This window comes from Panthera pardus, unplaced genomic scaffold (genome assembly GCF_024362965.1).
Source record: "Panthera pardus isolate Hobbes unplaced genomic scaffold, ASM2436296v1 HiC_scaffold_13, whole genome shotgun sequence".
Classification (NCBI taxonomy): Eukaryota; Metazoa; Chordata; class Mammalia; order Carnivora; family Felidae; genus Panthera; species Panthera pardus.
In genome coordinates, this window is record NW_026526688.1 from 16,353,942 (window position 1) to 16,414,788 (window position 60,847).

The 60,847-nt window shown below is 40.3% G+C and overlaps 2 protein-coding genes across 3 annotated transcripts; one reads left to right on the forward strand and one right to left on the reverse strand.

The window, feature by feature from the left end:
* Positions 1 to 6,541: 6,541 nt before the first annotated feature.
* SLC25A4 (solute carrier family 25 member 4) lies at positions 6,542 to 10,531 on the forward strand. Its single transcript, XM_019422280.2, has 4 exons — positions 6,542 to 6,774; positions 8,096 to 8,582; positions 9,106 to 9,246; positions 10,084 to 10,531. Exons 1-4 carry the CDS (start codon positions 6,664 to 6,666, stop codon positions 10,239 to 10,241), a joined length of 897 nt encoding a protein of 298 aa, XP_019277825.1. The 5' UTR covers positions 6,542 to 6,663; the 3' UTR covers positions 10,242 to 10,531.
* Positions 10,532 to 15,813: 5,282 nt separating this feature from the next.
* CFAP97 (cilia and flagella associated protein 97) lies at positions 15,814 to 57,591 on the reverse strand. 2 transcript variants are annotated; one of them, XM_019422279.2, is made up of 5 exons: positions 57,464 to 57,591; positions 48,304 to 49,340; positions 32,785 to 33,053; positions 22,747 to 22,897; positions 15,814 to 21,394 (listed from the first exon to the last, which is right to left on the reverse strand). In XM_019422279.2, the coding sequence occupies exons 2-5, from the start codon at positions 49,322 to 49,324 to the stop codon at positions 21,267 to 21,269; spliced, it is 1,569 nt and encodes a 522-aa protein (XP_019277824.2). In that variant the 5' UTR covers positions 49,325 to 49,340; positions 57,464 to 57,591; the 3' UTR covers positions 15,814 to 21,266. The 2 variants fall into 2 exon arrangements, with proteins under 2 accessions (XP_019277824.2, XP_053756820.1); XM_053900845.1 differs by lacking the exon at positions 57,464 to 57,591 and adding an exon at positions 57,333 to 57,454.
* Between the last annotated feature and the right edge of the window lie 3,256 nt (positions 57,592 to 60,847).

Sequence of the window (60,847 nt, forward strand, 5' to 3'; positions counted from 1 at the left end):
TCTCTGAGCTGCGGGGGAGAGTACAGAGCCCCTGTTTCTCAAGGACCCCCACTAACATCTTGCTCCTTGCTTCCTCTCTAACATAACCTCCTTTCTCCCCAGGCTTGGGAAAATTTGATATACTCTTTAGAAGGATGGGGTGGGCAGGAAAACTCACTTTCCTTTAGGTATTCTCCCAAATCTACTGTTTATACTTGAAATCTTTCTCTTCTTTTGGAAATTCTAATGCCAAGAATTGTTTTTATTTTCTCTCTGCTTTCTGAGTGTTTTCTTTTTTCTGAGGCAACAACACAGAATATCTATCTATCTGCATGAGAAAAGGGTCATGGGCTAAAAGAAGCATATAGGGGGGAAAAAAACCCTTATGCGTTAAAATAGCAAAATATTGTTATTCAACAGTACAGAGCAAAAATGGCCTCTCTGATAACATTGATTTTATTTATTTATTTTTTTTTTTCAACGTTTTTTATTTTTGGGACAGAGAGAGACAGAGCATGAATGGGGGAGGGGCAGTGAGAGAGGGAGACAAAGAATCGGAAACAGGCTCCAGGCTCCGAGCCATCAGCCCAGAGCCCGACGCGGGGCTCGAACTCGACGCGGGGCTCGAACTCACGGACCGCGAGATCGTGACCTGGCTGAAGTCGGACGCTCAACCGACTGCGCCACCCAGGCGCCCCTCTGATAACATTGATTTTAATAGTAACAGGGATTGTCCTGTTGATGAAGTGAAAGCAGATGAGCCCCTAAATCATAAAAAAGATGGCATGCCATTTTAGTATACAGGTCAGAGACAGACTTACAGAATTCACTGAAATGTTTTTAAAAATGATTTGTCGGGGGTGCCTGGGTGGCTCAGTCGGTTAAGAGTCCGACTTCAGCTCAGGTCACGATCTCGCGGTTCATGAGTTCGAGCCCCGCGTCCGGCTCTGGGCTGATGGCTCGGAGCCTGGAGCCTGCTTCCGATTCTGTGTCTCCCTCTCTCTCTGCCCCTCCCCTGTTCATGCTCTGTCTCTCTCTGTCCCAAAAATAAATAAACGTTAAAAAAAAAAATTAAAAAAAAATGATTTGTAAGGGGGGGTGGGGGGAGGTGCCTGGCTGACTCTGTAGGAATAGTGAGCGACTCTTGATCTTGGAGTCACGAATTCAAGCCCCACGTTGGGTGTGGAGGTTACTCAAACAAAAACTTTTAAAAAACACAGTTGGTAGGTTGTATGAAACACTAACTACTAGGGAAGCCAGTTCAAGACGTACTTAAAAATCAATCAAGGCAACTCCCAGTGAATAATGGCTTTATTCACAGAGAATGCAAGTCCGAAACGAGAAGTGTCCACATGGAAGGTAGATAGATACTTATAGTCGGAGGCGTTATTACTATCCATACAATTAAGCTTACTTGCGCCATAAAATACCGAATATGCTTGTTGGAGTCTTGGAGAAAGTAAGGAGGGGTGCTAAGATTATGAATGGGAGAGAAGTTATGGAATTTTCTTTAGGAAGGAGGGGATCTGCCTGTGTTAGTTGGGGAGTGGGGTGCCAGGCTCCCCTGCCTCCGGCAGCCCAGTGAGCGAACTCTCCAGGGATAAGGGCTTTCCAGGAAAACAAGTCCCTCTGACCATTTATTTATTTTATGATTCAGGGGCTCCTCTGCCCCCAGAAATCATAGCCTTTAAATAATGGTGCCTAAAATCTTTCTAGCAAAGCTTTTTGTTTCAGAAGCATTCATACGCCGTTAAAAACACAAACTCTGAGGTGCCACATTGAAAGTTATTCACCTGGGAAGACAACCGGAGCCCTCGTTGGACCCTGTCACCCCCTGCACTGGAATGGCCTTGTAGACACCACACTCTTACCTTTCTGATTTTCATATCACCAGTACCCTACAAAGTTTTGGGTGTCTGAAGTGAGGATCCGATAACGTTTGTTGAGAGATGAAAAAGAAAAAAAGTAAATGAATGAGTGAATCAATTGGGTGCTAATGGTTCCGATCATTTCTATTTTGGTGTGGGAGAGTAGGAGGAAAACGCATACCCTAAGGAGTGGACCACTAAAGGGTAAAAAGCTTCTAGAATGAACAGTGGGTTAAAAAAAAAAAAAAGACACATTTTGTAGTTTCATAATTTTCCCTGGCATTAGCTATAATAGGGACTAGTAGTTGAAGCATTTTGTAGGAATACCCACTACTTACAAAGGTATGTGGTGTGTGTGTGTGTGTGTGTGTGTGTGTGTGCTTTGATAAGGACTTTACTCTAATGGCACCTGGTTATAAAGGATTTGTTAATTAAGGCATTGTTCTCACTTGATAAGCTAATGAGCAAGAATGGCAGAGAAATATTGCATTTCTTTTCTTTTGCCTTTTTGGAAGCAATGCATCAGTGTGAATACTTTTGAGTGAAATTCAGAAATTTATATGTGGTCTTATGCCATCAAAACAATAAGTTCTCAGAATTAATTCCTCTTTGCTTAATGGGGAAATTTACCATTAACAAATAGTAATGGTATGTACTAATTATTAACAGTTTTAGATATATACCTACACACGGGCATTGCATTATCACCACGATCAGCAAACCCTTAAGTGTTTTTCTTTATTTCCTGTACCTTTTCCTCTAGCAGCTCCCGTTCTCTATTCCGAGTCTGGTAAAATATCAAAGATTCCTTAAAGTTTCCACTAAAAAAAAGCCAAAAAGATGGGGCGCCTGGGTGGCTCAGTTGGTTAAGCTTCCAACTCCTGATTTTGGCACAGGTTATGATCTCACAGTTCGTGAGATCGAGCTCCACGGGGGGCTCTGTGCTTATGGTGCAGAGCCTGCTTGGGATTCTCTCTATCCCTCTCTCTCTCTCTCTCTTTCTCTCTCCGCCCCTCCCCTGCTCATGCTCACTCTCTCTCTATCTCTCAAAATAAAATAAATAAACATGAATTTAAAAATTCAAATTCAAATTCAAAAGAGACTGGCTCAATACCTTGCTCTCATTTCTCTATAGCCCTGTCCCCCCACCCGCCAGCCTCCAGGACTCTATGGCACATTTGAAGGCAGAGTTGTCTCTCTTATCTCCTAGATACCCTGGCCATTCTCATGCTGGCAGAAAGCCACAGAGTGTTGGGACTGGCAGGTGGACACATGTTCTGCTGGGTGCCATTCTCTGCCCTGCCCGTGTAAGTGATACATTGATCTTGTGATCGCGGGCAGCTCATGCTCCTGAGGACATCTGAGGCCTCTCTTTTCTGAGAAAGCCCGTGGAGGGAGAGGACAGTGTAGGAATTTCCGTGGAAAACCTCTTGTCAAGGATTCCAGCTATAGGTCACCTGACACGACGGGATAATTGGACAGAAGCCAAGGAGAAATGCGATACCTTCCATTTAGAAAACATAAAAAACTGTGACTAGTAAAATCAAGTGTAAAAAGATGATAATACTTCCTGAGTGAATATGTTAATATTTCATTTTAATATCTATTAAAAATTATCTAGTGATATTTAAATAATTGAATACCTTGAGAGGAAAGACAAATCCAGACATATAGGCAGACAAAACTTTCTGTTTTTTAAGTGGTTGTAGAATCACATATAAGTTGTCTTATTTTTTTGAAGATCGGTGATCAAATAAATAAGTCACGATGTGGTGATTTCATTCATTAAAACTACTTAAGAACTTCATATATGACAAACTAGCATTAGTAATCTAAGACAAATAATGGAGAAAAGGAGATATCTACTTAAGATTTAGTGTTGGGATACCCGAGAATGGTACAGTATGAGATGAGATCAAAAGAAGTAGAAGGAAATAGGCTAGTAGGACAGATAGACTATTCTGCGAAAGAGATACATTTATATCAGAACATGAAGTATATCATTGTAACAGGGATCTGCTTGTATTTAAATATATAGCACTGTTAGATCAATGTAATAAAAAGTATCAAAAGAAAAAAAAAGTAAATCAAAGCGCCTGGGTGGCTCAGTTGGTTAAGCATCCGACGTTGGATGTCACGATCTCACAGTTCATGGGTTCAAGCTCCATGTAGGGCTCTGTGCTGACAGCTCAGAGCCTGCAGCCTGCTTGGGATTCTGTGTCTCCCTCTCTCTCAGCCCCTCCCCTGCTCACCCTCTGTCTCTCTCTCTCAAAAATAAACATTAAAACAATTTTTTTTAAGTATCAAAAGAAAACAAAATGAACACTGCTCAACACATATTTATTGCTCCAAATATATAAAGAATTATAAATACAGATACATACTCTGCTTTCACGCCATAGGCAGTCACCGAAGATTAAAAATTTACAAAAAAAGGGAAGCAAAAATAATATAAAAACAGGGAGCGGGACCAAAGCATAAGAGACTCATAAATATGGAGAACAAACAGAGGGTTCCTGGAGGGGGTGTGGGAGGGGGGATGGGCTAAATGGGTAAGGGGCATTATGGAATCTACTGCTGAAATCATTATTGCACTGTATGTTAACTAACTTGGATGTAAATTAAAAAATAAATAAATAAATAAATAAATAAAGTAAAAAAAAAGGTTAAAAAGTTTTTAATTAAAAAAAATTTATACAAAAGGAAAACCCTGACAAACTAAATGGAATCACATGGAGTATGTGCAGTTCCATAGCAAAGATGTGCAAATTAGGACTAATTAAATGGCACAAATAACTAAAAGATGCCTTTTTTTTTTTTAAGACAGTGTTGGAGGAGGATCCATAACCCATTGACCCTGCCGGCGGGCTGCATTATTTCTGAAGAGCAACTTCTCAATATGTAGCAAGAGCTAAAAATCTTTTAAGGCATTTAATCTGTTCCACTTTAGGAAAGAGAAAAGAGAAGGAAAAATCAAAGGGGAAAATGAACTTTGTGCAAGTATGTAACAGCATTATTTTTCATAGTGAAAATAAGAAACATCTCTAACGCATAAGGAAAATGGTTTAGGCAACTGCTCAATGTTAGCAGAATGGAACCCAGTACACTATCATGTGCATTTTGTTGATCCATGAAAATCTGTATGTGAAGCTGTACCAAATAAAGCTCAACAAGGGATAAATATGTCCACTGCTAAACTGTTAGTTTCTTGGGAGACTGAACCATCTCATAGCGAATGCACAGGGCCAAACTTTGTTCCTGGTACACGATAAATGCTCGTGACTGTTGAATGAATGCATAAATGGCTTTTCCGTTTATGCTGAATTCTTAACCTTCTGCCTGCTCTGACCTTGGTAAGCGTGCATTGGCTAGCCTTCATACTGCTCACCTAGATTTCTGGACTCTTGCCTGCCCGACCTCAGATAAATGCATACCCTTTGTGGTCCCGGCACCCAACCAGTGACCTCTCTCTGCCGAAGTTTCCATACCCAGGGCGTCACACAGCTGAGTTCAATTACCTAACATGAGGTCTGCATTCATCAGCAAGCTTGTGAAAAAATGCATAAACTTTGTCAAATGTACAAACATGGGAAGAAACTTGAGTGGAGCGTTTACAGTTAAAAGCCAATCGCAATCATTCTAGGGGAAGGAACAGCTGTATTTGAAAACCTGCACGATTATATGAATGGCCTACAAAAAAAAAAGTAGGAAAATCAAAGTTCATAGTAATACATTAAAAAAAAACCCAACAACCCGACACGAAATTGCAATCAGTTTCCTAAGACTAGAGAGCATATGTCCCAGGTGCCTATTAAAAAGGGGGCAAATACAGTCAAGGATTCGACCTTCTCTTACTCCATACCACACTCACCCAGCAACTCCAATAGAAAGGCTAACAGCAGTGACCCTCAAGAAGCCGACAGCTGCCTGAGAACATTCTGCCCAGAAAATGTCCTGAGATTCCGTTGACAGCAAAACAGCACATTAAGCCCTTAAGGGATTTTCAAAAGAAGTGTCCTGTAAGGCCCCCGTTCTTGGAGTCCCCCCTGCACTCGACCTTTCCTGGTGGCATTGAATGCCAGGACTAAGTATTTCATGGTAGGATCAATGACTGAATGACTGAATGGAGGGAAGAGGGGATTCGGCAGGTTGCCAGATTATGAGGTAATCACAGCATCAAGCGACGTTAGCATTTATTTTGGAGGATCTTGATTTATTTTCGAGAGCACGCAACTCCGAAGGGGCCCAAATCCAAGCAGTGAGCCTGGTGAGGGAAACCGTTAGGAGGGGGGGGGGGGGGGGGAACCCAGCCTGAAATCCCTTGGCCAGGAGGGGGTCCCGTGCAGGCCCGAGGTTAAAGCAAGCCCTGCTGGAGGCGTCGGTCCCCAGGTCGGCCCCAGCCTAAGCCTCCTTGTGCTATAAATACAGCGGCCCACATGCTGCGGAGACACGGTGTTCCCTCCGCTCGCCGGGACAGATAACATGAATTTGCCCTTTAAACGTCCCAAGCCGAAGGCACAGCCCCCGGCCCACCCCTGCCTCCCGGAAGCGCCTTCGCCCCGGTTGCCCTCTGCCGAGGAGGGGGACGGCGAGGGGGTGTCCAGGCACCTGCCCAGCCAATGCGCACGGCGCGCACGGCCCCGGGGTCCCTCCTCCTCTCGCGAGAGACTGGGCGGGGGATATAAGGAGGGCTGCGGGGCGACGCGAGCGGCCCCTTCGCGTCGCCAAGGGACGGAGAGCGGGCGGCCGTGCCTGGCCGGGCGGAGGCGAGAGCGAGAGCGCGGCTCCCGGAGGCTGTGTGCGCCCGGCTGTCACCATGACTGATCACGCCTTGAGCTTCCTGAAGGATTTCCTGGCCGGCGGCGTCGCCGCTGCCGTGTCCAAGACCGCGGTCGCCCCAATCGAGAGGGTCAAACTGCTGCTGCAGGTAAGGACGGCGCGGGCGCGGCGCGGCCAGCCTGGTGCGGGCCCGGCGGGGCGCGCGGGGCGCGGGCGAGCTGCAGCGGCGCGGGGGCGCGCGGGCGCGGGGACCGGGCCGGCCGCCGCAAATCTGTGCTAGGCCACAGGCCCCGCCGCCCGGCCTACTGGAAGGGGAAGGTGCCCTCTGCGTAGAGACAGGTCCAGCGTCAGTAGCAGATTCCTGGTGTCGGGTGGCGCCCTGCGTTCGGGTGTCTATATATGGAAAGCCACCCCGAGTGGGTTACCGCCAGCCAGATCCTGCTCCTGGGACGGCACTGACGCTCCGCTTAGGCCTCATAGGTCGGCCTCACCTTTTGATTTTCAGTGTTCGTTGCACCTTTCCCCCCGTGCATCCACCGTCTACAATAAAAAACCTCAAAATAATTGTTACTCAAAAGCCAGCTTACTGTGACCCACGCACTAACGCTGTAGGCTGACATATATATTATTTATCTTTGCATAACCTCTGTAAGGAATTTTCTCCCCGGTTTCGCAGCGGAAGAAACAGGTTTTGACAGATTAAGTAGCAGTTTTTAGAGTAAATTCAGATTGTCTTACCCTGTCCCCAAATCTTTTCCTCTGCAGCCTGATCTCTGGTTTATCATCATCTCCATCGTGTTTTTCTCTACTTGCCCCGAAGGCAAGGGCCCCTCAATGAGAAACTGGGCCTCCTCAGTTTGGGAGTCAAAATTATCATAAAGAAAAACCCCAACAAATTGCTCACTTGCAAACAGCAACAGACCCCTCAATAATTAGTTACTTGCATAATCTGCTTGAAATTTTTCACGCTCTAATATCTGGTGGATTTATTCTCCTTCTTCTGTTAGAGCATCTAGTACTCAGAGATCCTGGTCTCCAGGGAGACTCCGTGAAATTGAAGAATCATTAGCTCCTGCCCATCCTGTCTGTTAAATTAGAGCAGGGGCCCTTTAGGGCAGGGCCCTTTACCTCCCTTTGAGCCCCCAATACAGTTCTGGAACCTAGGGAAAATGTAGTGCATACATGACTCTGTTTACAATGAAATATTTTCAGTTTATTTGGGGAAGAACCATTTCTCTCAAATGCCCTGATAAGTGGGGCAATATTGGATTTTTTTGGCTTGTTATCCAACTAGCCGACATATTTATTTGGACTTGATATCTGATTTCCCCATTTATTTAAGAAAGAAAATCAGGGAGTGGTAAGCATTCATTTTCCTCCTATCCTCTTTCCATCCCCCCCCCACCTTGCCCCCTACTCTGGCCGTCCTCACCCAATTCCTTCCACCCTCCCCTCTCCTCCCCCCACAGGTCCAGCATGCCAGCAAACAGATCAGTGCTGAGAAGCAGTACAAAGGGATCATTGATTGTGTGGTGAGAATCCCCAAGGAGCAGGGCTTTCTCTCCTTCTGGAGGGGTAACCTGGCCAACGTGATCCGTTACTTTCCCACCCAAGCCCTCAACTTCGCCTTCAAGGACAAGTACAAGCAGATCTTCCTGGGGGGCGTGGACCGGCATAAGCAATTCTGGCGCTACTTTGCCGGTAACCTGGCTTCCGGTGGGGCAGCTGGGGCCACCTCCCTCTGCTTTGTCTACCCACTGGACTTTGCTAGGACCAGGTTGGCTGCCGACGTGGGCAAGGGTGCTGCCCAGCGTGAGTTCAGTGGTCTGGGCGACTGTCTCACCAAGATCTTCAAGTCTGATGGCCTGAAGGGTCTCTACCAGGGTTTCAGCGTCTCTGTCCAGGGCATCATTATCTACAGAGCTGCCTACTTTGGAGTTTATGATACTGCCAAGGGTGAGAGAGGGGCCTCGGGGTGCGGAGTGGGGAGGAGGAAGGTCCCTAGGGGTCTGTCACTCACAGAGGACCTTCTATTTATTAATCTTGGGTTTTTTCTCCCCTAGCCCCTGGGCTAAACTGAAGCTTCTGAATGAGGTGGTACGGTGTGGATAAATGGCTAAAGGGCTCTCCTTGTCCTCTACTGAAATAAACTCTGGCCTGGAGTTACTCAGAGAGGGAGAAGGGGAGCCTGCTTCCCCCTTGCCACAGCTCTGTCACTCACGACTTGGAACTCGGGGACCTCCTTCACATGCCCTGTTCCTTGGGCAGAACTCGGGGTTCCCTGGATCCCGAGGGCAGCCCCCAGCTTTGGCTGGCTGCCTGGTTATTTGTGAGGCGCCCCACAAAGGTCAGGTCCTTCCAGAAGGGTAGGGCATGGAGTTGGAGGCATGGTAGCCTCTTCTCCATCCCTTCCTGCTTTTTGCTGAGCTGCTGAGAGAAATCACTTCATAGCCATTTGGCTTCTTGCCTCTGCACACAGGGATGTTGCCTGACCCCAAGAATGTGCACATTATTGTGAGCTGGATGATTGCCCAGAGCGTGACAGCGGTCGCGGGGCTGGTGTCCTACCCCTTTGACACTGTCCGCCGTAGGATGATGATGCAGTCTGGCCGGAAAGGGGGTAAGCTTGACACCTGTGGGTCTCTTATTTCTCTGCCCAAGGAGAACACCAGTCAGTGCTCCTTCCAGTCTTCACTATTCTCCTTGTTAAAATGATGTGATAAGGACTTAGGAAAGAAAGCTTACGATCAGTCCCCCCTCGCACGGTCAGCTGGTCCTTTAGAGAAGAGAATTTGCTTCTATCAAAGGGATAAGAACATCAAAAATGAGATGTCGAGATGTGACTCGACTAGTATTATAGAGGCCTTAGGCCCTTTTCCCTTAGGGCCTGTGTACAGAAACACAGAAAATGAATTAATTCGTTTATTTCAAAATAATTCTTGCTTCTGTCATCTTGCTACTATAGGTGTTAGTGGGAGAGGATGTTTTTGTTGGGTGAGATGGCCTGGAGCGGTTTTGGCTGCCATAGATCGAAACATAGGAAATTGCCATTTTTGAGGTCAAAAAGTCAAACCTTAGTGCCATATGGTTCGGCTTAATAGCTGTGTCTCTTTTAACGGTGTCCTCTTGGGCAGCAGAATCTGAGACTCCACCTGTTTTCTCACCCATAAAAAAGGGGACCGTCTAGCTTAATACTTCCCGCTCCACCCGATGCCCTGATTGTACAGCTTGACCACGTGTGGGTGAGCTGGTTAACCGCCCCAGTTCTTCACTTGATCTTGGGTTGAAGGAGTGGGCTTGACAAAAGATGCTGCCTGCTAGTTATGCAAGGAAGGGGGTGCTTAGCAGGATGCCTAGAGCTGAAGTGACTGACTTTTCTAACTGTGCAGATGTCTTTCAGAGGAAAAGCCTCTTTCCTCCAGAATTCTGGAGCCCTTACCGACATTTGTTTCCACAGCGGACATTATGTACACTGGGACGGTGGACTGCTGGAGGAAGATTGCAAAAGATGAAGGAGCCAAGGCTTTCTTCAAAGGTGCCTGGTCCAATGTGTTGAGAGGCATGGGCGGAGCTTTCGTATTGGTATTGTATGATGAGATCAAAAAATACGTCTAATGTAATCAAAACTCAAGTTCATTGGTTCCAGATCCATTGTGTGGTTTAATAGACTTTTCCTATGGGAAGTAAAAAAGATAGATCTGGGATAAAACCAGACTGAAAGGAATACCTCAGAAAAAAATGCTTCATTGAGTGTTCATTAAACCACAGATGTATTTTGTATTTATTTTACATTTAAATTCCCACGTCAGATATGAAATAACTTATCATACTTGTACAATTAACTGAAGAACTGATAATGAAGAAGATAACCTAATGTGACACCCCAATAAAGACCACTTAACACACCTTGTTTTACTGAGTTCTTACTAACTGCTGTGTGGATTTAAAAATAAGACCAGCAATGCAGATCTTCTAGCAGGACTCATTTGTAACTCTGTGGCCCAGCTTCTGAATGTCAGATATCATACTGTGTATCTTGTGAGTACCTACAATGCTTCAAGTTGGGCTTTCACACTTTACATTTATGCACTTTCTGTCTTACCTCATACCATGGTGCTTGAGGCTCCAACATGGTGGCATGGATCATAGCTTTCGTAATCCCACCTTATTTTATGTGCTTTCGTGCAATTTGCGGGGACTCTGAGGGTACACTGAGCAGTTTCAAGAATTTTGTGAGATGAGGGAATGTTCTGTCTTAGTGCCTTTAGAGAACGGTGATGCTTCAGTCTCACAAGCGGACACCATTGAGAGTCAGTTAACAGGTTAGTATTTAATACCTGTTAGGCTCTGTGGAAGACGGGAATTCATTCTGAAAGAAGCTTAAATGCGGGTAGGGAGAGGAGTGAAATGGCCATTACTAAATAATGTAATGCCTACTGTAATCTTGGTTGAGTAGGACTAGAAGGGGGCAGATGAAATGTGGGGAGTGGCAGGAGATGTGGGCCTGAAAGAAAACAGCTAGAGTTAGATACACGGGTATAGAAAGGACCCGCCAGCAGTCTTCTCTGTGACAACTTAGCAAGACCTGGAGGCAAAGACAGTTTTGCATTTGACTCTCATAAATTGGTGAGCAAGAGAAAAGTCAGGACAATTTCCAGTTGGAAAGTACTTTTGGTTCTGAAGTCCAAATAGTTGATGCAGCTCTAGCTTGTTAGCCATTCGTTGGAAACCAGTCCCTGCGTCCTAGGCCAAGCTTGGAAGGCAGGCACACGTCTCGTGTATCTTTCCTGGGGGGTGGTTTGAGGGGGGTGCGCCTCTGCACCTTCTGTTCTTTACCCTCCTTCCCAAGCTCTTGTGCCTACTCACTCTTCCCTCCCAAGGAGAAAAACTCACTGCTTGTTTTGCCACAGTAGCCAAGGTTACATCTGTCCTAATGTAGTGGATATCTATGCCGATGGAAACGGGCTAAGGAACTACAAAGAAAGTCTCTCGATCCCATTTCAAGGCCAGGTCACAAACATGTAGCGTTAGGGGCCTTCTGGATACGTTATCCTCATGTTGTTTTCACCCTTAGGATATGAATGGTCCAAATTCTGGTGCTGATCAGGCCAGGCTAGTAGGGCAGATACTTTTGTGGAGTGTTATCTTCAAGTAAGGCCAGCAGCCCTTGCAGTATTTTGAAACCTAAGAATAGGTGACGGAGGAGCCATGAAACACAGCTGGGAACTGAAAGCAAGGAATGATCGGTGAGTCTTCATAGACCAACCAAGGACTGAAATTGTTTTCCAGTCTTTAACTGGGTCCTCCCTGGCATGGGACGGGAAATGGAGAAGAGGAATCCCATTTATTAAATAGTAACACGTTATCTGCCTTCTGCACGTAACCCAGATGTCAGCTCTGCCCCCCTCCCCCCTCTTTTTTTGCCAAAGTTCTCTCTACTGCCCTGGGGGAAAGGAGATCTGCTTAAAGAGAAGAGCCAGAGCACGCTGACTCAGTTCCTCCTTCCAGCTACTCCATTCACCAGGAACTCCCAGAACTAAGCCTCTGTCAGAATTGCTGTCATCTGGTTGGGGACATCCTGTCTTTACAAATCCTCTCACTGCACTGTCACTGGGCAAAGCTGTCACACTTGAAAGTCTGAGAAGATGAAAAGGGTTTACATTAAACTAACAACTCAGAATTGAGTGTCCTGCCCCCAGGAATTTACTAGCCCCCTCTCCTGCAAAACTTCCTCCCTAAATGCAGCCCTCCTTTTACCTACCACCCACGCCCCAGTGCCAAAAAAAAAGCACTTTTCCTTTTTAATGTATTTTCTCCTTTACAGGCTCACCTATAGGCATCTTCTTTTTAGCCACCTTATTTTATATTTGAGTCTAGGAGAAAAACCATGGAAGATGACAGAGGTTAGCCCATGATGGTAACATTTACAAACTTGCCTCAACTGTTCTGTGTTTAAATCTCAACTGTTTCCTTTCCATTTTACTTTGTATAAAATAACGCAGCATGGCTTGTGCGGAGGCAAAATTTACAAACACCTACAACGTGCAGGGCTAGGAGGGAATGGAAGCTCTCCAAGGGCAGTGATCTTTATTTTTTTCGCTGCCACGTGCCTGGAGCCCCGAAGGGTGCCTGGGAACAGACACTGTTTAGTGTTTGTTGAATGCAAGAATGAGGAAAACATGCACCTAAAACCCACAGACAAAGAACCAACAGAGTATCTGGGGAAGGGCAAGTCCTCCAGTTTGGGGGAATCCTGAACATGCATAGCAAGGGGACAAGCATGTGGGGGCATATAGTGGATGGAAATTTCTGGCTGCCTTACGTTCAATTTTCAAGTCTTTAAAAATACATTTTTACAAAGTTCATGCCGTGAATTCCTTTTAAAAGTTTTGTTTCTCTTGAGTGTCAGTTTTTAATCAATCCATTATAAAGTACAGTTGACCCTCATCGAAGATCATGTATTTGCAAACTGGCCTCCTCTTAAAATTCTATTTCTAACCTCTCTGTGTTCATTCTTGGGTATGCACCGAGTGGCGAAAAATGGGTCAAACAAGGTCAGATAGGATCTGCCCTCTAGTTTCAGCTGTCATACTCTTAAGAAAGAGGCCTTTACATTTCTGTGTTTTGTCAATGATTTCACTGTTTAAAATGGCCCCCCAGCACAGTACTGAAGTGATGTCTTGGGTTCTTAAGTACAAGAAGGCAGTGATGTTCCTTATGGAGAAAATATGTGTGTTGGCTAAGCTTCCTTCAGGCATGATATATACACAACAATCTATAAAGAGCCACTGAAGGGGGACACCTGGGTGGCTCAGGTGGTAGAGCACGTGACTCAATCTCAGGATCTCGAGTTCAAGCCCCTTGTTGGATGTGGAGCCTACTTGAAAAAAAAAAAAAGAGCCGCTGAGCTTTTTGTGCAGGGAAGTGACATGATCAAATTTCCATTGCAGCACTTTGGCAGCAGTGTAGACAATGACTTGGGGGACAAGGAGATAGTAGCGGAAACAAAAGAGTAACATAACAGCAGGGCTAAGAAGGGGCTTGGAGTGCTGGTTAAAAGAAGCCAGAGGGAAGAGGCTAGGCTCACCCTCAGGCTTCTGTCATGGGTATGAAAAGACAATAGGATCATGTTAATCACCATCCCCAACCCTGGAAAGGACACAGTGGGGGAAAAGAAAATTGGGCTGCTTCATCAGACAGCGGGCCAAACACCTTCAGGTTCAAGAACGGCACAACTCATTTGTCAGTTTCACCGTAAGATCTAAGAATTTTCTTCAAAAACAAGTGAGTTTGTGGTTTATAAAGGTTTCCATATTGGCAGACTAGGTAAGTGCAAACCAATGCTCCCTCTGAAAACTACTAGAAAAGGGATTCAAACTAATATTTAAAATAAAAATCTGCTCGAAGTCACTGGAGAACTAATAAGGCATGTGATATTATGGGGCCAACGCCAAGATCTGAACCCACAGAAGTGAGCCTAGTATTTGGGGGTCAGTTTACCCCATGGAGTATCTTCAAATTGTGGAAAACACAGCTGCAGTGCTGAGGAACTAGAAACAATTTGATAGACCTCTTGAGGGAAAAGGGACAAAAACCAGAACCCAGGGCCTTCCAAGAAAGGGGAGCCCTAGATAAACACCCATTTGGACTGGGACCCCCGAAGGGTGACACTGTGACAATAAGGGAACTGGAAGCCTGCAGTCACTGATGCCGATTCAATCTCTGTTTTAATGCGATTTGCGACTTCGAGCACCCTGCTGCCTGCCAGAAGCAAAAGTAAATCCTGTCTGGAAGAAAACACCATTCAGAGCAGGGGTCAACAAACTCTTTCTCTGAAAGACAAGGCAGTAAATATTTTAGGCTTTGTTGGCCAGATGGTCTTTGACACATTGGCTTTGCTGTATTGCAAAAGCAGCCTTGGACGAGAAAATGAATAACCATGGCTGTGTTCCATAAAAGTTATGTACACACGCTGAAATGTGAATTGCATAATATTCACGTTACAAATATTCTTCTGATTAATAAAAAAACATTTAAAAAGGTAAAAGCCTTTTAAACCTGGCTGGCTCAGAGGCTTTAAACTTGCAGACCCCTGATGTAGAGTTTTAAGATCTTTCTACAATTTTTCATATAAACCAAAAACACAAACGTAACTTTAAAACATCCTATTAAAAATATATTCCAGGAGCACCTGGGTGGCTCAGTCAGTTAAGACACTGACCCTTGATTTTGGCTCAGGTCATGAGCTCACAGTTTGTGCGATGGAACCCCGCCACATGTTGGTCTCTGAGCTGGGCACGGAGCCTTCTTAAGATTCTCAGTCTCTCAGTCTCTCTGTCTCTGTCTCTCTCTCCCCCCTCGTCCTCTGCCCCTCCTCCACTTGTGCGCCTGTGCACTCTATCTTAAATAGATAAATAAATAAATAAAAATATATTCTAAAGAGCCCATGGGTTAAAGAGTAGAAATCACAATGGAAACTCAAAAATATTTTGAACTTAATGAAAATAAAAAAGGCTGTGGGCACCTGGCTGACTCAGAAGAGCATGTGACTCTTGATCTGGGGGTTGTGAGTTCAAGCCCCACATTGGGCACAGAGTTTACTTAAAAAAGAAAAAAAAAAAAAAAAAGCCTGAATATCAGTGAACTACACATCCATTTCAAGGAATTAGAAAAATAATGGCAAATTAAACCTAAAGAATAAACCTGGAAGCCAATAATTAAGGTAACAGAATTCTTTCTTGAAAAAGAGACAACAATGCCAAATGAACTGCATGACTAAAAGTGAAAGGTAAGGAGCACCTGGGTGGCTCAGTCAGTTGAGTGTCTGACTGGGGCTCAGGTGATGATCCCGCAGTCCATGAGTCTGGGCCCCGCGTCAGGCTCTGTGCCGACAGCATGGAGCCTGCCTTGGATTCTATGTCTCTTTCTCTCTCTCTGCCTCTCTCTCTCTCTCTCTCAAAAATAAACATTGAAAAATTTTTTATTTTAAATGTGAAAGGTCAAACTTTTGGAAAATAATAGAGCAGAATATCTTCATGTGTTTGGTTAAATGAAAATTTCATAAAATCCAACATTTTAAAAGAGCACTAACTATAAAAGACTGATAAAGTGGACTGAAGTAAAATTAAGCACTTCTGTTCACAGACATCATTTATAGTGAAAAAGCAAGCCAGACTGGGAGAAAATATTTGCAGTATACCTCACACTGGGACTGTATTGTATCCAGAACACATAACTCTTACAAATCAACAAGAAAATGACATTCAACCTATAGGAAAACAGGCAAAAAACTGTGAAAAGGGACTTCACAAAAGATAGCCCAATGGCCAATAAACATGAAAGTGTTCAATCTTATTAGTCATCAAAGTAGTGCGAGTAAATCATGGCATAACAATATATACACACCTAACTGGTTATATTAGTGAGGCTATGGGACAACAGGAACTAATATACTTCTGGCTGGAGAGAAAACTGGTACACTCACTCTGGAAAACTCTAAATCTTACCCAGCAACTCCACTCTGAAGTATATGCCAACCAAATGCATGCATATGTAATCAAGATATGTCTACAAAAAACTTCATATTAGCATGATTTGTAATAACCAAAAACCTGGAAACCACCTCAAATGTCTATCAACCACAGAATGGATAAAAAAAATCACGGTACAGTCACACGCTAGAATATTATACAGAAATGAGAACAAATGAATTACAGCTGCATGCAACATGAAAGAATGTCAGAAACATGAATGCGTACAGCAAAAGAAGGCAGACACAAAAGAATCGAATTCCATTCATAGGACATTCAAAAATGGGCAAAACTACACAACAGTCTTGAAAGCTAAGATGGCAGTCACCTTTTGGCAGGAAAAGAGTGTCGTGACTCGTAGGGAGCCCCAAGGGATCTCACGAGTTCTGGCATATTCCAACTCTGGATCTGGTTATTGGTGACACGGGTATTTGCGTTCTTACAATACATGAGGTGTACATTTATGTTTGGTGCCCCTTTCTGTATTTCTGTAGCATTTACATAAATGGTTAACAAAATCTTTATGTCATGCTCACATCCCTCTCACATTCCCCAAAATATTATTAAAAATTAAATCTTCTTAAATTAATGGTAAAATTAGGTGCTTCTAGTTAGTATACACAACTACATGCAAAGAAGATATATTTACTTAGTACTAGGTATTTTCTTCATGAAATAAAAAATTCTCAGAATGAAATAAAGAAAACAAAGCTTACTTCAAACTTGGAGATTGGCTATAATTCCCAAACACATGAAGTAAGTGTGTGATTTTTGGTGAAGACTATCATTGTAATGAAAATACTGTAAGAATTTGGAACTATAGTTTTTAATAGTTTTTTGGTAGCTATCTACATTCTTTTACCATTTTATAATAGTGGATGTCAAATTAGGTTCGTAGGAAAAAATCCTGTCTCTCATTATAGTAAATTAATGACAGGTTAGCTCGTAAGTTTACTTTGTAAAACAAGAAAACCTTAAAAAACGTCATCTAGAACAAATACTGCAACTTACCTGAACTTACAAACCGAGGCACAGAACATTTAAGACTGTATCATGGAGCCTCCAGAAATATCTCAGTGGCTTAAAAATCTGTCACCAGAATTTTAAAATCAAATAAAACTTTCTGCTACGATGTAATCTTATTTGCTGTAAGCATCCTTGAACTTTGTAGTTGGGAGCTCACATATACTACTGCTGGAACTACTCAGTGATTTATTCCAATGGCATCATTATTATTAACCCTCATCAAAAAAATTCCTAAATTGAAGCTTTAGCAGCAAGTTTTAAAAAGAGTATTTCTTATCACTCATAATGCACGTGAAATGTTGCTGTGGACGCTTAAAACAAAACAAAACAAAACATTCTATCAGGCTATAAGGTGTTGCAGCATCTTAACAATTTTACGGAACAAATTAGATGATGTGGTTTAAAGAGGCGACCAGCAAGGCAATTTTAAGCAAACTCTTTCCCACGTAAATGTCGTACTTTCAAACATATAAATAACTAATACCCTCCTTCCAACCTCATTTTAATTCTTAGACTTGTAAGGCACATAAAAGTTATTATTCTCGGGGCACCTGGGTGGCTCAGTCGGTTGGGCGTTTGGGCGTCCGACTTCCACTCAGGTCATGATCTCACAGTTTATGAGTTCGAGCCCTGCATCGGGTTCTGGGCTGACAGCTCAGAGCCTGGGCCTGATTCAGATTCTGCGTGTGTCTCTCTCTCTACTCCTCCCCTGCTTGCACTCTGTCTCTCTCTCCCCCAAAATAGATAAACATTAAAATTTTTTTTAAAAAAGTTATTATTCTCATTTTTAAAATGGGAACAAGAAAATACATTTGCCACATATGAATTTATGGGGGAAAAAAGAAAATATATTTGAGAGATGGGCACAGGATCAACACTCAGTTATCTTTTGTTCTTTCTTTCTTCACTATGTCAAGCTAATTCTTCAGGCTTAAAACACGTAACAGATTGGGAAATTAAAAAAAGATGTTGATTTTTAAGTTTATTACTAATCTTTATTCATGGAAATAAAGTAGCCATTAGCATTAAGCACATTTCCTAGGATGGTATACAATCATTTATAGGTTAAGATTTTGGCGTTTAAGATATTAAACATCTTATAAATTTAATTATTAAAATATAATAAATTCAACTGTGTCTCCGACTTATACTGGCCATAATACTCTGCATAGTGTGCAGTGCCTGAATCTGAACAGGAGAAGCGCACAAGTATCACGATGACCTCTTTCTAAAGTTGCTCCCGTACCATTTTTGGACACTGGGTTAATGGTTTGAGAACTGCATTACACTACATTTATAAGCAAACCAGAAAACTTTTATTCGGAGTAGTAGCTAAGAAAGCAGCTTTTTAATGGAGACTGAACAAAGTAGGGAAAGTGTGAGATAAAATAGGTATCCCTTAGGAAATAATCTCAATAGTTCAAAATCTCTCATAAAATCTTGTTAAAATGGAGGCGACATTAGTTGAACATTTGACAGATATGAAAATAACTCTCAATAAGAATCTTGCCTGATAATTTTAGATTCTGGATTATAACTTCCAGTTGCAGACGTAAATTTCCAAAGTATATATATTAGGTCCAAGTGAACCTAATATGTAGTGGTGCTAGGTGATCCTTCACCTTTTAGAAGTTCTTGAAAATAAAAATAGTATACTTACGATTCCTTCATAAAAGTGTCCCTTAAACCTTCAAAGTAGCTTGGCTTATACCAGAAGATAGTATATTCTTCCACTTCTATCCTTCTATTTTTTACTTATCGTATATAAGTACTCATGACGACAGACCTGTGAATTCTGCTTTGAAAGGACGAACATTGCTGCTCGGAATTCCCAACTTTTACTCCAAGTTGGATCCCAGCTATCAGCAATACTTTGATGAACCCGCCGTCAAAGCAGTAAAAACTGAAGGCATGAAATTAGTATGTAAAATCCAAGTATAGCTTGATCTATAAAAATTACGTGTTGTAATCCTGACCTATGACAGCAAAGGCCATATAAAATATATTCAGGAACTAATGTCATGAACATAAAAGGTTTATATTTTTATATATCTATATATAGATATCTATATCTATCTTCTATATATATCTATATCTAGATATCTAGATATAGATATATATAGGTAGATTTTCCCTAACAACTTAAAAATCAATTTCTAAAAACTGGCTTACCATATCAGGCGGGTGTCCAAATTCAGTATTACCTTATCTCTTCTTAAAGATAAGTTGTTATACAAACATTAAAAGTGCAGTAAGCTAAACACAAAAGAAAGCAAAACACCCCTGGTTTAGCAGAGCTAAAGTTAATAAACAGAGTGCTAAATGATGTAAAAACGTGGGCACCAGAAGAGAGCTTCAAATAACAATGAATGAACATTACAGCCCAAAGAAAGAAGCAGAAAAATCTGTCAGGTTGTGTTCACGTGATTTTTTTTCAACACCACTGTTGCCACACTTCACAGGCCCTATCTTCTGACAAAATCTATCAATGCCAACTTAAGACCAAGACATTCTGAATAGATATTTAGCAACATGACGTTTGGCTTACTGCCCAAGGTGGTTAGAAAAGTAAGTTCAGTCCACATGCTACAAAAGCTTGAGTTGACTTGGAAAAACAAACAACAAATATTATCGTGGCTACAGAGCACGAATTCACATTAAAAAAAGAAAGATTTGGCATTTATTATGGAAACTTCCCAGTACATCCTAAAGGCATACTGAACAGGCCAGTAAAGAAAAAGTGATGATGCATCAGCGATGACCGAGGCAGAAGAAGCGGCCATGACCGAGATGTACTCGGCTACATGAAATGAGAGCCCACAGATCGACAGAGAAATATTCTGATTTGTCAACTATATGACACCCTATTTGCCCTTACTAATTCCATTAAGATTACCAGGATTTGCAAAGTGGGACTGGCAAAAAATGGTTCTGCCAGAATTCAACTCAAAAGCCCCAACCAAACAAGAAAATTAGCTGACATTTAAGGTAGCCTCAACAAAATGTGTGCGATTTCTCCTCTACCATTCATATTTTAATGTTCTTTCTCAGTCCTTAAAAATAGTAGCTGGAATTTCCAAAGCTTTAAGACCACACATTTCTTATTTATCTCCTCTCTGAATACAGTAAACACTGAAACGTAACACAACTTGTTAACAGTATCACTTAAAACACCGTTCTGACACAACTCAGGATCTGCTTCTTGCCTTTTCAAACTGGTGGTGCTATTGTGCTCGACAAATAGTTGCTTTTGCTTGTGGCGATCTGGTCCTTGGACAACCTATTCACAACGTAGCGGACTGTGACTCTAAAGTCTACCTCATTTCTCAGAATCGTCAGTGGTACTTTACCTGAATGTGTAAGAACGTGGAAGAGAAGGAGCTTGCTTCCAAGATGAACTTTCTAATACTCACAGTTTGAAACGGTTTGGAATGGCTGATCGCATTTTTAAGATCTAACTCCGCACACTCACTCATATGGAGGTAGTAGATGCCTTTGGTGAATCACAAGGGCTGCCCTAGTACACGCTTCTCTCAGTCCGCTCACCAAATCTAAATCAGCTCCACCAATGGAAACAAATTTCAAGTTTCGGTTCACAGTAAGTATACAATCAAGTCTTACAATCAAATTAAGAGTTATACCACCTGAATTCTGGAGCAAAGAGAAAACAAAGTTATATTTAGGAGCTACGATCATGGTTTAAAACTTAAAAAAAAATTAAAAAAAAAAAAAACATAAAACAAGAACAATGTAGTTAACATCTTGGGTCCGACGTACAGTGTGATATTATCACAACTGTTCTGTCAGTGTAAGAGCTGAATCATTTTCTATGTTGAGAAAATATACATACATACTACCATTTTTCTATCAAAGACATATACCTCTCACAGAAATACATCCTCACAGGAAACACTGATTTTACATTAAACTGGTTTTTTTTAAACAATTTTGCATTGAATTACAGTAAAATTACAACTCATTGTTGTAAATTTTAAATTACAGATGTTTACACAGAGAATTATACTAATATACAAGAGCACTTCAATAAGAACCGGATGAACAAGGTTTAAAGTAAAAAGAGTTTTTATAACCAAGCTGTACGAACATTAGGGGGCTTAGGTCTTAGCAACAGGCCACTGGATGTGTCAAAAACTGGTCGCTCACTCTTACAACTGAGACCACTGGTAGCACTGGATGTTCTAGAAGCTCCTCCTGAAAATATATGAAGAACAAGAAATAATTTTATTTAAACTAAATACATCCATTAACCCTTGACAAACTTCCTCTCCTAATTTAAAGTTCAGAATAAATTTTTCTTCCCTATCTCACATGAATTTTTAGTAGTTTAGTATGATTCTCAAACAGGAATGCACTTCAGAACTCCCTGTGGAAATTAAAAATAATAAGAAACATGCCCGGACTCTACATTGGGGGGGTTCGGATTCAACAGATTTGGGATGGGAATACATGTTTTAAAAAGCTGCTCAAATGATTCAAGCGATAAAAGAAGCCACTTTATATAACTATTTACAAATGTGTTCAAGAAATAATTAACCATGTTCAAGGCATAATGCCGAGTATGAATTACTGGATTAAGACCCTATGTCAGTCAATGACTATAGCAAGGAAGTGATGCTCGAAGAATGAGATGAATGAATGGACTCACCAGAGCACTGGGAAGTTGGGATGTCATAGGTGGTTACAGCTCTCTTCTAACATTGGCTTCTCTCTCGCTCTTTTTTTTTTTTTTTTTTTAATTTTTTTTTAACATTTATTTTTGAAGGACACCTTCACCTATTTCATTTATTTTTGAGTGTGAGCAGGGCAGGGGCAGAGAGGGAAGGAGACACAGAATCTGAAGCAGGCTCCGGGCTCTGAGCTGTCAGCACAGAGCCTGACCTGGGGCTGGAATTCACGAACAGTGAGATCATGACCTGAGCTGAAGCCGGGTGCTTAACCCAATGAGTCCCCCAGGTGCCTCGGCTTCTTTTTTTATGGTTTAGAATGCACACATGGAGCGACAGCATAAACTTCCTGTGTCACACACCCTAGCACGAGGTGGCCACTCCATGCGACATTCTGTGGGACGCACCACTAGCTGGGTGTGTGTTGATCACAGGTCAAGCATTAGGACGGATTATATGTGATGACTCTACAGACTGCTGATTCCTGTTTTAGTTAACCAGTGAGGAAGACAAAGCACATATAGGGGCTGGAGGATATTACCAATCATCCTTAGCTCGTTAGGGGGAACGTCTCAGCCACTTTTAAACAGCGTTATCTATTCATTTCTTCCTCTAACAAATGTAATAAAATGTCTACTACTGAAGACAGTATTGATATTTTCAACCGTTTTTCTTGTTTCTTTCCTGTGCTACCATTACATGCTGTGAGTGAAACCTGAAGTTGAGTGAACTGACACAAGAGCAGAGCATACTAGTGAAAAATAATACAATGCCTTCCAGAAGTCAGCCATTTTCAAACTCCATCCAAGAACGTAAGTTATATTTTTTAAAAAGGATAAAATATACACACAAGAACAAAATAACTCTGAGCATGCTTACTTAACGGGCTATACTGGCCAAGAGTTGATCTCACTCGTCTGGTGGATGGTGATGAGCTGAGATAACCCATATTGCGATGATAGTCCATCAGTTGTTCAGAGCGTTTCATACCAACTGTTGGTTTCACAGATTCAAGTCTTTTCAATAAAGCCTTCATTTAAAGACAATTCAAAAGTCAATGTTAGATAGAAGTAAGTGATAGCAATAACTCAGGAACCCAACAGCAGTAAGTTTTTAAAAAGGCACTTTAAAATATTTAATTCCAGCATGGTTAACATAAAGTGTTGTATTAGTTTCAGGTGTAGAATATAGTGATTCACCAATTCTGTTATTTGGTGCTCATTATGATAAACGTACTGTTAATCCCCTTCACCTATTTCACCTGTCCCCCCACCTCCCCTCTGGCAACCATCAGTTTGTTCTCTATAGTTAAGAGTCTGCTTTTTTGTTTGTCTCTTTTTTCCCCCCTTTGTTTGGTTTCTTAAATCCCACATGGAAGTGAAATCATATGGTATTTGTCTTTATCTGACACACTCAGCATAATACTCCCTAGCTCTATCCACGTTACAAATGGTAAGATTTCATTATTTTTAATGGTTAAGTAATATTCCATTATATATATACCACGCCTTTCTTATCCATTCATCTATTGATGGACCCTTAAGCTGCTTCCGTAGTTTGGCTATTGTAAATAATGCTGCAATAAATATAGGGGTACAGATATCTCTTCAAATTAGTGTTAAATCAGTAAATACTTAATAGAAATTTATGAAATAAAGATTTTAAAATCACTTTTGAGATGCTATGTGAAAAAATATTTCAAATAATATACTTTCAGGAAAATCTAAGGGTTTGGGGCACCTGGGTGGCTCAGTTGGTTAAGCCTCTGACGTCAGCTCAGGTCATGATCTCATAGTTCATGAGTTCGAGCCCCACATCAGGCTCTGTGCTGACAGCTCAGAGCCTGGAGCCTGCTTTGGATTCCGTGTCTCCCTCTCTCTCTAACCCCTCCCCTGCTCATGTTCTGCTCTCTCTCTCTCTCTCTCTCTCTCCAAAATAAATAAACATTAAAAAAAATTTTTTAGGAAAATCCAAGGGTTTCACCTATCCTATAAAACCAGTATGGTTTTAACAACTGATCACAGGCACATCTCTCTTTCATGTCAGGTTACAATGTTTGGAAAGGTGCTATAAATGGAAATGCATGAAATGTGATTTTCTCAGAGAATGGACAAAATGCTAAAAGCCCAGTGTGTTCGTTCAACCTAGACATCACCACAAACCTATCTAAGCTACTATCAATTCTATATATGACTTTAGAGCACTGGCTTTCTAGCTGTTTACTTTCCAGTTGTGCCCCAACTGGACACTGAGGAGAGGCCAAGGGGGTGGCCTCTCAGGTCTCCCGCTCCCAGTTTCTACTGGTCCATCTGTGCTCTCCATGTTGCCTGTTTCATATACTAAATATTCTGCATAAAATCTAGTTTGGAAGAAAAAAGTTTTTACTCTTAAGTTTGAAAATCATCTACTATAACTTTTAAATAGATATATAAACCAACTAGCCAAGGCAACATAATATCCAGTAACATTGTATTTTAATATGATTCCGTAACAGAATCTAATGTGTAAACATTCCTAATTTTATTTTCTTTCCTCATATTTTAAAAGGTAGAAAGTTTGTTTCATTTTCAAAGGTATCGTAGAGAAGGGAATATCTGAGCAGACCAAATGGATCAAGGAATTGATCTATGATTGTTTTATTATCTCTTTATCGAGTTAAACTAACTCTGTAGCAAGTTGATCTTTATTTGAAAAGAGAATGCTTGTTCAGCACTCAGATTCCCATTAAAAAACCAGCCTCTTGAATTCAGTCACAGGACAAATTTTTTTCTGCACGCCTTGTTTTTCCTTCTGCCTCAACGCTGTTTTCTTTTTATTATGGCAAAGAATACATAAAATTTACCATTCTTACCATTTTATCAATTTACCATTTTAAGCTTACAGTTCAGTGGCATTTAGTATATTCACATCACCGTGAACCATGACCACCAACCATATCCAGAACTTTTTCTCAACTTTGTGTTTGCTCTCATCAGCTTCACCCTCACCCTTCTATTCTGACTGGTGTTCTGAGTAATTCCAGAGAAGTGATAGATGGTAGTAGAACAAGTCAAAATACTCCAGAGAGCTGTTTAGAAAAGGGAGAAGGAAGGTGTTACAGAAATAAATGGAACCTGGAGACAAATGGCAGCGATCTAGAGCACATGAAGCAGGACACCGACCAAATGAGAGATCTCGGCCTGCCAGCTCTTTGTGGCATGAAGTGGCCTTTCTCAGTTTTTACCTTCTAAGGCTAGAGCACACCTAACTCCCTCGGGAAGCCAGACTCAACTAGAGCTAACGGTTTTCTCTGCTGAGCCCAGACTTACAATTTAAACATGGTTCCGTCTGTAAAGTCTTTGGTCTTGCCATCACAAGACCATATGTGGTCTTCTCACCGTACATAGTGAGGCTGTATATTTTAAGGGCAAAACCTCCTAGGATTATACCTTTTCTACCTACAGTTTGTAACTGCTCTGAGTTGTGTAAGACACTGGAAGGAACAGAAGAAAAAATATAAAATATTGCCCTGTCATTTATAGTTTGCATAAGAAGAGAATACTCTTGCATGCCCGAGTGAGACATTTATAAGTGAGTAAGAAACTTCTTACGTATCACACCATGTACTCTGCGAGGCAGGGCATCATTTGCCATGTCATCTGATTATCCTATTAACTACCCTCTGGGCTGTGGGGGGGACAGGACAGAAAATTTATTTTCAGTTAACTACTAATTTTGTTTTTTTGCTAGTAGAAGCCTCACTATTTTTTGGATAAACTAATTTCCTAAATTTGTTTATTTGGCTAGCTAGGTTTTTCTTTTTTAAATTTTAAGAAAACTGTGACGCTTATTCATCAGATATAAAACATATAAAGCAATATAATCAAAATCAATTCTGAAATAATTTGACAATAAGGCAAAGAATAAACTCATTTTGTTGTCCTGATAGGTCACTTATCAAGTTTACAGGCAGAAACTTTGGAAAACGAGAGAGAGATCAGCTATCTAAATTACATGGAACTATATCATTTGTATGTCATGAATAAGTTAAGCAGAAGTTAAAGGGATGATTTCTACTAGAAACAGCTCTTGCTTATAGAAACTATCAAAATATGAAGTACTGATTACTGTATAAAGTGTAAAATCAAAAGTAGATACATTTTAATCTAGTGAATAATTTAGTACTTCTGGGTAAAACTTAAAAAATGACAGTTCAAAATATTTTAACATTTGCATCAGAATGAACAAAAATGTAAGCTATCTAGTCAGAAAGACGTGCATTTAAATCCTGGCTCTTCCAATGATTATATGACCGTATGACTTGATGTGGGTATTAATGAAATAATCTCCAAGAGTCAGTTTTAAGCAGTTAATTGAGATAATGCATATAGAATGCTCACAGCAGTCCCTGGCATTTGGTACAGAGTTATCAAACATTAATGCTACCATTCATATTGCTTTGTATTATTTTCTAGTTTTTTGACATGCACTAACTAGTATTACCTTCCTAGCTATGTTATATATTATATGACAGGACAGTATTTTACAGACATTTTTATATTCCTTCAGTGTCTTACACAGATCACAGCAGACACTAAATAAATATGTTTCATGAATTGAGAAATGATAAGAATGGATACTTATATTTCAATTTGTGGTTTACAAAATCCTAGTATTTTCAATCTTAGAATCTGCTACTCAAATCAAATTCTAATAATGAATCCCAAATAGTTTGTCCAAATATTTGTTTTTCTATTTAGGAAGTATTCTTTTTGGAAGGAAAACTAACCCAACCTGAATCCTGTCCATCTCTGGAAACAGAAAAGTTAAAACAAATGAATGACTAATGTGTTAATGATTTCTGCAGTTGTCAGCAGAGGGGAGGTGCTTCATTGTTTCTAAAGTGATAAAGCAAAGACCCCGAAGGACATTAAAGAGTAACAAGCATCCTACAGTCAGGGAAAACCAGGATTGTTCTTTCTATTTTTCTATAACTGAAGCCACCCTTAGTTATCATTAGCTTTCTTTCTTGTATGAAAGGAGACACAGACAATAACCAGAGAAGGAAGAAAATCAGACAGAGTGAACTATAAATTATTTCAAGATCTTACGAATCACACTTGAATTCTTATACTAGGTATGAGCTTTACCATAAAAAATTTTTTTAATGTTAATTTTTGATGGAGAGAGAGACAGAGCATGAGTGGGGGAGGGGCAGAGAGAGAGAGGGAGGCACAGAATCTGAAACAGGCTCCGGGCTCCGAGCTGTCCGCACAGAGCCCGACGCAGGGCTTGAACTCACAGACCATGAGATCACAACCATGAGCCGAAGTCGGACACTCAACCAACTGAGTCACGCAGGCGCCCCTATATGAGCTTTACCATAAATCTTCATCCTTGTGACAACGTATCACTCTCCCCTTGATAGTTTTCACATTCTATCTAAGAGGTCTAAAATTCCTCCTCTGGGGCGCCTGGGTGGCTCAGTCGGTTGAGTGGCCAACTTCGGCTCAGGTCATGATCTCGCGGCCCGTGAGTTCGAGCCCCGCGTCGGGCTCTGTGCTGACCGCTCAGAGCCTGGAGCCTGTTTCCGATTCTGTGTCTCCCTCCCTCTCTGACCCTCCCCCGTTCATGCTCTGTCTCTGTCTCAAAAATAAATGTTAAAAAAAAAAAGAAAAAAAATTTTAAAAAACATAAAATAAAATAAAATAAAATAAAATAAAATAAAATAAAATAAAATAAAATAAAATTCCTCCTCTGGACTAGCAAAGAACAGAAGATGGAAGGAGGATTCTACCTTTCATTTAATGTTTTTAAGAATGACCTGCATTTTCTGAATTTGTATATGCATTACTTTTATTTTAAAAATATTTTAATAAAAAAAATATTTTAACAGAAGAATTCCTGAATGGAAAGATTATGTTCTACTTTACTGCCTACTTTCTCTGGATTTAAAACTAATTACATACATATGTATGTGTGTGTGTATTCTCAGAAAGTTAAAAAAAAGAAAAACAAGTTAATTCCATTTGAACTCTAGGCTCTAATCCTTATCTATTCCTTACGGAATCTTACTTTTTCCCTAATCTTGCTTCAAATACTCACCTCCCCTCATCCTCTTCTTTCACATACAAAGAAGGCAATTGACATACATTTAAATAATGAAATAATCTCCGGGTGCCTGGGTGGCTCAGTCCTGACTTGGGCTAGGGTCATGATCTCACGGTTCACGAGTTCGAGCCCCACATGGGGCTCTGTGCTAACATCTCAGAGCCTAGAGTCTGCTTCAGATTCTGTGTGTGTGTCTCTCTCTGCCCCTCCCCTGCTCACGGTCTGTCTCTGTCTCTTAATAATTAATAAGTGTTTAGAAAAAAAATAAAATAATCTCATTTCTTTTAGACAGCAAAGCGAAATATAAACACCCTTACTCACCTGATCACCCTCTCCTTCTGCTAAGATTATTGTGGTACTCTTTCATAAAAATAGGATTCATATTATATTCAAATGAATTAAGGAAATATGGCTTAATGAGAGTATTTCAAAATCCACGAATTTAAAAATGAGACCCATTTTTGGAAATTCACAAATTTTAATCGAGTCTATGTAGGGTAGCAAGCATGCCCTCTACTAGATAAAATTACTTTTTATTATTCCTTTTATTTGTTTCCTTTTTGAATGAGAAGGAAAGGTAATATTTGCCTCCTGAAACATAATGAAAATTGTGAACTTCACCAGAAAGATTAACAGTATGCTTTTAACTCTGAAGCACAGGACTCGATTTTATACAGGATCTTTGCCTTCCTGTTCTACCCACTCAGCACAGCACTATTTCTTTGTTTTGGATTATGTCACTCTAAACAGCCTCTGGACTACCAGCAAGCTAAAGTACTGGAACAGAACTCTTCAGTCATCATGCCTGTTGGCCGTCTGATTGGTCTCTGTCACTGGAGATACAGGAATGAAGGAAATACAAATCATAAACATTTAGAGGTAATGGACCCTGCCTGTGCACTACATCTGACACAGAAATAACTACGAGCGTGCGTGGGTGTGTACACGTGTGTATGCATGCATGTATTTTGATTATGAAGAGGCTAGCAAACAGATTAAAAAATATACCAGCTCACACAGAGGAACTATTAGAGCTAATGCAGATCTAAAGAAGCATTTGGAAGGTGGAAGATTATAAAAGACATATGCAAAAATTAACAGTTTACAAGAGCAAACAGAAAATGTAATAAAAAAATTCATGCACAGGGTCTCCTGGGTGGCTCAGTCGGTTAAGACTCTTGATTTTGGCTCAGGTCATGATCTCACGGTTCCTGAGTTTGACACGCCACATCGGGCTCTGCATTGACAGTGTGGAGCCTGCTTGGGATTCTCTCTCTCTGCCCCTCCCCTGCTCCCTCGCTTTCTCAAAAAATAAATAACCTAAAAAAAAAAAAATTAAAATTTCATGTACAAAAGCACAGAAATACATAGTTTTGAAGAAAACCACAAAACTTTACTAAGGAAGGGGCACCTGAGTAGCTCAGTCAGTTAAGCATCCGACTTCAGCTCAAGTCATGATCTCATGGTCTATGAATTCAAGCCCCGCATCAGGCTCAGTGCTGACAGCTCGGAGCCTGGAGCCTGCTTCAGATTCTGTGTCTCCCTCTCTCTCTCTGCCCCTCCCCTGCTCACACTCTCTCTCAAAAATAAACATACATTTTTTTTTTTTTTTAATTTACTAAGGTAGAATATAAGAAAGCTTGAATAAATGGAAAGACATACCATAAGAAGATAATATTTTAAGACCGCCAAACACTCTCCAACTAAAACATAAATTTGACATACTTCTAATGGAAATTTACAATAGAATTAAAAAAAAATTTTAAGTTTATTTTTTTATTTAGAGAGACAGAGACAGCATGAGTGAGGGAGGAGCAGAGAGGGGGAGAGAGAATCCCAAGCAGGCTCCATGCTGCCAGCACAGAGACTTATATGGGGCTTGAACTCATGAAATCACAAGATCATGACCTGAGCTGAAACCAAGAGTCAGATGCTTAACCGACGGAGCCATCCAGGTACCCCTAGAATTTTTTTAAAAAAAGAAAAAATAAACAGTCATTATGAGGAATAACTGTAGAAACAGTCAAGAAAAGTTTTGTTTTGGTTTAGAGTATGAAGTGTTAAACATAAATGTAGATGATAAACTCTCCAGACAATAACATAATAAATGATATTTTATAATGAATTGTTTATTTTCCTATTCAGCTTGAAGTTACTTTTTTCACTTCTGCATGAATTAGTATTTGATTTAGAGCTAAATGTCCAAGGCCACTAACCACTGTGAGGCTACACAGCATTTGAAATATGGCCAGACTGAGATGAGCACTCAATGGAAAATGTATAACAGATTTCAAAGACTTGGTACACAAAAAAGAAAAAAAATATCTCATCATTAATTTTTTTACACTGGTTACATACTTTAAAATGTAGTATTTTGAATTTACTCAGTAAATAAAATAGTTTATCAGAATCTCATCTGTTTCTTTTGACCTTCTTAATATGACTACTAGAAAATTGTGAACGATTCATGTGGCCCACATTTTATTTCTACTGTTCTCAAGTATACTAGTAAGATCTTACTATCAAATGGGACAAAAATATTGCTCACATATACAAACTACTAAGTGTATGTAAAAAGAGTAAAACTGGTAATTTTCCACTGTTTATTAAAATAGCTGTAATGTACAACTGATTTCAGGGATGACCGAAGCTGTAAAAAGAGGCTGCTGATGGTTTTCATCCTAGTCATACACGGAATTGTCACTCTACACAAATGGTTTCAACTGTTCAAAAGTAAACCCGGGTTCTGCAAAAAGATAAACACAGAACTGCCATATGATTCAGCAATTCCATTCTTAGGTATACGCTCAAAGGAACTGAAAGCAGAGACTTGAACAGACATTTATGTATCAGTATTCGCTACAAAATTACTCACAAACAGCCAAAAGGAGGAAATAACCCAAGTGTCCATCAACATGTGAACGGATATTCAAACTGCGGTGCACACACATAATGGAACATTATTCAGCCAGAAAAAGGAATGAAGCTCTGGCACGTGCTACACCATGGATGGACCTTAAAAACATTATTCTGAGTGAAATAAGCCAGACACAAAACCATGAATATTGTCTTATTCCATTTACATGAAACGCAGATTAGGCAAATACAGAGAGACAGAAAGTAGATTAGAGGTTACTTGAGGGGAAGGGGGAAAAGAGGGTTATTAATAGGTACAGGGTTTCTATATGGACAATAAAGGTTTTGGCAACAGTGATAGATAGTTCCACTGAACTGACCACAAAAATGAGTTAAAATGGCACATTTTATATCTGTTTTACTACAACTTAAAAAAATTAGTAAGACACCAGAACCCATTGAATTGTACCCTAAATGATTATGGTATACGCACTGTATCTCAAAAAGCTGTTAAAAAAAAAAAAAAAGTAACCCCAAAGCTAGGTAACTCGCGTATGATTCTGCTACCTGCCTGACCTTGAACAATCCCAACGTCCCAATCAGAGTCTCATTTGCTCCTCCACAACAACAGTAACTATGCTCATTAGGGTGCTGTGAGGATGAAATGACCTAAACTTTGTAAAACAGGATACACTATGAACTGCTTGTGAAAGAGGCTCCAGAGTCATGCAGGAGAGTCAAAATAAACAAAAAAGGCAAACCCAAATGTTCAGGACATAATTTCAAATCTTCCTAAGTCATGGATGAATCTTAAACAATTGCCACGGTCACGTGCACAGAGTTGGCATGTAGCTCACTGCCCACAGCCTCATTTCAGCTTGCTCTGTTGCCACCTACCTGTTGCCACATGCCCGTAAGGGTTTAAGACTTTACTGGTTTTTGTAAATACACCATCCCAGCTCCCCGGCTCTTGAGGTTAGTGACAACAGTAAAAATTTCTACAAGTGTTAGTACAAGTTCAGGTAAGCACATGGTCAAACAGAACCGTATGGGTGACGAAATACAATGAGGATGAATTCTGGAAACCGTTTTAATAATTTTAATAATAGCTTTATCAATTATCTTAGCTCTGAATTTATGTGCCCATTAGGGTCTAATTTTGGTTTAAGACACTACCTGTGTTTAAAATCTTGGCTCAGCCATTTACTCACCAGCTCTGTGTCCCTGGGCTAATTATTTAATCCCTTTAGATCTCTGTCGTGTCATCAGTAAAAGGTGAATAAAAACAGTACCTACCTGAAAGATTACTGTTAGGATTCAATAAGCTTATATTTGGAGACACTTAGAGCAATGCCCGGCATTTAGGTAAGAGCCCAGTAAACACCAACAGTTGTTATGAATGGAGTTTTATGAAGAAAATGATATGAGTAATAGTTTTTAATGTGAAGATTTTCAACAGTCCCTATATTCCTTGGAACATCACAGTTTAGTTATCTGATTCTTAATATCTGATTCTTAATTCAAGGAGCAGATCACCAAAATTTGATCTCTTTGAGATGTATTTATCCTTTAAAATAAATAATATGTAAATTGTTTCGGCCTTCAAGGATACAATAAAGTAAAACAGATTTGGCTAGTGACTGAATACTTCACAAAAGATACGTGTATCTGACCCCTGGAATGCCACTTCCTACACTACTGCAGAGATTTAACACACCTGGCCAAATAATACAGCTTTCAGTAATTTCATCTAACGTTCCCTCAAAATCTAGCTTGATGACCAAAAAAAACCAACAAAAAACACCTACTGGACCTTCCGGCTCGTGGCTCATCATGTATTTCACACCATACACATCCATACTTACTTTTATATAATTATGAAAATGTGGGTGTATCTGATTTCCTGTCAGTTGGCCTTATAAATCATTACCATTTATTTTCTTTGATGACTAAAAAATTTTAGTTACTTACCAAATTTTCTCTTTCAATCCTTTGTTGTTCCCTCTGCCTGTTGAGGGCACTGTGATATAACTTAGGGGGATGAACAACGGATCTTCTAGGAATCGTACTTCTGCTTCCTGATTTTTCAGCCTGTCTTGAGAGTTCTTTCAAAAGCCTCTGATTTTCCCTATCAATCTGTCTCACCTCCTCTCTTGTGAAAGAGTAGTTTTTCCTTGGTGCTACTGAAGGCTGATCAAAGTGGTGTCTTTGCGGTCCTTTTTTATCTAATTGCAGAAAAGCTAGAGAAGCGAACAAGACAAGGAAAGATAACTGAACAAGGCACATGGCAACGTGACGGCACAAACTGACGCTTCAGCTCTTAGAAATGGAGACTATGTTAAGTCATGAAAAGGCATGTATGAAATAATGACATCCATACTACAACTATGTAGGAAAAAAATCAGAGGCAGCCTAGAGTTTCACATTTGGTTGGGTTCTTTGGGAGTAAAAACTATACATTCAACCGTAAAAATATTTTAATAAGAAATGTAGACGTCTCCCTAAGGCAGCCTAGTAGCTGGGGGAGGTTAGAAACCTCTGGTTGAATGCACCAAATACACAAATGTAATACAATACTTCAATTGAGACAGTTCGTGAGTTGGAGGGCATACTTAGAAAATAAAATGTTCTTGGGGTGCCTGGCTGGCTCAACATGTAGAGAGGATGCGACTCTTGATCTTGGGGTCATGAGATGAAGCACCACATTGGGTGCAGATATTATTCAAATAAGCAAATAATCTTAAAAATAAATAAATAAATAAATAAATAAATAAATAAAGTCCTTAGCAATGACTGATGGAAACAATGGCTAACAACTGGCAAAAAACAAACCCAGAATATTCTGAAACTTTCAACTTAATCTGAAAATACTTTATGGTCTTAATATTGACATTAAAACAAACACTTCTACAGTAAAAATCAAACATTTTATTCCTAATTAAACATAAGTCAAAATGAATATATTATATAAAAGGAGTTTTTAACCAATAAAAATATTTTGCATACTATTGTTATCAAATGAAATTTTACCAACATGCTTAATTCTTAAATTTCACCAATTTTCAGTAAGTGACAATTATTACGAAACACTTGTTAAAAGTTTCTAAAAATACTAAGCTTGCTAAATGTTTCAACTTAACTCTGCACTACCAATGAGTACACTGTATCAGATTAACTGACTGGAACATGTGATTTGTTTTTTACAATATTTTTTTTAAAGTAGCTGTTATTTGTTTTTACTTGAGTACCTTTAATTCTTTAACTTCCTCAGCATTTTACACTGTTAAATACACTGTTAAATCCACAGAGACATTTTTTAATCCCCATTTTAAAATGTGACTGGTGCAGAAAAGTCAAATCATTTGAACATGGTCAAAAGAACCAGAAGTCTACCCCCCTATGTTTAAACCAAAGACTATCAAAGATTACAGAAATTAAAAAAAAAAAAAAAAAAAAAAGATTAACAGTGGCTTTCTGATAGAAAATAAATGAGGGAATTAAAGGTTGGTAATTTGCTGAAAATCATACCAAGTTAATGGTAAAACCCGAAGAACACATTTAGAAAGATATAGGTGCGCTGTTCATAATTATCTTCCTTCCAAGAAATGCACGTTTTGTAGAATTGAATAAGGTTTCTAGATTAATTCTCCCACATATGAAAGCTTTTAAAATTAAATCTTAAAGGGAATTAAAAGCTATTTTCTGAATGGCATTTAAAAAAAAAAGTTTTTAGGGGGCACCTGGGTGGCTCAGTCAGTTAGGCATCCGACTCTTGATTTCGGCTCAGGTCATGATCTTGCGATTTCATGAGTTTGAGGTTGACATCAGGCTCTGCACAGGCAGTGTGGAGCCTGCCTGGGATTCTCTCTCTCCCTCTCTCTGCCCTTTCCCCACTTGTGCTGTCTCTGTCTTTCACAAATTAAATAAATAAAATTGAAAAAAAAATCTTAAAGTTTTTACAAGTAAAATAAGGCAATAGCAAAAAAAATAAGTAAAATAAAGTTTAATCTAATACATTTAAAATAATAGCACTCTAACGCTCCATGATGGAAAAAGTATATATGGAGTACTCATATACTCATGCTAGTTATCACCAGTACATTTTTCTAAAGTGGCTATGTATGCTTTAACATGAGGCATGCTCAAATACTTGATCCTTTGTTTTTCAATTGAAATCTAAAAAAATTTGTAAGTTGAATAAACTTTCAGGAACACATTTATGTAAGTATGTATATAAATACTTAAACTCACATATTTAAGAAACATTGCTTTCCCTAGTTTTCTTTAATGAAACAGTTTTGTTCCAACTCTTTACAGTACTTCAATATCATGCCCATCATCGCTAGAGCCAGTTACTGAGTCATCTAACACAAGTCACTAGATGTATCAATCAGCTTTGCTTTCACCTAGGCTGAGATACAGACAGCAGTTTTAAAAATTTACATGTGATGCTATCACCGGAAATTTTATTCTAAGCCATATAAGTCCTTACTCATATAATATCTGTTCTTAAACACACACACACACACACACACACACACACACACACACACACACACACACACACATATATCTGGGGGCACCTGGGTGGCTCAGTCAGTTAAGCAACCGACTTCAGCTCAGGTCATGATCTCATGGTTCATGGGTTCCAGCCCCTCATTGGGCTCTGCTGACAGCGTGGAATCTGTTTCAGATCTCTCTCTCTCTCTCTCTCTCTCTCTCTCTCTCTCTCTGCCCCTCCCCCACTTGTGGGTGCACGCACGCGCTCTCTCTCTCTCTCTCTCTCTCTCTCAAAAATAAATAAATATAAACAAAAACAAAAACATAAACATCCTGTAGGGATACTCATGATCCCTATTAAAAAAACCAATGGTATTTTCTTTTTAAAGTTATTTTTTTTGGGATGCCTGGGTGGCTCAGTCGGTTAAGCATCTGACTTTGGCTCATGTCATGATCTCAACAGTTCGCAAGTTTGAGTACCACATCGGGCTCCACACTCATGTTGTGGAGCCTGCTTTATATTCTCTCTCTCCCTCTCTCTCCACCCTTCCCTGCATGTGAGCAATCTCTCTTTCAAAATAAATAAACCTAAAAACATAAAGTTATTTTTAAAGGTTTAAAGAAAAAAATCAACACCTGTAGCTGAGAGGTCTCAATGCAAGGAATAACAACTGAATTTATTAAATTTGTCTTCTTCATGAACTTGTCAGATGAGAAATTCTGTGACATTCTTCCCACCCCCTTCCTTTGAATCTGGGCAGGCTTGAAACTGTGTGGACCAAAACAATATAGCCAAAAGTGTGACTTTCAAGGCTAGGCAAAGGAGGAGATGCACCCCCTGTAGCCCCCCAACCTTGTTTGCTGGAATACTTGTACTTGGGCCCCTGAGCCACCCTGTGTCTGACTAGCCTGAAGCTGCCATGTTGTGAGGAAATTGAACCACATAAAGGGGCCACGTGCAGGCATTACGATCCTAGTCTTTCGAGTCATCCTAGGTTGCTGCTTTTACACATCTAAGTTTTGTGTTTTGTTAGCAAAGCAACAATAACTAACACAAAACTGGGTACCAGTAATTGGAGTACTACTGCAATAAAAACCTAAAATACTAGCTTTGAGACCAGAGCTGGAAGGGTCTGGAGGAGACTGCTGATGTACAGGATGAAGTGACAGAATTTTAGCAAAACTGTTGCCAGTGGTGACTAGGAAAATGGAAAAAATACCCGCCACTGGTGGATTTTGCTAAGTAGATCCCCGTGCAGGATGCTGAGAGTTATTCAAGGTTGATTGTATCCATAATGAAAAAGGAGAGAGAGGAGCTAAAAACAAGAACCGATCAGTTTTCAGTTAAAACACAGAATACAGAAGAACTAGGACTTATGGGGTTCAAAAATATAACTACTACGCCTTCCTAATCGCTCCTGGCAGAAGTCTGTCCCAGGACTCAAAGAGATATGACCGAGGACCCACGAGTGAGGTTCAGCTGCACTTAGACCTGATTTAGACCCTCGATGTCAAGGTTGGGGGTGGGGGATCTTTGAAAAGGAGAATGTATTTTTTGCGTTTGAAGGAATGTAAAGCAGTATGTTGGACTAAAGAGGTTTTGAAACATGTCCATAAGCTACCTGACAGTCCCCCACTTAGGATGGAGGGTATATGCCCCTCCCTCTTAAATCTGGGAAGGTTTATAACCATTTAAACTAAAGGAATGTGGAAGAAATGATGCTACAGGACTAGCATGATCACATTCTGAGGCTAGGTCATAAAAGGGGATGAGGTTACTGCCTTGTTTCCTTCAACACTGTACGTGGAGCCCTGAGCCACCGTGTTAAGAATAAGAAATCCAGCTACACCGAGGCCACCATATGTGAAGAAGTCGGGACCCATGCAAAGTCTGGTCTTTAAGTCATCGCAAGCCCAGACACCTGACAAATCAATAAATCAGCACCCAGCTGATTCCAGTCCCCAGCCATCAAGTCACCCTACCCTGGAGTCTCTCCACACCCCAGTGCTGGGCTAATTGGTTATGTAGCAACAGTAACTGGCATTTCATCACTTTAAATATTGTGTAACAGACAAAACACATGTGGACGACATTTATCCCATAAGCAAGCAGTTAAGTTTTCTCTGTGTATGATGTAATCAATCAATCAGTCTTCCCCAGCGATTACAGCTCCGTCCATTTCATGATCTAGTTCTGTTTTGCTTTTTATCAATCTCTTTGGTAGATTTGTGGTCAGTTTATTAATGTAAAATACTTCTTTGTCCCTTTAGTGGGACAAATTCACTTCTTGAATTCTATTTTGCATACTGTTAGGATTGACACTTCTATTTTCTCCTTGTTAATACCTGCCTAAGCATATCTTTTTCAAGCCTTTATTTTTCCATTCTTCCTACGACTTAAAATGTCTTTTTAGGTTGGATTTGATTTAAATTCTTAAAGATATTCTGATAGCACCTTCTGGTAAGTTGAAACCACCTACTTATACGGTTTGATCTCTTCCTACAATCTTTTTCATTTTTTTAAAGTTTATTTATTTTGAGAGAGTGAGCAAGTGAGCAGGGGAAGGGCACTGAGAGGGAGACAATCTGAAGCAGGCTCCGTGCTGTCAGTACAGAGCTCAACATGGGGCCTGACGTCACAAACCGTTAAGACCATGACTTGAGCCAAAATCAAGAGTCTAACGCTTAACTGACTGAGCCACATAGGTGCCCCATCTTTTTTTTAAATACATTTTTTGTTATTTTTTCCCATTGTTTCCCCTTTAGAAAGATTGTTAATTTTTTTTCCCTCTAATACACTGCAAATCAAATATTCTAATTACATCCTTCTAGAAGTTATGTTTTTTGGTCTCAGGACCTTTTGCACACCTAAAGATTATTGAGGACCCCAAAGAATGTTTATGCGAGCTACATCTATCCATATTTACTATGTTAGAAATTACAAGTAGGGGGCACCTAAGTGGCTCAGTCGGTTAAGCGTCTGACTCTTGATTTCAGCTGAGGTCATGATCCCAGGGTCATGGATCAAGCCCCATGTCGGGCTTGGCACTGATAATGCAGAGCCTGTTTGGGATTTGTTCCCTCTCTCTCTGCCCCTCTGTGGCTCACGATTGCTCTCTATCAATCAAATAAAATAAACATTAAAAGAAATTTTAAAGTAGGGTGTGTGGGTGGCTCAGTCGGTTGAGGGCCCCGACTCTTGACTTTGGCTCAGGTCATGATATAACAGGGATGAGATAGAACCCTGCATGGGGCTCTGTGCTGAGTGTTGAACCTACTTGAGATTCTCTCTCTCAAAATAAACTTCAAAGTTAAAAGTAAAAACATTTAAAGATCTTCGTTTATCTGGAAATAATAAACCAGTGATAGGTTAATAGTTCTTTTACAAAAAAACCAATAATTGGCGAGGAGAACGGCAGATTTAATTCTTGCAAATATTTTAACGCCTGCCTTAATAGAAGACAGCTGGATCCACGTCTGCTTCTGCATTCAGTGTAGTGTGCTGTCTGTCACTGTAGTACAGCCCCTAGAAAAGCCACTGTGCACACGAGACAGGAGAGTGAGGTAAAAGGCAAATTTGTTTTATTAGCGGAAATAGTGGGGTCCTGCAGCTACTCTCCAAAAAAATCACTGAGCTCTATTTCAAGTATTATGTCCTTCATCTACGAGTCTGGTGCCTCTGGCTGATTTTAGCTTTTCTCCAAAGGTATTAATACTTGGTAGGGAGCTGACAATGTCTGAGATTTCCTACTCACCTATCTGAACCTCGTTCGCTGAAGCCTGCCAGTAAAGGGATGAGGTGCTGCCCGGGGGGACGGGGCAGGAGCCACTCTCAGGACAGGCAGCCTCTTCCCCAGGAGTGTAACAGGCCCACGCCCTCCCCTGCAGTAAGGCGCTTGCTTCATTCCGGGGTGGTGCTATCAGCTGAACAGTAAGTGCAACCACTTTCTTCACTCATCAATGCTGCCTTAATCCTAGCTTTCTCTTACATTAGTTGTTCTTCTCAGGATACATCCTCTAATGATGTATCTAATTATTTCACATAGAATCTAGGTGGTCCGTTTCCAAAATGTGTCAATTTTGCCCTGCAGATTCTTCCTAACCTGACCTAATTTCGCCTGCACAAAGTACGCAACATACCTTCAAATGTGGTCATGTCCGTTTATTCACTGTTCTCCAAACATGAGATTCATGCCATAACCCAACGCATAAACTTTTGTTCACTCCACTTTCAAAATGTCCTCTCTGCCTGCCTATTCAGTGCTTTACAGACCAAGGCCGAAGAACTTAATTCCAACCACACCTTATGAACATTTAAATAGTCAAGGCAGGCTTGGGGTGGGGTGGGAAGTCTCCCCAAAGCAGCCACCTACTTGAGCTAAAAGAGGCTGAAATATTTAGAAATCCTACTAAACTTTCAAGGTCTACTTTAAAGTAAGATATCTAAAATAAACAAATAAGAAAATAAATAGGTAACTAAGTAAATAAAGCCAGACACTTAATAATGCTAGTCCACACTAATCTTCCCTTCTAACAGTTCTCATAGAACCCCAGAACTCTGAACTTAGAATATACCTTAGCAACCTACTACCTAATCCTACAAATGAAGAAACTAGGGCACAGTTAACTGCTTGTCTATGGCCACGTGGATGAGACCCAGAAGCCAAAAATCTTCTGATTCCACTTGTAGAATGTTCTTCACCACATTTTGTAAGTAACCAAGTTTAATATTGTATCACTGTTCTCTGGCCTATAACTGGGAGACTTGATTTTACATTCTTTGATTAACCTTTGTTTCCCAGGCTTAATATTTTATAGTTCGAATTTACAAACTTGTTAACAAGTTTATGTGAAACCAGTAAATAACATTAACACTGTTAGCTGTGCAGGCATCCCTCACTATCTGAACTCTGGCCCAATAGTTCCTCTAATAGCTCACTAAATTTTTAATCAAAACAATAAACCATTTTAACATGATGTTTAAATTGAGACGGTGCAGAGTATGCTGTGCTCCCACCTGAGCTGTTCTCTGATGGCGTCACATCTCCTGCTCACAATTTCTTTTTTTAATTTTTTTTAATTATTTATTTTTAAGAGACAGAGAGAGACAGAGTATGAGCGAGGGAGGGGCGGGGGGAGAGAGAGAGAGAGAGAGAGAGAGAGAGAGAGAGAGAAAGACACAGAATCTGAAGAGGCTCCAGGCTGAGCTGTCAGCACAGAGCCCGACGCGGGGCTGGGAACTCACAAGCCGTGAGATCAGGACCTGAGCCAAAGTCGGATGGTTAACCGACTGAGCCACCCAGGCACCTCTCCTGCTCACAATTTCTGAGCTGTGGTATGCATTGCCACTGTTGTCTTCTTCATTTGAAGTGGAAAAGGTTATGAAGACATTAGTTGAGCCTAAGAGGCCTAGAAGAGCCCAAAGAGTGTAAGTTGAAAGTGATAAAGTATATTGAGAAATGCGTGCAGAAAAGGCATAGATAGGCTGGCCATGCACACATCTCTATCTTACCAGGTCCAATGTTTTAGTTTTACGGGGAAAAACCAAGAATCCTTACAAAAATATTCTTGGATCTGAAAAACAGTGGGTCAATCGAGCACGAATAATAATTTTGAAAGACAGAAATACTTTTTGCAATAGACTGTTGGCCATGATTAGTGTTTCAAATCTTTTACTGTTAAAGGAGTGCCTGGGTGGCTCAGTCGGTTAAGTGTCTGACTCTTGATTTTGGCTCAGGTCATGATCTCATAATTCACGAGTTCAAGCCTGGCATCAGGCTCTGTGCTGACAGTGTGGAGCCTGCTTGGGATTCTCTGTCTCCCTCTTTCTCTGCCCCTCCCCTGCTCGCACGCTCTCTCTCTCTCAAAATAAATAAACTCAAAAAAAATTAAAAAGAAATAAGTAAAGTATTTTACTGCTAATAAAGGAACCCTTGTAGATTAAGGGCTCCAGTAACAGATGTACCAAGTGGCAAAATGCCACCTTTGTTCCTGTACCTTTAAAAGCTCTGAGCACTACTTATAACCAGGTCACTCAGATCAGGGTTCCCTACCGTGCAGCAGTATGAATAAATTTTCCTCCTACATTTAGCTCAGTTTCTGTGTTTAAACAGTACTTCAGTGCTTCAATTATATTTGGAGGAGAAACTTTTTAGGGATTTGGGGAGGGAAAAATGTTTAGGCTTTCTATATCCAATTAAGTTTCCAAAAAGAATTAGACAGGAATAGTGAGAGATACCTGTATGTTTCTTCAGCGAAACCAAATAGTTTTTTGTGTCTTGAATCTCAATACTAGGGTCCTTGGAGACCGGTATCTCCATCAGCCAAGGTATCACCACCAAGCTGACTAGAAATGTAGTTCCTTGGGTTTTACTCTAGATTTAATGAACCAGAATCTGCATTTTAAGAGGCTCTCCAAGGACTTGTATGCATATTAAAGCTTAAGAAACCTTGGCCTTGTGGATGCCCAATTAGCATACATTTCTACTTTCCTCCTCCTTTTTTTTAAAAAAACGTATTTATTTATTTTGAGAGAGAGAGAGAGAGAGAGAAAGAGAGCCTGTGCATGCGTGAGCGAGCATGCACACGTAACTGAGTGGGGGAGAGGGGCAGAGAGAATCCCAAGCCAGCTCTGTGCTGTCAGTGCACACAGGCCTAGATCTTAGGAACCCAACTGTGAGATCCTGACCTGAGCGGAAATCAAGAGTCAGTTGGACACTTAACCACCCAGATGCCCCTCCTCTTCATTTCTTCTTAACCAGTCTTCCCACCCCACTTCCCTTTTAAAGACACCTACCTAGCCCTTTCCCATGAAGCCCTGTCCTTAAGGGGAAGATTCCTTCTGTTCTCCTGACTCCCACCCCTAACTCTAGGGTGAGTGACCAGCCCACAATAATCCCCTTCCTCTTGCCAATGAATGTTTTAGTAATAGGAGTGTTACCCAATTCTGGGCAGTGAGACGTGAGTCAGTTGAGAGTGCTTCTTTAAAGTTTCCTCCATTCTGAGAAAGCCAGAGGAAGAAACAGTTTCCCTTTGCTTGGACATCATCATGTCTGGATATGAATACTAAAAATTCTGCAGACATTTCCTACTAGCCTTAGAATGAAACCAACACCACACAGCTGGACGAACACAGTGGTAGAACCTGGGTCCCTGAGGACATTTTTGAGCCACTGTACTGGTCAACCCTCAAGCATGACCTATTTCTGGAATTCTTGTTAGGTGAGAAATACCGTTTCTAAAATCATCCTAATACAAACAGTTAATCATCAATAGTCCTGAAAAAAAAGCTCAGTGATTCACTGAGATGATGGCTTTTTTAGATGGCTTTTTCAAAATCTGACAATTCTAAAAGAGTCATGGGCTTTCTTCCTAAAAGAAGCTTTTTATTGGATGTGTCCCCCACCCCGCCAATTCCTAGGATAGAGTGGTGCTTGTAATTTGTGGAATCAAAAAGTACTTATAAAAATAAAAAATGCAGGGGCGCCTGGGTGGCTCAGTCGGTTAAACGTCCGACTTCAGCTCAGGTCTTGATCTCACAGTTCGTGGGTTCGAGCCCCACGTTGGCTCTGTGCTGACAGCTCGGAGCCTGGAGCCTGATTCAGATTCTGTGTCTCCCTTGCTCTCTGCCCCTCCCCTGCTCAAGCTCTGTCTCTCTCTGTCTCTCAAAAATAAATAAATGTAAAAAAAAAAAAATGCAACTGTGGGCCCTTAAAATGCAAATTATAACTTAATCAAACAGTATTAAAAAAAACACACACACGATAAAACCTGCAAGTCATATTATACATTTTCATTAATTTTCTGTAACATTATTTCTTTTCAATATATGTCACTTTTTTCAAACCTAATTTTAAGAAAATTTTATGAGATACTTTATATGCCAAATGTTAGTCTGCTACATTTAAAAAATTTTATTAAAAAATTTGCTGGGGCACCTGGGTGGCTCAGTCGGTTAAGCCTCCGACTTCAGCTCAGGTCATGATCTCGCAGTTTGTGAGTTCAAGCCCCGCGTCAGGCTCTGTGCTGACAGCTCAGAGCCTGGAGCCTGCTTCAGATTCTGTCTCCCTCTCTCTCTGCCCCGCCCCTGCTCACGCTCTGTCTCTCTCTCCCTCTCTCTCTCTCAAAAATAAATACATATTTTAAAAAAATTTTTTAAAAAAAGAGTTGCAGGATATCCATTTGACATAGACTAATGGTTTTCATCAACTTTAAAGGATACGAGACTAACTGCGTCATAATTCCTGTAGCAGAGCCTAGGCATCAGTATGACACTAATATACCACGTAGGGTAAGAATCACTAATACTGAGTCTGTTAGGCTACTGTAAAGAATTTGGATTTTACTTTTACTTGTTTTAGAGAGAGAGAGAGAGAGCACACGTGAGAGTGAGGAGAGAGGGGCAGAGGGACAGAAATAATCTTAAGTGGACTTCAGACTCTGTGCAGAGCTGGACATGGGGCTCCATCCCAGGACACTGGGATCTTATCTGAACCGAAATCAAGTCAGATGTTCACCTGACTAAGTCACCCAGGTGCCCTGGATTTTACTTTTAATGTTAAGAGTAAGCCCACTGAAGAATTAAGAAGGAAACTGGTAAGACTGATTTTATTTTTAAAAGATCACTCTCGCTGTTAGGGGAAGACACAAGGGGCAAGAATAAAAAAAACCTCCTCAATCCTGAAAGTTTTAAGAGACTGAAGGAGCATTTATCAGAACAGTGAGTGGAGGCCTAAAACATAGATGGTGATGGGCAAAGCCAAGAGTCTGATTTTTCAGACATACTAAACAATCAATAGGTACAATCAGAACAAAGAAAAAAGAAAACCTACAAAAAAGGAGACGTTCAAATGTCCAAAATACTTTATCCATCTGACTGTGAGAATAATTTGACTACATAAGGGATTTGTTTATGCTCTTACATTACCATCCCATGTGAATTATGTAGCTAAAGATTTATTCTTTCAACTGACATTTCAAACAAAGATGGAAAATACTACTTACAACTTAAAAATGTTGTCTTTGGGGAGCCTGGGTGGTTCAGTCAGTTCAGCGTCCAACTTTGGCTCTGGTTATGATCTCACAGCTCGTGAGTTCGAGCCCTGCGTCGGGCTCTATAATGACAGCTCAGAGCCTGGAGCCTGCTTTGGATTCTGTGTCTCCCTTTCATCTCTGCCCCTCCCCTGCATGTACTCTCTCTCTCAAAAATAAATGAACATTTTTTTAAAAATTAAAAAATAAATAAATAAAAATGTTGTCTTCAGCTGACCTAAAATCTAACCTGGAAACCTACTATTTCACAGTTATGTTAACTAGTGTAAAGATAACGTTTCAACTTGCTTTTACTTTACCTAAAATATAGTTTCTTTCACACCAAATAATAACAACAAATTGACATATCCAAAAAGTAATAATAAATTGATGTGGAAATACAGCACTAAAGATTTTTACTAATTAAAAAGTATTTACAGCTTATGAAAGAATATATCATGCTCATGGCTTAGAAGATTAATATTCTTAAAATGTCCATACTACCCAAAACAATTTATAGATTCAGTACAATCCCCATCAAAATGCCAATGGCATTTTTCACAGAGCTAGAACAAAGCATCCTAAAATTTGTATGGAAAAACAAAAGACCCCATATAGCCACGCCAATAATGAAAAAGAATAAAAAAGCTGGAGGTATTACACTTCCTGATTTCGAACTCTACTACAAAGCTACAGTATTCAAAAGAGTATGGACTGGCACAGAAACAGACACGTAGATGAAGGGAATAGAACAGAGAGCCCAGAAATAAGAACACACACACATAGTCAATCTATGACAAAGACGGTGAGATCATACAATGGGGAAAAGACAGTCTCTTCAATAAATGGTGTTAGAAAAACTGGACAGCTATATGTAAAATAAAGAAATTAGACTATCTTCTACCATATACAAAAATAAACTCAAAATGGATTAAAGATTTGAATGTAAGACCTGTAGAATGTAACTCCTAGAAGAAAACATAGGAAGTAAGCTCTGTGACATCAGTCTGCAATATTTTTTTGGCTCAGTCTCCTCAGGCAAGGGTAATAAAAGCTAAAGTAGGATTACATCAAACTAAGAAGCTTTTGCGCAGTGAAGAAAACCATCAACAAAATGAAAAGGCAACCTACTGAATGGGAGAAGATATTCGAATCATACATCTGATAAGGAGTTAATATCCAAAATACATGAAGAATTTACACTCTCAAAAACTATCAAAAAAAAAAAAGCCTTGATTAAAAAATGGGTAGAGGACCTGAATAGGCCACAAGGAAATACTACTTCCTATTTGTCAGAGTGGGTAAAATAAACAAGACAAGCACTGTTGGTGGGGATGCAAACTGGTGCAGCCACTGTGGAAAACAGTATGAGAGGTTCCTCAAAAAATTAAAAATAGAAATACCATATGATCCAGTAATTCCACTACTAGATATCTATCCAAAGAAAACACACCGTTAATTTGGAAACATATGCACCCTTATGTTTACTGAAATATCACTTACAGTAGCCAAGATATGGAAGCAACCCAAGAGTCCATCCATAGATGGATAAAGATGTGGTGTATATGTGTGTATATATGTATACATATAAATACACACACAGTGGGATATTATTCAGTCATCAAAAAGAATGGAATCTTGCCATTTACAACAACATGGAGACCTAGAGATGATAATACTAAATGAAATAAGTCAGAGAAAAACAAATACTATGATTTCACTCATATATGCAATTTTAGAAACAAAACAAAGAAAAAAAGAGACAAATAGACTCTTAAATACAGAGAACGGTAGGTGCCAGAGGGGAGGTGGGGGGGCTGGGTGAAAAAGATAAAGGGGATTATGAGCACATTTATTATGAGCACTGAGTAGTGTATAGACTTGTTGAATCATTACGCTGTACACCTGAAACTAATAACACTGTATATTAATTATACTTTAATTAAAAAATTAACAACAAAAAAGGGCACAAGACCTGAATATATATTTTTCCAAGATGACATACAGATGGTCAATAGGTACATACAAAGATGCTCAACATAACTAATCATTAGGGAAATGCAAATCAAAACCACAATGAGATATCACCTGTCACAATGGCTAAAATCAACAACACAAGAAACAACAAGTGCTGGTGAGGATGTAGAGAAAAGGGAACCCTCTTACACTGTTGGGAATGTAAACTGGTGCAGCCACTACAGAAAACAGGACAGAAGTTCCTCAAAAGATTAAAAACGGAAATGCCAGGGGCGCCTGGGTGGCTCAGTTGGTTGAGCGTCTGACTTCAGCTCAGGTCATGATCTCACAGTTCGTGAGTTTGAGCCCCACATCGGGCTCTGTGCTGACAGCTCCAGGCCTGGAGCCTGCTTTGGATTCTGTGTCTCCCCCTCTCTCTGCCCCTCCCCCACTCACGCTCTGTCTCTCAAAAATGAGTAAACATTAAAAAAAAAATTTTTTTTTAATAAAAGAAACCAGAACTGCCATATGATCGAGCAATCCACTTTTGGGTATTTATCCAAAGAAAATGAAAACAATTTCAAGAGATAATATGCACCCCTATGCTCACTGCAGCATTGCTCACCACAGCCAAGATATGGAAGCAATCTAAGTGTCCACTGACAGATGGATGGATCAAGAAGATGTGGTATATATATATATATACAATGGAATATTACTCAGCCATAGAAAAGAAAGAGATCTTGCCATTTGTGGCAACATGGACCTAGAGGGTATGATGCTGAGTGAAATAAGTCAGACAAATACCATATTTGTCTTTCACTTGTATGTGGAATCTAAAAAAACAAAACAAATGAACAAACCAAACAAAACTCTTAGATACAGGAAAACAAACTGTTGCTTACCAGAGGAGAAGAAGGCTTGGGGGGAGGGAAGGATGAAATAAGCTAAGGGGATTAAGAGGTACAAACTTCCAGTTATAAAAATAAATTAAGTCATGAGAATGTAATGAACAGTATAAGGAATATAGCCAATAAAGTTATAATAACTTTCGGGGCGCCTGGGTGGCTCAGTCGGTTAAGCGGCCGACTTCAGCCCAGGTCATGATCTCGTGGTCTGTGAGTTCGAAACCCGCGTCGGGCTCTGTGCTGACAGCTCAGAGCCTGGAGCCTGTTTCAGATTCTGTGTCTCCCTCTCTCTGACCCTCCCCCATTCATGCTTTGTCTCTCTCTGTCTCAAAAATAAATAAACGCTAAAAAAATTAAAAAAAAAAAAAAAGTTATGATAACTTTGTATGGTAACAGATTGTAACTAGACTTATCATGGGGATCATTTCATAATGTATAAAAGTATCGAATCATTATGATATACACCTGAAACTAATAGAATACTCTATGTCAATTATACTTCAAAAAAAATTTCAATCTTAAAGGAACTGAAACTTGAATTATGTTGTTTCATCAACTTGGTAACTATCTTCAAATAATGCTCTTTAATATTTAACTTAAAATCTGAATAGTTCCCTACAGTTTATTCTGAGTTCTTTCATTTGCCAGCATTCTCACCACTTTCTCTGACATGAAGACAACAGGTTAGGATATTTTAACTTCAGCGCTGTTGTCTTTCTTAAAGAAGAAAGCGAAATGTATCTTATGCCCACATCCCTCTCAAATGTGAAAAACATCTGGCTCCGCCTCCCCCACTTATCTTATCTAGCTGTTCCCTCTAGGTTTTATGATTTTGTAAGACACTAAAACAAAATTTAGGGTGAAGTAGTTTCTACTCTTAGTTAATTAGCTTTTCAATAGTATAAATGATATTCCAGATATTTTTACGGTAAAATAGAGTAATTGGAAAAGTTATTATAATATCAATTATCCAACAATAAAATATATTTAGAAAAATCAATGCAAATTCATAGCAATTGATATTTAAGCTCAATATACCATGAAGTTTAATATGTAAGTTCAATATATACAGCTTTTAAAAAGAAAAGAAACTTACCTTTCAAAAGATGATTGAGGTCCATTGTGTCATGTAAGACTTTTTGTTTATATCTGTGGTCTACGTTGGAATCTAACACTGAAGATTCTGGAGTGAGATCAGGCCCAGTTTTTTCTTTCCCCTTTTTGGTTGATTTCAAACATTTTGAATTATTTTTTAAATCCTCAACATTTCCATATACTTCTTGACTCACGTTTTCTTGCCTTTTAACTTTTACTTTTTGATCATTTGATGCTCCCAGTTCAAAAGACTGAATAGGGCTGATGTCTGGAGTTGAGAGAGGAGTGACATCTGTCACAGTATCTTCAGATTCCTCAGTGTAGTCATTGACTTTTGGTTTAGTACTTGAAGGCCATGTTCCTGTTGATTTTACTCCTGATTTATATTTCTGTTTTGGTGACAAGTGGGTTACACCAGACAGACGTTTCTTTAATGATGGAGATGAATCAGAAATACAGTTATCAGACCCTGCATCTGAACAATCTGTACCTGAACTTGAAGATGAGGAAGACAAAGAGGAAGAGGAGGAAGAAGAATTACTTTTGGAATACTTTTTACTTATGTTTTTTTTAAGGTTATTAGGTGGTTTAGCTGACTTGGACCTGACATGCTGCATTTTCCCATCATCACTGCTCTCCTCTCCATCTGTATAATAATCATCGTCACCTTCTTTCACAATTTTGGGAATTCTACTTGGAGTGGGTAAGTGTATTTTATGCCCTGTTGTAGCATCCCACAATTTTTTTGATCTTGAAGTGGACAATGATAAAGAATTTCTGGTTCGCATATTATCATTTTCTACGGGGTGTTCTTCTGGAAGAATTTTCTTTTTTATTTCATTTTCCTTTCTTTGTATTCCAAATTTCAAGTTTACATTTTCTGTATCTTCGTCTATTCTCTTTTTAGGGTCATTTTGCTTGTCAAAAACTGAGTTACTTTCACATTTCTTTTCTTCTTCAAAGTCACTGTCAAAGAAAGAATGGTCCACTTCACCTTCTGATACATCTCCAAACCGATCCATGATGGCAAAAATATATCTGAAAAAAAGATGCCAGTGTTACCATCAGACTAAAGAATAATTTCTTAATACTTTTCATTTTTTTTTACAGTATTTGTATATCTCAAACTGAGAAGTTTGATTATAAAGAAACATGACAAAAACACCCAAAAATATTAACTCAGTGAAATGATAATGGGGCTAGAGGAGTAATAACACATTGTACCAATGATTTGAAAAATAAGTAAGTCTAATAATTCAGTTCACGAGTCATCAAGGCAAGCATATCACAGACATATACCTAGGTGAACCCTAAGGAAAATCTGCCTTCTAGAAGTACAATTAACTTAGACTAAGAAAGGATGATATTAAAACTTCCTAATTTAGCTAAGCCAGCTTGAATTCAGAATTTGACCTCTAACACCATTCTACACTAAAAACAAAAACAAAAACAAAACAACAATCAAAAAATCATAATGACTTGGAAGGTAGCTGATTCTATTTCTGGAGGTAAAGAAAAACAAGGCCCTAGAATATCTTACTGTTACCAGAAGGCACAATATTCAAATATGCCTGATACAATGGTAATACAAGAAAGGCTCCAGTTTAAAGGGGCCTCCTCTGTTCAGGTTGGACAATTTAACACTGAAAAACAAAACACACAAAATACACTTAAAATTTTTCTTTAATGTTTATTTATTTTTGAGAGAGGGACAGAGCATGAGCAGGGGAGGCAGAGAGAGGGAGACACAGAACTTGAAGCAGGCTCCAGGCTCTGAGCTGTCAGCACAGAGCCCGACGTGGGGTTCAAACCCACAAACTCTGAGATCATGTCCTGAGCTGAAGTCAGACGCTTAACTGACTGAGCCACCCAGGTGCCCCCCAAAATACACATAAAAATGAAAAAGTCCTTCTGTGATAACTATTAGTCCATAATGACATTCAAAAGAGCAAATAATATGAGCTGCATTAAAGGAAAGGCATATATAAACTAATAACATATAGCCAACAATCCAATTTTGTGCTCAGTATATTCAAATTATGATTAATTCTATTATGTAAAATCAAACAATAAAAGATTATATAATCTATATTCTAAAGCAATCATGATTCTCTGGAGCCTTTAATTGTTGAAGTGATACTGCAACCTATAAAATCAAGTACAAATATGATTTACAAATCAACCAAACTTACATTAATACTAACGCAATAGGTTAATATGATAGATTAGAGGTATATATGGTAGTACATTTTATCATTGGGTAAATTTTTTTGCCTTTAAGGTTTTGAAGAATATAAGGCATATTAAAAAATTTAACTATTCACAACTTTTAAACACTTAGGGAATCTGATTAAATTAGTAAGGTTAGACTTATAATTAGGTTAATAAAAATGTCTAAGTGCTGGGGTGCCTGAGTGGCTCAGTTGGTTAAGCGTCCAACTGCAGCTCAGGTCATGATCTCATGGTTCGTGGGTTTGAGCCCCCCATTGGGCTCTGTGCTAATGGCTGGGAGCCTGGAGCCTGCTTTGTATTCTGTGTCTCCCTCTCCCCCACCCACACACTGTCTGTCTCTCTCGCTCTCAAAATAAAATAAAAACATTAAAAAAAAAAAAAAAAGTCTAAGTGCTTACTAGGACTTCCTCTATTAGATATGTCAGTATCCCTGGTCAGGTGTTCAAGGTACATAAGAAAATTAAATATACTAAAATTGAATTGTGCTGCAAGCTTGCAAATGGCATACAATGTTCAGGGAAATTTAAGCTAAGTCAGATTAATCAAAGTACAAATAAGTTTTAAAATTCTAACATATTATTAGAATTGATTTAAATTGAGATGTGTAAGTAGATCTTAAAAATTTAAGAAAAATTAGGTAACTTATACCTAAATATTAAATATAAGAAATATTATTTACTAAAAAAAGAAAAAATATTATTTCTCATAGCACAGATCAATGCCCTCTTAAGTTTTAAAACTCAAATCAGCAGAAGGAAGCCTCCTCCACAAGTCCTCAAAAGATATTTAATAAGATTTTAGATGTCATATTTATCCATTATGGAATTAAAGTCTACTCTTTTTTTACTCTCTTAATTTATAAAAATCGAAACATCTCTTTTAAAGGATTTTGGCAATTAATTTTCAGAGCTGTAAGAAAGCCATAAGCCTTCTGAATCAGTACTTGCATTTCAGAAATTTATCCTAAGAATATAATACTAAAAAGAAGGAATGGAATTCTCATATTATTTCAGTAATACTGAAAAGACTTGAATAGAGGAGTATTATGATTCCATCAAAATTATTATTATATCAGGAGTCAGCCAGCTACTGTGCATGAGCCAAATCTGGCCTGCCATTTGTTTTTGTAAATAAAGTTTTACACACTACAGCTGCAGAGCTGAGTAGCTGTGACAGCGACCATATAGTCCACAAAGCCTAAAATATTTACCAAATGACTGTGGATTATGGAGGTTGTGGATCTCTGCTTATATTATATCAGAGATATATGATATTATTATATCAGCATGAAAAATGAACACTACAAAACTGTTAGCCATACTGGGTTAATAATATAATTTACACACTTAAATAAAAACCAGGGGGAAAAAGGGCAAAATTAAGTCGACCTGTTAGAAGAAAAACCAACAATCCCACTGCATTTTTTATATTTCCATTACTGTTATTATAATAGTGTCCTTGCAATAAATTAAGCAAATAAGTGATGACTGCGAGTCTGCACAACGAAAAAGAAGGAACTGAGTCAGACACACTCAGGCTCAAACTTGGTTCTGCCACTTTCCAATTGTGTTTCTGGGTCCATGTACAAACAAGGATGTTCATCATAGCCCTACTGTTTGTAACAGAAATGAGTTAGGGAAAAACTCAATGTCTAATAAGAGGAAAATGGATAAACGAAATGTTGTATGTGATATACCATATGTCAGTCAAAAAGGGTGAGCTGAGATCTATAAAAATAAAGTTTACTAAAAGAGCAAAATTAAATGAACAACAATACAATTATGTAAAACTTAAAACTAAATTCCTCACAGGCACAAAGTTACATAGCACGGACTGGAAGGACATACGTTAAACAACTGTAAGCTGTGAAGGGACGCAGACGGTTGGGGGGTGAGATGAGGATAAAGAACCTGGCAGAGGCTGGTGATCGTGGGTCATCACATACCTAAGGAGTGTGACTGGGGGCACCTGGCTTGGCTCAGTTGGCAGAACATGTGACTCTCGATTTCAGGGTTGTGAGTCTGAGCCCCTCAATTGGGCCTAGGGCCTACTTTTTTTTTTTATGTTTACTTATTTATATTTGAGAGAGAGTGCAAGCAAGGAAGGGGCAGAGGAAGAGGGAGACAGAATCTGAAGCAGGCTCTGCACTGTCAACACAGAACCTGACGCGGGCCTCAAACTCAAGAACCATGAGATCATGACCTGAGCAGAAATCAAGAGTCAGACACTTAAAGGAGCCACCCAGGCACCCCAGAGCCTACTTAACTAAGAAAAACTTAAAGGAAAAAATAGTATGATTGATCATTGTCAATCCAATTCTGCCCACCTGAGTTCAGAAAGAAAAACGACCAATTAAAATAGTCACTGAATGGTGAGTAAGTAGCTCTTATAAACATTGTCACTAAATTTCCAAAAAACATTACCCTCTTTTGTAAGGTAATCAACTCTTTCATCCAAAATGTCAAGGGATGGAATAAAAAGGGGTTATTGGTTTTTTTTTTCTTTCGCACTTTGTCACATGGGTACAAATACCTTTGTGATTAAAACAACAACAAAAAAATTTTGTAGGTTTCTTCAAATTTTCAAAACAAATGGTTTCATGGAATAGCCCAAAGCATAAATTTTCCTAGTCAGTTTAAAAAACAAATCTTTCAGGGGCATCCGACTCTTGATTTCGGCTCAGGTCATCATTTCCCAGTTCTCGGGTATGAGCCAGGCATGGGGCTCCACGCTGACAGTGCAGAGCCTGCTTGGGATTCTCTCTCTCTCCCTCTCCTCCCATCCCCCTGCCCTCCCTCCCTCCCTTCCTCTCTCTCTCTCTCTTTCAAAATAAATAAACGTTAAAAAAAAATCTTTCAGATGCGCCTGGGTGGCTCGGTCAGTTGAGCGTCCGACTTCGGCTCAGGTCATCATCTCGCAGTCCGTGAGTCCGGGCCCCGCATCAGGCTCTGTGCTGACGGCTCAGAGCCTGGAGCCTGTTTCAGATTCTGTGTCTCCCTCTCTCTCTGCCCCTCCCCTGTTCATGCTCTGTCTCTCTCTCTGTCTCAAAAATAAATAAACGTTAAAAAAAAATTAAAAAAAAAATCTTTCAAAAACAAATCATCCAAATCATTTCACCTTCCATCCTCAGAAAAATTTGTTTACATTTTTCAGGAAACACACAAAATTAACATAACTAAGTCCCATTTGTATTAGTGCTATTATTCTAGTACAACTAACAGCTAAAATGTATCTAAGCTTAAGAAGTTTTATTACTCCTATTTACCAATGAGAAAAATGAAGCAGAGCACGAACTTGCCCGGAGTCACACAACTAGTGAGCGGCACAGCCAGGATTCCAAAGCAGGCATAGTTTAAGGATCCTGTTATTAACCACTGTTCTATTCTGCTTCCAAGTATGGTCCTTCCAAAGGAACTAAGATCTGTTTTTGTTTTTTAACCTTTAAGATACATGGCTGTGATATCTATGATTTACATGATGGTAAACTGGGTAAGGTAACAAGATTTTCTTCTCATCATTGGGATTTTGAAAGGAAAATGGAACCTGTTTAGCAATGGTTTAGGAGCTCTCTGTAGGAGAGGATGGTCTGTACAGTTAAAATAAGATACACAGGGGCGCCTGGGTGGCTCAGTCGGCTAAGCATCCGACTTCGGCTCAGGTCATCACAGTCTGTGGGTTCGAGCCCCGCGTCGGGCTCTGTGCTGACCGCTCAGAGCCTGGAGCCTGTTTCAGATTCTGTGTCTCCCTCTCTCTCTGCCCCTCACCCACTTGCACTCTGTCTCTCTCTGTCTCGAAAATAAATAAACATTAAAAAAAAAAAAAAAAAGATACACATGCCAGTGACTGCCATGCATTTTGCTGATCTGCCATGTAGCAGTTTTCCTCTAACAAAGTAAATTGGAACAAATCTCACTGGCACCACAAATGAAATAAACTAGTAGCCTTAGGTAAATTAAAAGTGTTAACCTAGGTAACGAGAATTCAGAACTCTGAATTAACTTGTGACTCCTTAGAATCCAATATGAGCTTGTGACCAAACCCCCTTTCCAAATACAGTAGTGAATTCCAAAGTTATTTCTGGCAAGGAGAGTGACAATTCTGGAAGACACTAAACTTGAAATGTTTCCAGCAAGCCTCCTCTTTGTTTATTTGGCATTTCAAGTTAAATCTTGTGATTCCTGATAACCTTGAGTGAGACCTACGTGAAGTTCCTCAAGATGGTACATGGCAAAATAATGCAAGTTAGAACTAATACCCTTCCTGTATCCTCAGAGATCCCCAACAGTCCTGAAAGGAAAAGACTGTACCCCCTTACGCTAGAACTAAGGCCTAGCAAATTTAAACGGCCTGACCAATTTCAAGTTATTAGTTTGTTTCTGTATGCTTCTTGTGATGTCAAGCTTTATCAAATTTGTGAATTAAAAAAAAAAAACTGAGATGGACGGTTGAAAATAAAGATTCAGAAGGTTCTGGATAAATGGAAAAGAAGCTAACATTCATATAGGTTATATACTAAGCACTTTCTAAGCACTTTTTCACTGATCAACCATTTAATACTGGTAACAACTTTGAGGTTCGAGATGAAGAAACTGCAGCTCAGACAGGTTAACTGACATATTCAAGACCACGTGGCCAGAAAGCAGTAGAGTCAGGATTTGGATCCAGGCAGCCTGGCCAGACAGTCAGCCGTCTTACTGATTATGCTATACTCAAATAAGCAGAGGAATATTAATAAGCTAAAAACCCCAATGAGGAGGAATACTCTGAAACAGCCAAATAATAACACAATTAATAGCACAGGCACAGAATGAGGGAAGGTAAGGAGGGAAGGTGCACGGAGGACCCCAGCTTAAAAGAAGGTTCTTTGAAAAAAGACGCGGAGCTTACCAAGCGGCAAAAGCATGACTTAGGAACCAAAAGACCAAAATACTCTTAAATCATATCGGGATAGTCATATACAGTCTAAGACAACTTGAATTATATTCTGCTTGTCAAAGTACTTCTTGAATGAAGCATTTAGTTCTGGGTGCTACGGGGAAGAGTCTAGAATTTAAGTCATGATCAGTGGTTTACAGAACAAGGCATTCATAGGCTAGTAAAAGAAATGGCTAAGAGAAAGCAGGTATTCAGATACTCAAAAAACTGTGATATGAAAAAAGATTTTACAACTGTTATTGGTAGTTCCAGAGGTAGAACTTGCATCAACAGATGTATAATGTATAAGGAAGCTGTTCTGAAATTAACATAAGAACTGCTCAAATGGAATGGGCTACTTTCTAAGATTATGAGCCGGAAGTCACTAGACAATGTTGGAGTAAAAACTACATGTCCACTTGCTGGGCTGCTACAAAAGGAATTCATGCATTAGATAGGATTTTCCCAACTTTAACATTTTATGAACTAGGTCTAAATCCCAACATCAATCTGTAAGCCAAATGATTAGGAACTTCTTTGAAATCCCTATTTTTCATAGCTAAGTTTCCCGCCTTATCTCCTTACCAAACTGGGAATTCCTGGCATCTTGCTCATCTTTATATCCCCAGTGCCTAAAGTGGGATCTGACAAATATTAGACATTCAAAGAATGTTTACCCGATGAGGGAGTCTGGAGTCAGGAGCCTGAAGACCGAACCCTAGTCTCTTTGCTAGCTATGTAAGCAGAAAAATCAATGCTTCTCCCTGAGCTAGTTTCCTTGATAGTTTCCCCCAATCGTCCCCCACCAATCCCCACCGCACCCCCCACACCAGAATTAACTATCCCCTTATTTGTATTTACATGGTTCATGTCGTCCTCAACAGTTGTAAGGACCTAACTTCCTAAGTGGTCACAGTTCGTGGGAGGTGGCGCATAAACCCTGGGAGACTTTTCAGGCATAACATCCAACAGACAAGGTTATCGTTAGGATTTAAACACTCCAGGGGTTTAAACGTAATTTAGAGAAAAACTATCCAGGATCCCATCCACCAAGTAATCCTTCTGATAACATTTATTTCCAAGTTAATGAGATTCCATTTACATAAAAATATGCATTTAATGACACTGTAAAGATTCTCTTCACCACGTACTGGGAAAGGGTAAAAATTAAATGACAGATCACTTAATAACTCTTCTGGGGCTCAACGAAAACCGGCATGTGTCAAAGCTGACTGGGCGTCCCTTGGACACTCACCATTTGTCTAGCTCTTACAGAAGCAGAAACACTAATGTTCAAGATGCATCAGAAAAACACACAAATAATCTGGCATTTTTTAAACTGTCATTTTGTTACTGTGACATTACACTGTTTCTATAATTATGTATATAATACGGTCCAAAGAAGGTAACCCGTGGGGTACACGAAAATCTCGGCCCGAAATAAACATCCCTTTTCCAAGAACTCGAGAGGGTCAGTTTACCACCTCCTCCGGACCACCCCCTTCCCCCACCCCCACGGCCCCAGGCAGCAGCAGAAAACTGACAGCCCCTCAGGCGCCAGGGTTCAGAGTCAAGGCCGCGGAGGTGGGCGGCGGTGGCCTGAACCCAGCTCCTGGTTACAACCACTTCTTAACTCCGGCCGACCCCGGTCCCCACTCCATCCGCGAAAGCGTCCCGAGGGCAGGCCCGGCGGCTCCCAGGGGCCGGCTGGGGCTGCGAGCGGCCCCACGGACCCGCCGACCGCAGGCTCGGACGTCTTTGTTGTGGTTACACCCGCCACCCGAGACGCCGGCTGGGCCGTAGGGCTGGCGGAGCCAAGGGCTGGGGGGGGGGGGGGTCCCGGCCGGCCGGCCTTCCTAACTTCCCACGCTGGCTTCCTCATACCGACTCTGAGTGCTCGCCGCAGCCTGGGCTCCGTAGAGGGGAAACGGATCCCGGAGGGGAAGGGTGGCGGGCGCGTCGCGGGCGGGGCGGCGGGGCGGCGGGGCAGGAGGGGTTGCTCGCGCGCCGCTTACCTGGGTGTCGGGACCGCTGCGGCCGCCTGGCGCGCCGCCCGAGGCGTTGCAGGCTCGCGCGCACACGCTAGCGCGCGCACGCAATCTCCGCTCGCGGCTCCCAGCAGCCAGGCTCGAGCTTCCGGAGGCGGAGACAGCGGAAAGGGAAAGGAGGGCGCCGAGGGAGCGCTGCGAGCCACGCGGGAACTGGGCGGGGGCCCGGCGAGCGGCGCGGCTCCTGGTGGTTCCTCTCCGCTCCTCGCGGCGGGCGTCATAGAGCGCGGGGGGTTCGCCGGCGGCCTAGAGAGGCTCGACGCGCCGTGCGGTGGGTGGCCGGGACTGGGAGGCAGGGCCCGCGACTCTCGGGTGGGAAGGGACACGGGAAGAAGCTTACCTTTTAGGCCCTTAGTTGCCCGGTGCACCGGGCAAGGTGCTAACTGCTGTTGCCCCCGCTGTTAACAGCAATGCGGGTGGACCTAGTTGTTAGGGTGGCCAATTTAATTGGGAAAGTGGCTTTAATGATCTTGTACCTCCTCCCCGAAACAACAGTAGTGAAAATGAGGGCGGCTGTGGCTTTACGATTATTTAGATCAGTAAAGTTCAGATCAAAGAACTAGTTGTGTGATTCAAGAGCTGGTGACACATTATAAAGTCTTCTGACTATTGGTAAATGAGGTGGGTAGTTAAATTAAGAGAAAAATGTGGAATATGTTGAATGCCATAATTTTTCGATTTTGAACTCACAGTTGTGTATTAGGTGTGGTAGAATAATGGTGCTCCAAATATGTCCACCTCCTAATCCCCAGAACCTGTGAATATGCTGTTTAACGTGGGAAAAGGGACTTGGGCTATGTGACTAAGGATCTTGAGATGGGAAAATTAACTTCGATTATCTAGGAGGGTTCAGTGCAATCAGATGTTTTTTGTTTTTTGGTTTTTTTTTTTACACTTAATTATTTTTGAGAGACAGAGAGAGACCGAGCCTGAGCAGGGGAGGGGCAGAGAGAGAGGAAGACACAGAATCAGAAACAGGCTCCAGGTTCTGAGCTGTCAGCACAGAGCCCGATGCGGGGCTCGAACCCACAGACCGTGAGATCATGACCTGAGCTGGAGTAGGTCCCTTAACCGACTGAGCCACCCAGGCGCTCCAAGTGTAATCATGGATTCTTAAAAATGAGAGTCAAGAAGTTTCCAAGTCATTAATAGGAGGGGTGGCCATAGAAGCAAGATTGTAATGTATAGTACTGTGACTATAGTTAACAATACTGTGTTGTATATTTGAAAGTTAAGACAGCAGATCTTAAAACTTACCACAAGAGAAAAAAAACTGTGAAGTGATTGTTGTTAACTGGACTTACTGTGGTATTCATTTCATAACATATATATCATGTTGTCACCCTAAATTTACATGCTGTTATATGTCAGTTTTATCTCAGTAAAACTGTCAATTTAGGGGATCCTGGGTGGCTCAGTTAGTTAAGCATCCGACTTCAGCTCAGGTCATGATCTTACGGTTCTTGGGTTCAAGCTCCGGTTCTTGGGTTCAAGCTCCGTGTCAGGCTCTGGGTTGACAGCTCAGAGCCTGGAGCCTGCTTCAGATTATGTGCCTCCCTCTCTTTCTGCCCCTCCCCCACTCCCACGTGCTATCTCTCTCTCTCTCAAAAAATAAACATTAAAAACATTTTTTTTAACTATCACTTAAAAAATTTTTAATTAAAGAAAGCAGCAGGAGATCAGAGTGATGTAAGCGGCTTGAGCCAAGGAAAGCAGGCACCTCTGGAAGCTGATAAAGGGAAGAAAAGGTATTCTCCCCTGAAGCCTCCAGAAGGAATGCAGCCCTGTTAATACCTTGATTTTAGACTTCTGACCTCCAGAACAGAAAAAGAATACATTTGTGTTGTTTTAAAGCACTGGGTGTAGTAATTTATTATAGCAGCACTTAAAAACCTAATTCAATGGGTATTTAATAATGTATTTTTTTTTTTTTTACAAGGAAGTGCAAAGAAAGCTGGGAACTAAGGGTTATGCATAGCCTAGGGAGCATCACTAAGGAATTGGCTCTGTTTTTGTTCTTCACAATGCATTTTGTACTTTTCGGTTGTAACTACCAACAAATACACAGAATCATTTTGTTCTTTTTGTAGACTAACCACCAGGATTTCACTTAATTCTGCTTGGTAAAACTATGCTGGCACCATCTGCCAGGGATGATTGTCTGTCTAACTCTGTGGTCAAAGTTTGCTATCCAAAGGGTTTGAATAGACATTTCTTCCAAGAATATATACAAATGGCCAATGAGCACAGGAAAAGATGCTCAACATCACTAATCATTAGGGAAATGCAAATAAATCATGAGATATCACTTCACACATATTAGGATTGCTGTTATAAAAGTAAGACAGGAAATAACAAGGATGGGCAAAGGTGTGGAGAGATTAGAACCCTTGTGTTTGGCTCCTGGGAATATGAAATGGTACAACTGCTATGGAAAACTATGGCAGTTCCTCAGTAAACTGAACACAGGTACTATGTGAGCCAGCAGTTTCACTTCTGGGAATGTACCCTAAAGAATTGAAAGCAGAGTCTCAAATGGATGTTTGTATACCCATGTTCATAGCAGCATAATTCACCAAAGCCAAAAGACAAACAACCCAAATGTCCACCAAAGATAAACAAACCTCAGGTGGCTCAGTCCATTAAGGCTCTGACTTCGGCTCAGGTCATGATGTCATAGCTCGTGAGTTCAAACCTCGCTTCGGGCTCTGTGCTGACAGCTCAGAGCCTGGAGCCCGCTTCGCATTCTGTGTCTCCCTCTCTCTCTGCCCCTCTCCCCGCTCAGGCTCTGTCTCTCTCTCTCTCTCTCTCCCTCTCTCTCTCAAAAATAAACATTAAAAAAATTGTTTTAAATGCTGTAAATCCATACAAGAATATTATTCAGCCACAAAAAAGAATGAAGTTATGATATGTGCTATAATGATGGGTGAATCTTGAAAACATTTATGTTAAGTGAAATAAGCCAGACACAAAAGGACAAATATATGAATCCACTCACACGAATGAGGTACCTAAAATAGGCAAGTCACAGTAACAGATTAGAATAGAATTGGGGCACCTGGCTGACTCAGTCAGTGGCATGTGCAACACTTGATCTCAAAGTTGTGGGTTTGAGCTCCGTGATGGGTGTGGAGATTGCTTAAAAATAAAATCTTCAAAAAAAGAAAAAGGAAGAGAGATTACCAGGGGCTGGGGATGGATGCCGGTGATGGTTGTACAACAATGTGAATGTACCTAATGCCACTGAGTTGTACACTTAAAAATGGTCAAAATATTAAATTTTGTGTATGTCTTACGAAAAATAAAAAAATCTTATATCTTAAACTTTAATTTCGGCTCTTTTTCTGGGCT

What these genes read in the sequence shown, in the direction of transcription:
- CFAP97 (XM_019422279.2), bottom strand. Translation starts at nt 49,324, where the DNA reads ATGGATCGGTTTGGAGATGTATCAGAAGGTGAAGTGGACCATTCTTTC. An exon ending in CCTCAATCATCTTTTGAAAG is followed by an intron (nt 33,054 to 48,303) that starts GTAAGTTTCTTT and finishes TCGCTTCTCTAG; the next exon opens with CTTTTCTGCAATTAGATAAA. An exon ending in GGATTGAAAGAGAAAATTTG is followed by an intron (nt 22,898 to 32,784) that starts GTAAGTAACTAA and finishes CTTTAAATGAAG; the next exon opens with GCTTTATTGAAAAGACTTGA.
- SLC25A4 (XM_019422280.2), top strand. Translation starts at nt 6,664, where the DNA reads ATGACTGATCACGCCTTGAGCTTCCTGAAGGATTTCCTGGCCGGCGGC. An exon ending in GGGTCAAACTGCTGCTGCAG is followed by an intron (nt 6,775 to 8,095) that starts GTAAGGACGGCG and finishes CTCCCCCCACAG; the next exon opens with GTCCAGCATGCCAGCAAACA. An exon ending in GCAGTCTGGCCGGAAAGGGG is followed by an intron (nt 9,247 to 10,083) that starts GTAAGCTTGACA and finishes TTGTTTCCACAG; the next exon opens with CGGACATTATGTACACTGGG.